This window comes from Oncorhynchus gorbuscha, linkage group LG10 (assembly GCF_021184085.1).
Source record: "Oncorhynchus gorbuscha isolate QuinsamMale2020 ecotype Even-year linkage group LG10, OgorEven_v1.0, whole genome shotgun sequence".
Lineage (NCBI taxonomy): Eukaryota > Metazoa > Chordata > Actinopteri > Salmoniformes > Salmonidae > Oncorhynchus > Oncorhynchus gorbuscha.
In genome coordinates, this window is record NC_060182.1 from 16,443,199 (window position 1) to 16,515,287 (window position 72,089).

At 44.3% G+C, this 72,089-nt stretch overlaps 2 protein-coding genes and 1 long non-coding RNA gene across 5 annotated transcripts; 2 read left to right on the plus strand and 1 right to left on the minus strand.

Moving 5' to 3' along the window:
* Nucleotides 1-6,847: 6,847 nt before the first annotated feature.
* LOC124045598 (E3 ubiquitin-protein ligase RNF114-like) lies at nucleotides 6,848-14,154 on the minus strand. Of its 2 annotated transcripts, none has more exons than XM_046364999.1 (6): nucleotides 13,797-14,154; nucleotides 12,467-12,617; nucleotides 10,789-10,895; nucleotides 10,076-10,190; nucleotides 8,534-8,641; nucleotides 6,848-8,445 (listed from the first exon to the last, which is right to left on the minus strand). In XM_046364999.1, the coding sequence occupies exons 1-6, from the start codon at nucleotides 13,931-13,933 to the stop codon at nucleotides 8,380-8,382; spliced, it is 684 nt and encodes a 227-aa protein (XP_046220955.1). In that variant the 5' UTR covers nucleotides 13,934-14,154; the 3' UTR covers nucleotides 6,848-8,379. The 2 variants fall into 2 exon arrangements, with proteins under 2 accessions (XP_046220955.1, XP_046220956.1); XM_046365000.1 differs by lacking the exon at nucleotides 13,797-14,154 and adding an exon at nucleotides 13,297-13,393.
* Nucleotides 12,966-18,814, plus strand: LOC124045600. The gene is made up of 3 exons (XR_006840877.1): nucleotides 12,966-13,215; nucleotides 15,708-15,799; nucleotides 18,633-18,814. It is a non-coding gene; the product is annotated as an uncharacterized LOC124045600 (long non-coding RNA).
* Nucleotides 18,815-26,351: 7,537 nt separating this feature from the next.
* On the plus strand, nucleotides 26,352-31,496 carry LOC124045017 (spermatogenesis-associated protein 2-like). 2 transcript variants are annotated; one of them, XM_046364219.1, is made up of 3 exons: nucleotides 26,352-26,462; nucleotides 27,881-28,710; nucleotides 28,887-31,496. In XM_046364219.1, the coding sequence occupies exons 2-3, from the start codon at nucleotides 28,375-28,377 to the stop codon at nucleotides 30,222-30,224; spliced, it is 1,674 nt and encodes a 557-aa protein (XP_046220175.1). In that variant the 5' UTR covers nucleotides 26,352-26,462; nucleotides 27,881-28,374; the 3' UTR covers nucleotides 30,225-31,496. The 2 variants fall into 2 exon arrangements, with proteins under 2 accessions (XP_046220175.1, XP_046220176.1); XM_046364220.1 differs by lacking the exon at nucleotides 26,352-26,462 and adding an exon at nucleotides 27,201-27,681.
* Nucleotides 31,497-72,089: the final 40,593 nt, after the last annotated feature.

A 72,089-nucleotide genomic window follows, 5' to 3' on the forward strand; every position in this document is an offset into this window, starting at 1 on the left:
AGAACCTATTATATCTGTCTGATTTATCCTATCTGGCTGACTTGGCTTATCTGACCAGCCAGCCAACATTATCCAATCTGTCTAGACAGCGAACTTATGCCATCTGGCCGAACTTATCCTCTCTGTCCGTCCGGCCGAAATAATGCTATCTGTACGAATTGTCCTTCCTGTCCTGCTTGTCCTATCTGGCTGACATAAATGTTCTGATTGACTTCCCTATCTGTCTGGGTGCTTGACCTTACCCTATCTGTCCGGCTTGTCCTATCTGGCCAAATTACATTTTTTTGTCCAACTTGACCTATCTGAACGTACAGTATCCTATCCGTCTGTCTGTCCGGCCTGCCAACCTTATCCACTCTGGCCTGCCGGCCAAACTTATGCTACCTGCCTACTTGTCCTATCTGGCCAACTTAACTTATCTGGCCTGCCGGCCAAACTTATGCTATCTTCACCTATCTGGCCTGCCGGCCGAATTTATGCTACCTGCCGACTTGTCATATCTGGCCAACTTAACCTATCTAGCCGGCCAAAACTATTCTATCTGACGGACTTGACCTATTTGGCCTGCCAGCTAAACTTATCGTATCTGTCCGGCTGGTCGAACTTATGCCATCTGCAAGTCCCTACTTTCCCATCTCATTGGTTTTTAGGAGCATATACCCACATGCCATCTCCTCATTGTTTTTTAGGAGCATATACCCACATGGGTGATTGAAAGAGGAACTGAGGTTCACACTCCAGTCCAGTTGGTGGTGGTAATGCAACTTAAAGTTGGTTGCCAACCGCCATATGAAGTCCAAAGAAGAAGAAGAAGCCTGAAGTAGGAGAGATTACTATTACCACCTTTTATCTGTGGATTAATTGTCTGAGTAGAGGACCTTGTGCACTTCAAGTAAAATAACCCAGGACAAATTAGCTAGCAACAGCAAGCTAGCTAGCTGAATTGCCATAAATGTTTAATGCTTTTCGACCTGCCCCCAAATGAATATAGTTGGTTCAGAGTTTGTTTTGGTATTTCAACCCACGTGTCATGATCACGTCTGGTGTGGGTGGACAAAATCAACATGCACGCGATGGCGCACACACGAACGGTCTGGTCAGCATGTTAGAAAATAGGGTTTTGCAGCTGTCACCATAGGATAACTGTTGTTGATTCCAGCAGACCTTCTTATCCAGAGCAACTTACAGAAGTAATTAGGACTAAGTGCCTTGCTCAAGGGCACATCGGCAGATGTATCACCTAGTCCGCTCGGGATTCGAACCAGCAACCTTTTGTATACTGACCCAACACTCTTAACTACTAGGCTGACCTCTGTGGAAAGGGTTCTACATGGAACCCAAAAGGGTTCAACTTGGAAACAAAAGGGAACCTTCAAAGGTTCTTCCATGGGGACAGCCAAATAACCTTTTTTGTTCTAGATAGAACCTTGTTTTGTAAGAGTGTAGCATCTTCTTTTACACTGATCACTTTTTCCCCCATTATTCTCTGAAGACATGGATGTTCATCACTGCGGTTGCTGAAACTGATCAAAGCCAGGCTAGACCAAACCGTGCCAAGCCACAACAGACCAGGCCACAATTAACGTGAGCGTACACTCATCTTTGCTGTTGTATGTGTATGTGTTTGTGGAGAAAACAAAAACAGACAACAGACAAACAATACAATTGAAGTGCAAATATTTTGTGAGCGTGTGTGTGTGTGTGTGTGTGTGTGTGTGTGTGTGTGTGTGTGTGTGTGTGTGTGTGTGTGTGTGTGTGTGTGTGTGTGTGTGTGTGTGTGTGTGTGTGTGTGTGTGTGTGTGTGTGTGTGTGTGTGTGTGTGTGTGTGTGTGTGTGTGTGTGTGTGTGTGTGTGTGCATGCACATGTGTGTTTGTGTGTCACAATCAACCAGAGCGTTAATGGTGGTAGAGCTCTCCCTTGGGCTGTAGTTTTACAGTAAAGAGCAATAGAAGGGAAAAGAGAGGGAGAAAGAAATGAAAGACATTCCGACGCATAATGAGCAACTCTTATGAAAGTGAAATTGCCTCCCCTGTTGGACATTAAAGCAGTTGCAGCCCCCATTTGGGTCCCCCCAATCCCAGCTCACCCACCCCCTGGTTCCCCCTTGCATGCCCATGGAGACTTGATTTCAAATGGAAAAATTAATGGGAGAATAATAGCCCAGGGCCTAGCTCTCTTCCCTAGGCTGGCGTCTTACTTCGTCTACTGAGGCAAGGGAGGGGGGAACAACATTTTGCTCCATTCTGCCCACTTGGCCTGGTATTCCACAGTGACACACACACACACAAACACACACAGAGACACACACACTCCTGGGATCATACCCCCCTACACTTACACCACAGAGGGCTTAACTCTCAAATATTGGTAAAGGGGCTGTGCGGATTTCAAATAAATAAATAAATGGAGCAATGATTAGCAATTCTCCTGACAGTCCTATCAATGCGTTTTATATTCATTTTCACTTTCAGGAGAATATTTCTGCTGCTACAGTGATTCTGTGCACTTTCCAAGCTTTTAACGCCACCCCCCAGACTTTTATAGAATGTGTGAAGTGTGATTCATAGGAAAAGCTCTGAGAAAGAGTGATATCTCTGAATTTTTTATTTTTATTTAACTAGGCAAGTCAGTTAAGAACAAATTCTTATTTACAATGATGGCCTACCCCGCCCAAACCCAGATGACGCTGGGCCAATTGTGCACCGCACTATGGGACTCCCAATCACGGCCGGATGTGATCCAGTCTCTGAAAGGGACATGATATTAGCTAGACACCATTTTTCACTGGGCCACTGGTTACTAACCACAAAAAAATGTTAAAGCTCTTTGTTTACAAACTACTGGCCACATACACATTGTTACTCTGAAAACCTGACCCTACCTGCTGAGAAAGTAGCCCTGGAAACACACAGTATGTTGAAGCAGATTCAGAGTTGGTTCCAGGCATTATTAAATCAAAGTTAAGACACTATTGCTTTCAGCCTTATAACAGGAGCCTGTGTGTGTGCTCCTGAGTGTGTATGCAGTGTTGCAGTGTCTGTGTAGGTACACATACCGTAGTGTGTGTGTGTGTTTGCATGCGAATGTGTGTGTGGTTGGGGTAGGGGGTCGGTAGTTGGGAGTTTAAGAGAGGAAGAGGAATCGGTGTAGAACTAGTCTTGATGTTGGGGAAGCCCGCAAGCGTTTTCTGTTCAAACATTTGAGAGGACTAACCTGCCAAGCCGAAGCCGAGAATGAGGAGGTGGTGCCTGGGCGGCAGGATTCCCGCGCTTCCTGTTTCTCCTGACTTTGAGGAATTTTTACAGTGAACAAACTCCCAAAGCTCCACTCACACACCCCGCCACATATACCTGGCTCAGCAAAACTAAAAAAGAGAGAGTGAGATGGAGAGAGATGGAGAGAGGAAAAGAGGGAGAGAGAGACAGAGAGATAACTTTCCAGGCACAGAGGTACAGAAAGAGAAACCTTGAAGTCACCTTGAGTTCGTTGGTACCACACAGATCTTGAGAAATCTTTCCAGACTGGTAGAGAAAGAGAGAGCTTTTTCTCAATGACTCACACATCTCAAAGTCTGGAGGTCGCGTTAAAAGGGGGGATAACTTTCATTTGCATGCATTTTAAAATTATTTTTGAACATTTCAACATATACAAACTTGACCCAATGGCCATGGAATTAAAGTGCAAGCGCACTTCCACATTTGCCATAAAGATCCAGGCCACTTGACAGAAGCCGTTGTATGCTCATTTACATAAAGGCTTCACAAGTACACACAAAGTACTGGACATAAAGATGAGTCCTGAAGAGTGATGCTGCTACTCCTTCAGCCTAGCTCTATAAACACACAGGTCAACCAATTTGATGACATAAAGATGAGTCCAGAAGGGTGATGCTGCTACTCCTTCAGCCTAGTTCTATAAACACACAGGTCAACCCATTTGATGACATAAAGATGAGTCCAGAAGGGTGATGCTGCTACTCCTTCAGCCTAGCTCTATAAACACACAGGTCAACCAATTTGATGACATAAAGATGAGTCCAGAAGGGTGATGCTGCTACTCCTTCAGCCTAGCTCTATAAACACACAGGTCAACCCATTTGATGACATAAAGATGAGTCCAGAAGGGTGATGCTGCTACTCCTTCAGCCTAGCTCTATAAACACACAGGTCAACCCATTTGATGACATAAAGATGAGTCCAGAAGGGTGATGCTGCTACTCCTTCAGCCTAGCTCTATAAACACACAGGTCAACCCATTTGATGACATAAAGATGAGTCCAGAAGGGTGATGCTGCTACTCCTTCAGCCTAGCTCTATAAACACACAGGTCAACCAATTTGATGACATAAAGATGAGTCCAGAAGGGTGATGCTGCTACTCCTTCAGCCTAGCTCTATAAACACACAGGTCAACCCATTTGATGACATAAAGATGAGTCCAGAAGGGTGATGCTGCTACTCCTTCAGCCTAGCTCTATAAACACACAGGTCAACCCATTTGATGACATAAAGATGAGTCCAGAAGGGTGATGCTGCTACTCCTTCAGCCTAGCTCTATAAACACACAGGTCAACCCATTTGATGACATAAAGATGAGTCCAGAAGGGTGATGCTGCTACTCCTTCAGCCTAGCTCTATAAACACACAGGTCAACCCATTTGATGACATAAAGATGAGTCCAGAAGGGTGATGCTGCTACTCCTTCAGCCTAGCTCTATAAACACACAGGTCAACCCATTTGATGACATAAAGATGAGTCCAGAAGGGTGATGCTGCTACTCCTTCAGCCTAGCTCTATAAACACACAGGTCAACCCATTTGATGACATAAAGGTCCAGTGAACCTGAGCACGATGAAACCATCTTTGACACTGGTCCTGCTTGCCAAACCACCCTCTTGATGCGGCCTACACACTACACAGTAGTGCCACAGACAGAGATGAGACACCTCAGGTGAACACTGTGCTGTTCAAGTCTCCGTTCACAGGTTGAGATCATTTGAGAGAACCCAAGAACGAGAGAACAAAAGAGAAAAAGAGGTAAAACAAAAGAAAAGTGGGTGGAAGTGTGTCTGGGGTAGCATCACATGCCGATGCTGTGACACACATCTGAAACAAATCGACGCCCTCTCTTTCTCCTCCCCTCTCTCTCTTCCCCTCTCGCAGTGTGCCCGCGGGGCCGTGTAGCGTTAATTGCTGCCTCTACACAGCCCCGAGTCTGCCACACACTATCTAATGCTCGCATCAAAGAAATCACGAGCTCAACTTTATGAAATTTTTATTCAATATGTTCACTTCTCTTCCCTTTTCCCTCTTTCTTCCTATTCCCCACCTTGGCCCTCCTCTCCCTTTCCACCGCCGCCACCAAACAGACAAGAAAGAGTCTCCCTACCATGTTTTCAGCTTTACTTCCTTCCTGCCCAGAAGCACTGCTGGTGAATCTCGTTAGTTCTCACAGTCAACTTCTCCTCTCCGCTCTGCCAGGAGCTAAAAACCTGATCGGGGAGAAAAAGGGATAAAACGAGAGAAAGGAAATAAAAGAGGGGAAGAGAAAGGGGGGCAGAGATGAAGAAGTTTGGCTGCTGAGGTATTCCACAGAGCTAAGTGGGAGATGGTTGATATCACTTAACTAATGAGAAATAAGATGCAGAGAACGACACAAAGGAAAGAGCAGATAGCAGAGGGTTATTCTCTCCCTATGGACATAGTCAATACACACCGTGCTACAAGGCTCTTTCATCATTCTGACTCTTTTATTTGGATCCACAATGGAACATTGTGACTCTTAAAGAACCTATTTTCATCATATATTTATACATTTGCAGGACATGAATCCATAAGTGTACGTGATACAACAATCTATTCAGTGTTCATCTTCACATGCATCAGTCTAGATTCTAAGCAATCCTAGCTTTTCTCTTATACCATCCAGATGTGATCATCATCCCTATTCCCTTTGTAGATGAGTTATAAGTTAACATTTTACTTAAGTCTCTTCTCCTACCTTGCCCCCAAGTAGACAGTCAGGCATAATCATGGTTGGCTTAAGATTGATGTACCTTACACATTACCAACTCTTCTTTCTCTCGCTCACACACACATTTGGTCATCCATCAGAGCACGGAGTGTTGTTTTTGCCCCCACATAGCTCACTCAGGTATAAATCACATAAGCTGATTTCAAGGTTCAATGTTTAAATAATTAAAGAGCTTTAATTTATCAGGATTTAGCACCTTCAGACAAGAGAAATAAAAACCTAATGAAAAGGGGTAGAGGGATATAAGAGAGATTCTTAGAGTATTTGGAGAGAAAAAAAACAAGACATGAACACATTTATCACACAAAGATTTTTATTGGAGAAAAAAAACATACCAAAAAAAAAAAAAAAAAAAAAAAAAAGTACAATTATGCAAAACCAGATTCAGCCTCCGAACCAGTGCTACTTCAGCTGAGCGTGACTTATCCTATAGTTACCACAAGTTCATAGATTTCAAACGCAAGGCTTGCTTAAGAAAAATTACACAATTAACATTTCTCAAATTATAAACTAAAGCCTTCATTAACCTAGCTATTGATTGAGTGAGCCTAAGGAAAATTATGCATTTTATTATTATTTTCAACCTCCACTTATGAAAATCAGTCAAAAATGTAAATCATTCAATTTCAATGTTATTTTCTCCCCTCATACACATTCCAGGCCTCTCCCTTTAAAGTTCCATTATTTCCTTGACCACACGTAACTGATCAATGTATTAAAACTTCAAGTCGATGTATGTTTTATGAACTTGTGGCAGTACCTCTGGCATAATGTGAATGCTCTGTAAAATAGAAAGATACAGTAGCTCTACAAAGCCAGAACAAATCATTTATTAAATAGGATACGCTTTCACAAATAAAAACACATTCTTTACTGATGCATCTGAATTTCTCATCCAAATGTTCACCATCAACATTAGGGCCATGTTCAAGAGGAACGGATAGCAGAACAGTTTTGAATTAGAAAAAAATGTTCTTATTGAATAAGTTCGTACCCTAAATATGTTTTCTTATTTCGCTGCTATTGAAAGCCACCCAGCTATGGCAGAGCAAGGGTGTCACCCAGGAGTCAAGGTAAGCAGGCTTTTGATGCAGCCCAGTACTTGATCCATCTTATCGTGGTTCATATTGAAGACTAGGAGTAGTTGATTATTCGAAACAGGTGTGTGTGTGTGTAGGCTAGTGCTGGACCGGAACGAAAGCCTGCACTCCTAATAGCAAGTCTAGAGATGATGCTGTAAATGGAACAGTGCCTCTAATATTAGATGGAGTGATGGAGCTCTACTGCCCTCCTTTGGCCAAACATGGGGAACTACAGCCTACTGGGTGCCCATAGCAGTGCATCAAATCCAATTGTCCAATGATAAACTATATAAACGACAGATACTGCCTGATTGTATGAGGTTCATACTTAATATTTTAACCAATCAATACTAAATAACTTACAGATGTCTTAAATGAAAGCCATCTACCAGCAAGAGGGTCTAGCATGCGCCTCAAAAACCACGAGAGGTTACACGGAGGAATGCCACATTCAAGGAATATGGCTCTTATGTCACATGCATAGAAGTCCTACTCTCAGAATGCAGCCTATCCCCATATTCAGTAGTCTAGGCTCCGAGGCAACACACTGACCCATGTCTCTACTTGGGAGAAAATCAAAAACGATACAGTAAAAAGACAAAAACACTACTTAAGTTTGTGTGAACAAGTGTACACCACAGGGAGAAGGTTTGAGACTTAAACATCTATTCTCATCAGAAAAAGTATTTAGAGTACACATTATATAAACATTCCTCCTGGAATAAGAGTTACTGGCAGTTTACACCTTACAATGCTTTCTCACATTGAAGAACAAAGTATCATTGCATTTTGTTGGCAAAGGGTAGCCACCTAGTGGTCAAAGCCTCTTATTGCAGAAACAGTAGCAACCTAACATAACTTTGGGAGTCAGGTACATTAGGCCTAAATAACAATGTCACCAATGAACAGATCAACATCATAATGACTCAGTGGATTATGAATGATCTTACAACACGCTTCCCTGGAGAGATTACAGGGACATCACTCTTCTACCATTCCTACACCAGAAAGCACATTAACTGTGTTCAACTTGTATTGGTTTATTTATGTTTGAATGAGAATTGTCTAATATTAAAGTGATAAGAGGAGTTGTTCAGTAGGGCTCAAAGCTTCCTGGTTATGCAGGCAGGAAGTTGCACCCACCCTTAATATTCTTTTGCCTATGGTTACACCATTAGCCCAGCTCAAGGAGGGTGCAGTGCAGTTCCCCACCACCCACCCACCCAAATCCCCTTTTCCTCCATCCTCCAGACATACACCACCTCAGTTCTCCATGAGGGAGCGTTGCAGAGCCTCCTGGATCATAGTGTGTTCATCTGTGGAGTAGTCCTGGAGAGAAAGGAGGAATAATTAAATAATAAAAAACAGATGTATACAATAACAGAATTGTGGCCACTGCGTCTTAAGATCCACTTACAACAAAGGTGTCATAAGAGAAGGTGTGTCTAATCTTGAGGTGCTGGAAGAAGTCAGCGCTCCTGTAGTTAGGGTCTCCCCAAGGCATAGAGGCACAGATAGGACACACCTGCAACAGAATAAAACATTGCTCATCTGGACACGAGTCTTTAGCTCACCCTCACAAGTAAGATTAAAAACACATTGTGTTAAAGCAGCAATAGACATGCACACTCACACACCAGCCTTTCCGTCAAATGTACGTCCAGATTTTTACAGGCCTTATCTAATAGACACCCAATTGAATGCCGTCTCACGTAGGCTAATGTTTCTTTAGGAGTGCCCACTGCCGATTTACACCACATTAAAGTGACAGCAATGATTATTGAGTGGAGTCTCAAAGAGCCGCTAGTCCCTTTTAACAGCGACACACATTTCAACAAATAAACACCCTTTTCAAATAAACGTCTGGTCTAAATTAACCATTTGAGTGAACTTCAGCGAATACTGTAAATATTGAGCAAAATAAGAAAGGAGAGCAGCATTGCCATGGATGAAACAGCACAGCGATCAGACACGGTCACAGCGATCAGACACGGTCACAGCGATCAGACACGGTCACCCCAAATAGCAAGATCTTAGTCTCACTTTAGTATTCAACATTTTGCACTGTTTTCATTTTATTTTTTAGCTACTATACCAGATTAAAAGATGGGAAGTAAGCTGCATCATTCACCTAAATACTCCTTGTTGGTGGAGTAGTATGACATTTCTGTAAATTATATTTTAGGTAGATTAATCTAGCAAAATATAATTAATGGTGAAGGGCACTGATATGGAAAATCTATATAGCATTTTTTCAACACTTCTCCCGTGTGCACACAGCGGAGTCCTTCACGGACTGACTGGCCTGGTACCAGTTGAGACAATTGCAAGTCTATACATTATTTTATCAGCCAAAAGCCGTCAATTAACGGCTAACGTAAACACTGACACACCTAGGCGTTCTCATGCCCCCCCATCCTCCACCACACCCTGCTTCTAGAAAGGCTCAAGCTATGACTATACACCTTGGCAGGTATTATTTCCTTTTCTCCCACTATAACACTAAAGTGTGTGTGACTGTCAGCGGCTAGGAAGGGACTCTGGTAAGGTAGTAAGTCATACAGGCTCCTGGCAGATAGCGGTGTGTGATGATTTAGGACCTGCTCTGCAGAATGATTGAGGAGCACAGTGGAGCGGCTCCAGAAGACTCACACCATACGCACACATCCCAAAGCACCTGGTTTTACAAGCTATCCCTATTCCATACCCCCCCCCTCCCATCTTTCTGTCATCTTGTTTTCCTCTCTTGGCTTGCTGTCAAGCTCTGCCTTATTCTCTCCCTCCATCATTCTCATTCTTTCTATGCAACATCTCATGTTACACCCGTGGCTGAAGCAGGCTGTCACAGACTGCATGCATTAACAGTAACACACCATATTTTCTCCTCACGCAATTAACAAAATAATGCTGGAGAGGAGCCAATTATCAGCAGGGTCACATTTCAGTGAGGACCCCTTACCACGTGGCGCGTGTCCCGGGCATGTTGGGAAGTGCAGTGCTCCACCAGGCCGTCCTGGTCAAGGTTCTGGCAGTTACAGTACGGGCAGGAGAAGGTGAAGCGATTCGGCAAAGGGCTGGAGAGAGAGGGGAAGGGGAATGAGGACATGTTGGATATGCTAAAGCAGTGCTTCCTTTGTTTGTATTATACAGGACCATGGTCTCTATAGACGAGCTAGCTGACAAATCTGGGAAAACAGCTCGTTTCAGCTAGTTCTCTTGTTCTTCATACTGCGTCTTGTTTTGAAATGTGACTGATATGTCTATGCTACTATGGCAACAAAAAACAAAGAAAATCACCAGCTAACAATGTATTTGAGAGACTACAAGTGCTCATAGTTCAAATGTATTTATGTTTTCAATAAACATTGAAGACATGTACACTATATTCAAACAATCTAAGCCAACCCCATCTGTGTTGTTGCTAAACAACCAGCACATCTATGGGTCTGTGCCCATCACTATGAAACTCAGTGTTTATGCAATAGTACATTTTTTTTTAAAGTGGATATTTAGAGCCAATACAAAAGTTGAGAACCTATAAAGATGGGTTAATCATCAATACATATATGAATAGCTTAGTATAATATTATCTTTCTAAGTCCATAAGTGGATGGTTGAACAGCATTTAAAAGTTTATGTGCCACCACTCAGGCTACACCCTCCCCGTCTCACCCAATAATGTTAGGCTGGGTCTGGGCAGTGGTCCTGACCCCCTCCTCAATGTACTCCTGGTACTTGGAGCAGGCTGCCGTGTGGCCTCTCATTTGGGACAGGCCAACCTGAGAGAGACAAGGAGGAACCAGGCCTCAGTGCTAATGGTAGCGCAGTATGTTCAGACACATTGGCATAGACTTTTGTGCACACGTACAAATACAGGGCATTCAGAAATTATTCAGACATTCAATTTTGTTACGTTACAGCCTTATCCTAAAATGGAATAAATAAAAAACATCCTCATCAATACACACACAGAAACCCCCCCATAATGACAAAGCAAAAGCAGGTTAAGAAATACCTAATTTACATAAGTATTCAGACCCTTTGCTATGAGACTCGAAATTAAGCTCAGGTGCATCCTTGATTAGAGTCCACCTGTGTTAAATTCAATTGATTTGGAAAGGCACACACCTGTCTATATAAAAGGTCCCACAGTTGACCGTGCAAGTCAGAGCAAAACCCGAGTCATGAGGATGAAGGAATTGTCCATAGAAGTCCTGGACAGGAGGCACAGATCTGAGGAAGGGTAACAAAACAAATTCTGAAGCATTGAAGGTCCCCAAGAACACAGTGGCCTCCATCATTCTTAAATGGAAGACGTTTGGAAACAACCAACCCTCTTCCTAGAGCTGGCTGCCCGCCAAACTGAGCAATCGGGGGAGCAGGGCCTTGGTCAGGGGAGGTGACCAAGAACCCGATGGTCACTGACAGTTCCTCTGTGGAAATGGGAGAACCTTCCAGAAGGACAACCATCTTAGCAGCACTCCACCAATCAGGCCTTTATGGTAGTGCCCAGAGAAGCCACTCCTCAGTAAAAGGCACAACAGCCCGCTTGGAGTTTGCCAAGAGGTATCTAAAGGACTCTGACTATAAGAAACAAGATTCTCTGGTCTGATGAAACCAAGATTGAGCTCTTTGGGCCTGAATGCCAATCGTCACATCTGGAGGAAACCTAGCACCATCCCTTCGGTGAAGCATGGTGGTGGCCGTATCATACAGTGGGGATGTTTTTCAGCTGCAGGGACTGGGAGACTAGTCAGGATGAGGAAAAGATGAACGATGATTTAAATACAGAGAGATCCTTAATGAAACCTTACTCCAGAGCACTCAGGACCTCAGACTGGGGTGAAGGTTCACCTTCCAACAGGACAACAACCCTAAGTATACAGCCAAGACGACGCAGGAGTGGCTTTGGATCAAATCTCTGAATGTCCATGAGCGGCCCAGCCATCTCTGGTGAGACCTGAAAATAGCTGTGCAGCGACGCTTCCCATCCAACCTGACAGAGCTTGAGAAGATCTGCATAGAGGAATGGGAGAAACTCCCCCAAATACAGGTGTGCCAAGCTTGTAGCGTCATACCCAAGAAGACTCAAGGCTGTATTCGCTGCAAAAGGTGCTACAAAGTACTGAGTAACGAGTCTGAATACTTATGTAAACGTCACATTTCAGTTCCTTTAATACATTTGCAACAATTGTCATTGTTGGGTATTGTGTGTAGATGAGGGGCTGTAAATGTAACAATGTGGAAAAAGTCAAGTGGTCTGAACACTGTATATAAAACTCACTCATTACATTCCTAATTCCCTTGACTATTCACATTGTTTAACAAAACGACAGCATGCTAGACTCACCTGTGCTCCGCAGCCCTTGCAGGCCGCCACAGAGGTGTGTATGAGGGCATCTAGGTCAGTGGCTTTGACCCAGTGACCCAGTGCTGCCCTGCACACGGCACACACTGGCTTTTGGGGCCGCAGGCACGCCTGCAGACAACTTTGACAAAACCTGGAGGGTGGAGGGAGAGAATGGAGAGTGGAAGTGTAGAAAATCATTAATTGGCTAAAATGCAAGTAGCGGTGAAGGAAGTTTCTGATGAATTTCAATGGCGTGGAGTCGAGACCAGGCTTGGTGGAATCTAGTTCCGGCTACACCAATTTGCCAAGGCCAATACTTACAATCATTTAATATTATGAAACGTCCGCCTTATAGCCATATGTCCTCTGTAGTGTGCTTTTCTTTGCTGAAATCCATACTTTTTATTTTAATAAACGTTAATCAAATACCACCGCCGAATGTTGTTTCCTTGTTGATTCAATGGCCACATGCGCAGAGTTACCGTCTTTGAGCAACAGCAATTAGCAAACAGTCAATGCCAGTATTAGATTAACGTTTATTGAAAAAGTATGGATTTCAGCAGGAAAGAATGGCACGCAACTAAAGAGGGCAAACAGACAAGCTGGGCGTTTCATAAAATGTTTTTGAAGTATTGACCTTGAGCAAATCGATTTAGTGGGAGTTGGACATTGGTTTAGTTAATCAGAAACTTCCTTCACCATGGATTGGAGTTTAGTCCGCTGAAATGAAAGCAAACATCTATTTATAGGTAATGTAATACCAACGAATTGTTCAATACAGAAGGAAAACAAAGTTATACGTCTGGCATCACAAATAAACAACGTTAGACCTCTCTCTGTTCATCACCGACAGTTTCACACTTTATGAAATTCTATGACGGTGCGAATGTTTTATTACTAAACGCACTTCCGTCACCGAGGAATAGTCCTGTCATTTGAGGACATTGGGTTTTGTAGTTCTTTAAAGATCTACATTAATGAATCTCACACATTATTAAACTACAAAACCCACGATTCTTGAACCCCATTTCTTGACGTAAACAAAACTGAACGTAAAGCAGATTTATGAACTTACTAATATCTTAAAAACATAACATTGAATGCCAAAATAAACATTAATGGCTAGCTAATTTTTCATTCCTGTCAGAAGTAGTTAGCTTATGGGTATACATACATGCTCAATCGTTTAGCTTAGCCAGCTCACAACAGATATTGTTGGTGGGCTGGCTAGTTCTGCCAAATAGCTAACGTTAGACTGCTCGTTAACTTGGACGATGTCTAGCCAGCTTCGTTAATAGACAAAAATACATATTTGTGTAAAGATACTCACGTATGTCCACAGTGTGTTGTGACAGGGCTATCAAAAATCTCCAGACAAACCGGGCAGAGGAACTCTGTCACGTCCCTGTCGCCTCCAGGAACATTTTTCTTCTGCTGTGCAGAGCTAAAGGATCCTAGCATCGCCATTTCTTCTCTCTCTCAGCTGTCAATTTGGGGGACCTATTGTTGCGTTCAATACAACTGGGTGTATTCATTCGTCGAATTCCGTAGCGAAACATTTGATCTGTTGCAAAACGTTTTGCAACAGATGAAAGCGGGTTTCCAATAGATAACAAACACAGTCAAAATTGGTTTTAAAAAATCCTGAAAACAAAATGTAGCTTTTGGGTCGTAATTGAAAGTTGGGCGGAGCTTAGGACTTTGTATCAGTGTTAATTAATGACGACTGGTTTACCGTTTACTCTAGGAACCAAACGGAAACTTATAACATAGCGAATGGAACCAAACAGAGAGTGACATACCCGAATTTCTCCAATATTAACTCTTGTTTCCTTTGCAAAAAGGTAACCGTTTTTAGTAAACTATTTCTGATGCAAAACATTTTGCAACAGATTAAACTATTAAACTACTATTATTATTATTATATTATTAAACGTTTTGCAACATAATCCGTCTAATGAATACACCCCTGAAAACAAAACGAAAAACGAGCTCATGCTGCATTCATAAACAAGTGGAAAGGTGGTAATTGCCAGGGTTGGGAGTAACGATTACATGTAATCCGTTACATGTAAGGGATTACAAACAACTGGTAACTAATCCGTTACCAGCTAAAATATTGTAATCAGATTAATTTTTAACAACTAGGTGATTACTTCGAGGATTACTTTTCAATTCAGAAAGGATGTTTGCGGGAAAAAAACGGACACTTCTGTTTTTTCAATGACATTGAAATCAGCATTGAAAAAAGGATCAAGTTTAAATTTGTTCCACCTGAGCGAGTCTGACCACAAGCCAGAGACCACTATGATAACGCATCCAAAGATTATCCAAGTTGAATAAACGCTTGCAGTTAAGGATGACAGCAGTGGTGTAGTCTGCAGCGAAACGGATGTCACTTATTATTCGTTATATCTACATAGTGCATTTAGCTTTTTGCGCCTTACGGGTTGTGGTTGTTGTGGATGGCTGTTCACAAATCTAAATTAGTATTTGAACCCAATAATGGTTGAATTCAGTAAGTTTAAACTGCCTATCAATCATTGTTTTTTAAATCAGTGGACGGCCAGTGAAAAATGCGCTCTTGCAAAAGATACATAGTGTGGATCCAAGCCTATGAAATAAAATTGAGGCTTTTATTGCTCAATCTAATTCATTCTGATAAAAAAATCACAAAATCCATAATGGACACATGCTCAAACTCGCACACTTTTAATAGACTTAAGGGGGCAATATAGTTGCTACATACATGGTTGGATATATAAATTATATGTATTAATGTAAAGATATAATTTAATTGTATGTAGTAGAAAGCGTTGGGTTAGAAGAAGCCTACATAAACAACCCATAAAGTAAAATGTAACATCCATATATGGCCAGCTATGTAAACTTTAACATTGATTTATCCTGCAATAGATATCATTGAATTGGTAACATAGAGTTTTGTCTTCTTCTAATGCCTCTTAAGAGGAAAGTAATCTAAAAGTAACTGAATGTAATCAGATTACGTTACTGAGTTTGGGTAATCCAAAAGTTACGTTAATGATTACAATTTTGGACAGGTAACTAGTAACTGTAACGATTACATTTAGAAAATTAGTGATGGCACCGGAGGGGAGGGCTGCTGTCTTACCAACTCTTAACCAACCATGCTATTTTTTTTGGAAGTATTTTCTGAAGGTACCTGCGTCTTCGTTCTCTGTTCTGTCTCCCTCTCTGGTGGCTTCTACCTCGGGTTCAGATCCTCGGGGCTCCCACCCTCATCAGACCGTGAGGCTGCCTGAGAGACCGGCCCATTCAACATCACCAGCTGGCACCATAGGCAGCTCTATGGTGAGAAACATCTCAGTTCCCAAGGCAAAAACCCTATGCTACCCAGGAGCATGAGTACAGGACATAACAAGTTTACTTACATTTACATTTAAGTCATTTAGCAGACGCTCTTATCCAGAGCGACTTACAAATTGGTGCATTCACCTTATGACATCCAGTGGAACAGTCACTTTACAATAGTGCATCTAAAACTTAAGGGGGGTGAGAGGGATTACTTATCCTATCCTAGGTATTCCTTAAAGAGGTGGGGTTTCAGGTGTCTCCGGAAGGTGGTGATTGACTCCGCTGTCCTGGCGTCGTGAGGGAGTTTGTTCCACCATTGGGGGGCCAGGGCAGCGAACAGTTTTGACTGGGCTGAGCGGGAGCTGTACTTCCTCCCTACTGTTCTATGACAGATCCCGGGAGCTGACACTGTTGTAGTCCATTTGGGGTCAAACGACATCAGGAGGGCTAGCTCGGAACATATGACAATGGATTTTAAATAACTGATTTTAGCATTAAAAGACTCCAGAAAACAGCCAATCATTTCAGGTCCACTACCATCGTTGGGTGTGAAAAATTCAGCAGGCTACTGGCATTACACATCTGGCTAAAAGATTACTGTAGCTCTGCTGGAGTCACTTTTATAGATAACTTTGACACCTTCTGAAAATGGAAGATACTCTACAGGAATGATTGAGTCCATCCAAATCATCTTGGCTCCTGGACTCTTGTCCACACATTTCAAGGCTGAGTTGAAACAATGACTGGTAAATTATCCAAGAGCAGCTCAGTTAATCCCTACCATTGTGACAATGAGTCGTCATAATGCTGCATCAAATGTACATTATCCTAGGGGCGTTTGCAGACACCATGTAAGTAACTTAATTTATGTCCCCCTAACTCCCCTGAATGTCTCTGTTGATCCTACAGCTATTGTAAGCAGTAATCATGAGCCTATGAACCAGAGTTACACTGTTAGCACTGAGGCGGTGTGCCCTAGTAGGAAGATCACTTTCTGCAGCTCACCCTGCACTATCAGCTCCAATATAAATAACATGAGCAAGTCTACTTCTGATAGTCTACCCAGTAAAGCATTAAAAACAATCAAGCAACTCAGAAAAAATGGACATTATTAACATATGCAGCCTGAGAAACAAGGTCCATGAAGTCAATAACTTGATTGTAACAGATGACATTCATATTCTGACTGTCTCTGAAACTCACCTAGATAATACCTTTGATGATACAGTGGTAGCAATACATGGTAAGAGCATCTGCTAAATGACTTAAATGTAAATGTAAATAACATCTACCGAAAATACAGAAATGCCAACGGGGGCAGTGTTTTGGTCTATATTCAGAACCACATTCATGTAAAGCTTAGAGACAATCTAATGTTACATACTGTTGAAGTAATATGGCTACAAGTTCATCTGCCTCACCTAAAGCCCATTCTTGTGGGAAGGTACTATAGACCATCAAGTGCTAACAGTCAGTATCTGGATAATATGTGTGAAATGCTTGATAATGAATGTGATATCAGAGAAGTATATTTTCTGGGTGATTTAAATATTAACTGGCTCTCATCAAGCTACCCACTCAAGAAAAAATGTCAAACTGTAACCAGTGCCCGCAACCTGGTTCAGGTTGTCAGTCAACCTCCAGGATATTTACAAACAGCACATCTTTGTGAATTCTGCAGAAATTTGCTTTAGAGCAGTATCCAAATCCATAGGATGTAGTGATTACAATTTAATAGCAATGTCTAGGAAAACCAAAGTTCCAAAGGCTGGGTCTAGTATAGGTTATACAATAAGTTTTGTAGTGATTCATATGTTGATGATGTAAAGAATATTTACTGGTCTGTGGTGTGTAATGAGGAGCAACCAGATGCTGCACTTGACACATTTATGAAACTACTTATTCCAGTTACTAATAAACATACACCCATTTAAGAAAATTACTGTGAAAACTGTTAAATCCCCTTGGATTGATGAGGAATTGAAAAATGGTATGGTTGAGAGGGATGAGGCAAAAGGTATGGCAAATAAGTCTGGCAGCCCAACTGATTGGCAAATGTACTGCAAATTAAGAAATCATGTGACTAAGATAAATAAAAATAAACAATACTATGAAGCAAAGATACATGATATAAAGAATGATGGTAAAAAGTTTCTGAACACCTTAAATGTGTTATACATATACATATTTTACATTGTAATACAATACCCCTACATTGTGTGCTGGAGCTATGGGTTTATTTTTCCACCCACTGTCACTAGGCCTACAAATTGAAACTCGGACTGAATTGAATGGGGGATGCTTAACTACTTTTCACTGAAGAAGGGAAACGAGGTACAACATACAACTTCGATCGAAGACCTAAAATCTCTCCTAACCGTTGAAATCATAATGGTATCCTAATATAGTGTGGATACAGGAGTAGCCTATTCTACAATAATCTAACTATGTGCTACTATAATTATCTAATTGATAAATTAAATTGTTAACCTGCATGGGTAGTCCACTTCATGTTATGATTACGGTACTGTACAAGGTAGATACAGGAGTAGCCTATAGTCTACAATCATAACGTAATTGAATGTGCTATGGTATCATTTATTTCATTGATGAATGAAATTGTGAATGGGGATGGGTAGGCTACTTCATTCAGTACATAATAAATATGTAGTGACCCTGACTCAGACCCAGGAAACAGACCCAGATCGGAGACAAGTAAAATACTGAATGTCTTGCTTTTTCTGGGAGTATGTTAATGAAGGCTTTTCAGCTGTTGAACTATGGCAATGTCAAACTAATTTTTAAATCGATCTTTCTTTTTGTCAAGCAGTGATGAGCCAGAGCAAACAATAAGCATCACTGCAGCTGTTGTATCCACTGCTCTCCCACAAGCAACCACCTCCTCTTCTCCTGTTCAACTCATTTTACGTCAGACTGAAAAGGACTGTACATACATACCCCTGTGCTCATCTCATTGCAACATGATCCATCCAAGGCCTCAGCTGGATGCCTAAAATGTGAGAAATATAAACAAGATGCTACAGTGTTTTGTGTGTATATGGATGAAGTTACAAGAATCCTATTTTTCTCACTTAATTGAGGAAAATAAGAACAATCCAAAATGTATTTTTGATGCTGTCGCAACGCTAACTAAAAAGCAGCATTCCCCAAGAGAGGATGACTTTCACTTTAGAAGTGATAAATTCATGAACTTCTTTGAGGAAAGGATTATGATTGTTAAAAAGCAAATTACGGACACCTCTTTAAATCTGCGTATTCCTTCAAAGCTCAGTTGTCCTGAGTCTGCACAACACTCCCAGGACCTAGGATCAAGAGAGATGCTCAAGTGTTTTAGTACTATATCTCTTGACACAATGATGAAAATAATAATGGCCTCTAAACCGTCAAGCTGCATACTGGACCCTATTCCAACTAAACTACTGAAAGAGCTGCTTCCTGTGCTTGGCCCTCCTATGTTGAACATAATAAACGGCTCTCTATCCACCGGATGTGTACCAAACTCACTAAAAGTGGCAGTAATAAAGCCTCTCTTGAAAAAGCCAAACCTTGACCCAGAAAATATAAAAAACTATCGGCCTATATCGAATCTTCCATTCCTCTCAAACATTTTAGAAAAGGCTGTTGCGCAGCAACTTACTGCCTTCCTGAAGACAAACAATGTATACGAAATGCTTCAGTCTGGTTTTAGACCCCATCATAGCACTGAGACGGCACTTGTGAAGGTGGTAAATGACATTTTAATGGCATCGGACCGAGGCTCTGCATCTGTCCTCATGCTCCTAGACCTTAGTGCTGCTTTTGATACCATCGATCACCACATTCTTTTGGAGAGATTGGAAACCCAAATTGGTCTACACGGACAAGTTCTGGCCTGGTTTAGATCTTATCTGTCGGAAAGATATCAGTTTGTCTCTGTGAATGGTTTGTCCTCTGACAAATCAACTGTAAATTTCGGTGTTCCTCAAGGTTCCGTTTTAGGACCACTATTGTTTTCACTATATATTTTACCTCTTGGGGATGTTATTCGAAAACATAATGTTAACTTTCACTGCTATGCGGATGACACAGCTGTACATTTCAATGAAACATGGTGAAGCCCCAAAATTGCCCTTGCTAGAAGCATGTGTTTCAGACATAAGGAAGTGGATGGCTGCAAACTTTCTACTTTTAAACTCGGACAAAACAGAGATGCTTGTTCTAGGTCCCAAGAAACAAAGAGATCTTCTGTTGAATCTGACAATTAATCTTAATGGTTGTACAGTCGTCTCAAATAAAACTGTGAAGGACCTCGGCGTTACTCTGGACCCTGATCTCTCTTTTGAAGAACATATCAAGACCATTTCAAGGACAGCTTTTTTCCATCTACGTAACATTGCAAAAATCAGAAACTTTCTGTCCAAAGATGATGCAGAACAATTAATCCATGCTTTTGTCACTTCTAGGTTAGACTACTGCAATGCTCTACTTTCCGGCTACCCGGATAAAGCACTAAATAAACTTCAGTTGGTGCTAAATACGGCTGCTAGAATCCTGACTAGAACCCCAAAATTTGGTCATATTACTCCAGTGCTAGCCTCTCTACACTGGCTTCCTGTCAAAGCAAGGGCTGATTTCAAGGTTTTACTGCTAACCTACAAAGCATTACATGGGCTTGCTCCTACCTATCTCTCTGATTTGGTCCTGCCGTACATACCTACACGTACGCTACGGTCACAAGACGCAGGCCTCCTAATTGTCCCTAGAATTTCTAAGCAAACAGCTGGAGGCAGGGCTTTCTCCTATAGAGCTCCATTTTTATGGAACGGTCTGCCTACCCATGTCAGAGACGCAAACTCGGTCTCAACCTTTAAGTCTTTACTGAAGACTTATCTCTTCAGTGGGTCATATGATTGAGTGTAGTCTGGCCCAGGAGTGGGAAGGTGAACGGAAAGGCTCTGGAGCAACGAACCGCCCTTGCTGTCTCTGCCTGGCCGGTTCCCCTCTTTCCACTGGGATTCTCTGCCTCTAACCCTATTACAGGGGCTGAGTCACTGGCTTACTGGGGCTCTCTCATGCTGTCCCTGGAAGGGGTGCGTCACCTGAGTGGGTTGATTCACTGTCTGGGTTGGCGCCCCCCCTTGGGTTGTGCCATGGCGGAGATCTTTGTGGGCTATACTCAGCCTTGTCTCAGGATGGTAAGTTGGTGGTTGAAGATGTCCCTCTAGTGGTGTGGGGGCTGTGCTTTGGCAAAGTGAGTGGGGTTATATCCTTCCTGTTTGGCCCTGTCCGGGGGTGTCCTCGGATGGGGCCACAGTGTCTCCTGACCCCTCCTGTCTCAGCCTCCAGTATTTATGCTGCAGTAGTTTATGTGACGGGGGGCTGGGGTCAGTTTGTTATATCTGGAGTACTTCTCCTGTCCGATTCGGTGTCCTGTGTGAATCTAAGTGTGCGTTCTCTAATTCTCTCCTTTCTCTCTTTCTTTCTCTGTCTTGGAGGACCTGAGCCCTAGGACCATGCCCCAGGACTACCTGACATGATGACTCCTTGCTGTCCCCAGTCCACCTGACCGTGCTGCTACTCCAGTTTCAACTGTTGTGCCTTATTATTATATGACCATGCTGGTCATTTATGAACATTTGAACATCTTGGCAATGTTCTGTTATAATCTCCACCCGGCACAGCCAGAAGAGGACTGGCCACCCCGCATAGCCTGGTTCCTCTCTAGGTTTCTTCCTAGGTTTTGGCCTTTCTAGGGAGTTTTTCCTAGCCACTGTGCTTCTACACCTGCATTGCTTGCTGTTTGGGGTTTTAGGCTGGGTTTCTCTACAGCACTTTGAGATATCAGCTGATGTACGAAGGGCTATATAAATACATTTGATTTGATGACAAGAAAAGACATGAGTTTGATGTGCCAATGTGTCAATGTTGAAATGCCATAAATGGAAGATGGCTAAGGAGATAGTGATGAGATTGAGAACATACAGTATAAAAATAAAGACCCCTTGGGATCTAAAATTATTGTGGGGTGCCCTCGTGTCTCCTTTTTGTCCATTTGAGGATACTACAGTCATCCCTGGTGGAGGTTCTTGGAACACCGCTATTTAAGTCTGAGCAGAGGTTGTTGCATGTTTGTAACGGTTCTCCTCGTCATCTGAGGAAGAGTAGTCAAGATCGGACCAATGCGCAGCGTGGTGTGTGTCCATGTTAATATTTAATAAATCAACTGAACACTGAATAATAAAATAACCAAGAGAGTGAACGTAAGGTGCAAACATACAAGGAGGGAAACTGTGGGGCTCGGGAGAGGCGAAGGTTGAGAGGCCTCTGGAACACAACCCAACCAACCCTCACTGCTAGACACAATGCCCACTTAACCCAGAAGCCAGCCACACCAATGTGTGGGAGGAAACACCGTACACATGGCGACTATGTCAGCGTGCACTGGGTCTAGCCCGCCACAGGAGTCACTAGTGCGCGATGGGACAAGGACATCCCTGCCGGGCAAACCCTCCCCTAACCCGGACGATGCTTGGCCAATTGTGTACCGCCCTATGGGTCTCCCGGTCACGGCCGGCTGCGACAGAGCCTGGACTCGAACCCAGAATCTCTAGTGGCAGTGCCTTTGACCACATCGCCACTCTGGAGGCTAGAAAACATGTTTCAGACCACACAGTGGGCAGGGGTCAAAGACTAACTGAAACTGAAGTCCCTGGAATCAAGGTCACTGATAGGCTGTAGGAGATGTGGTGATAAGTATTAGGCGTGACCTTGACCAACAAAACACTAATAAAATTGTGGGTCCTCTGAATGGGAGACTAAGCTGCCCAGAACTAACCAGAAGGGATGGCCAGAATCAGCTGATTGAAGCTGGCCATTTTAACAGCCGCACCCAAATATGTTGTACAGATTTTAAATCGACAACAAATGGGTGTAAGGGCAGACAGCCACAGAGAGGAATGACGTGAATACTTGTCGTCATTTAGAGAGGTAGAAACATAGACCAAATGGGTGACTTGTTCAACAGAAGGCAGCAACGGCTGGTGACCATCAGACAGACCGGACCCAGGCAGAGGGACCAGGTAAGGGCACCGGATCAGGAGGTCGGGTCGCAGCAGCAGAGCTCGATGATGGTCTCGGCACAGCAGATGGTGGAGGTTTGGCCGCAGGTCTAAATGAAGCTCTCAGGACTTGAGACCACAGGTCCGCCGCAGCAGAGCTCGATGAGTGCCTCCGGACTGCAGATGGCAAGGCCGCCCCATTGGTGACAGGTGAGGCCCCAGGGACAGGAGTTGGGGTCGGCTGGATCTCCACAGCAGCGACTGGCGGAGATCTCAGGACAATAAATGTCTGGACCACCATGTCAGTGAAAGGAGAGGGCTCTGGGACCTGAGATGAGATCAGCTGGATCTCCACAGCAGCAACAGGCAAATAACTCAAGAGAGAGACAGCTGCACATCTGAAAGAGGGAGAAAAAGACCCAAAGGTGGGAGAGAGCTGGACCCTGGGTCCAGGAGAAACTGAGCTGTTGACTGTTGAAACTGCCAAGAGCTGCTGACTTGGGGCCTGACAGAGCTAGTGACTTGGGGCTGGACTGGGTTACATACTGTGAGCTAGGGGATGCTAGATCTATTAGGACAGAAAGCTCTGGGCCTACTGGGATAGGAAACTGGAGACCCAGCTTAGCAGGAAACTGTGAAGCCACTAGGCAATCAGGAAACTGAGGGCTAAAATACTCTGGACTTAGGACCTAGTAGGGCAGAAGGGGAGGTGTCTCCTGCGATAGGACACTGAACACTTTGGTCAGGAGAGTCTCCCAAGGCTGGAGCTAGCAGGGGCTAGCAATAACCCCAGGGCTGAGAGGGGCTAGCAAGAAACCCAGGGCTGAGCCCAGCAGGTTCCACCAGGCAGGGACTGACAGGGCCTGGACAGCAACACAGACAGAGCCCCTGCAACAGAGACGGGAGGGGGCTCCCAGGGAGGAGCAGGGAGACGTCTTTGGACAGCAGCAGGATGGATGTCCAAGGTAGGACTAGGCAGATCCCACCAGACAGGGGCTGGAGAGGTCTGAGTGGCAGGGCTGGACTTGGTGCCTTCGGCAGCTACAGACAGGGATCTCGCATTATGGACCAACTGACATTCAGAGGTTTCAGCTGGAATAGGGTTCTCCCGCACGGGGAACTCTGGTATCTCTTTCATCGCTGGAGAAGGCTGTAGGTCTTCCTGCTCGTGAACAGGAAGGGAGGTAAGGATTCATCTTGGGTCCAGAACAGGGGTCGGTAGAAACTCTGTCACTGGAGCTGGCGATGACACAACTGTGGGAACCAGTTGAGACCCTGCGACAGGAGCTAGTTGAAGCACAGTGTGGAATTGGTGAGCTGAAGCTCCATGGCAGTAGCCGGTGTAGTAGGCCACACTACTAACTTGCGCTGCATTGTCGTAACAGGCTGGATCTGCGCGGCTGGGGTTGGCTGGAGCACAGTTGTGAGGGACTCCACAGCAGGGCTCTGACCTGAGACCGGGGATAATAGTGAAGCTGATGTGGAACAGCACTGCGTCTCGAGCATCTTCTGACATCTGGCGTCAATGAGCTGGTTACACTGGTGCCACAGAACCTCATTCTGGCACTTCTGGTGTAGTATTTGTTGCATGATGATCTCTGAGATGATATCAACAACTTATTGGGTAGCTTGGTGGAACAGGTCTCTGTTATCCCCTCTAATACGTCTTTCAGTTGTAAGAGGAGAGAACTGTTGAAGGACTGGCTGAGACGTTCACGTGACAACTGGCAGTGTCCAATAGGTAAGTACTGGCGACTGTGGTTGGGTGGACAGTAGGAACCTTCCATCTTCCAGACCACTTCAATGAGCTCCTCAATCTCGTCACACTGGCTGTGTAAACGCAGTGAGACCTCTCTGATTTTCACTGGCGGTCCAAGCTCAGGTTGATGCTGATTCTGGTGATCTCTGGTTGAGGCTCGACGCTGATCTTGGTGATCTCTGGTCGCTGTTAGCCTGAGGTGGGAACCCAGTGAATTCGCAACCAATAAAAATGCTGAGGCTCTGTCCTCTATTCTGCTGGTCAGCCTGGGTGGTGACTTGGACCAGTGATTAGTTGTTGAAGGTGAAGAAGTTGGCACCTTTGGTTGCAGTATAGTCCACCTCAAGTGCTCAAGAAACCCTCTAGCAGCTCTCCCTCGTATGACTAGTATGCGAATATGTGTGGTAGTCTGTGCCTTGACTCATAGCCATTGCGATAATTGTCGAGATATTGTAGCAGATGAGCTGTTCGGCGCGGACAGACCACATCTTGTGGAGGATATTCTCTGTTAACTGCCATCCTTGGGCTGCAGCAGTTACTGGATCCGGCTCGTGAGGACCATTGAAAAATAAGGTGTAGGGTTGTAGAGAATCGAAGGACCATGAATGTAATAACAAACCTTAGGTGTTGACTTAAGGCCAATAGAACCCACTACAAATGTTCGGTCAGAACAAGGATGAGGCGGATGTCCAGGTTAAGGGGAGTTTATAACTAGAGGTCGACCGATTAATCGGAATGGTCGATTAATTAGGGCTAATTTCAAGTTTTCATAACAATCTAAAACGGCTTAGACTCTGGGTGTTACACCTCACCGAATAAGAATCTTTAGGTCGGAGAAGTCAGAGCTCTAAGAAGAGTGGTACATTTTAGACACTGGTAACTCAGAAAAAAAACAGCTCAGACTTGGAAAAATCGTGAAGTCAATGATCTTCAGGTCAGAGCAAGTGGGAGAAGTTAGAGCTCTAGGATGATGCCGGAGTTTCCCATTCCGAGTTGGATGACAGTTCAAAACGATTTTCCCAGTCGGAGCTCGTTTTTACCCCTGAGTTCCCAATTGTCTGGAATGCAATGAATTTGGAGGCAGGAGATTTCCGAGTTGTCTTGAATGCATTGAGTGTTGGGCTTGTATTTCCGAGATGGATGACGTTCAAATATTTTTTCCAGTCAAAGCTTCCCCCCGACAGAGTTCCGAACTAGGTTGAAGATAACACAGTTTAGGACAAGAGGATTCTAATACCCCATAACTACATAAATTAGGAATAATTCTAAGTAATGCTATAGCAATGGCGCTGGTCCCATGAGTTTGTTAATTTTCAAAAGTTTCCTCATGTAATTATAGGCAGATTTACTCGACAATTCCCCCCCATCTGAGCTATTTAAAAAAAACGTTTGACTGGCTTGGAAATCTGACTGGCCTGTGAAAACGTTTTGTTTTAAATATATAATTGTTATCAGGGAAATACCGGGAATGTTTTGATGTTCACAATTTTCTTTATCATAAACATTTGCATGATATATAATAATCTATTGTAGCCATTCCAATTATGTCGATGGAAAGAGAATAGCTTTATTATCATTATATTACTATGTACAATACACAAGTAGCTCGCTATACACACACAAATGCATTGAAAACAAATACATGATGTTGGGCCTCGTCGTCTTTGTAATGTGGTAATGTCTTCACAACATGGACATAGATTGCACATAAGGCATACTCTGATTGGGCAGTTTTTCTAAAAATAAAATTCCCAGGCTCGTTGATAACCATGACCAAGCTCCTCTCCAGAGAGTGCGCTTGCGCAATGAGGTGATGGGAATTTCCAGCAGTAGGACGGACAAGGTAAGGCGTTGAATATTAGTGGCGTCTTTATGATAAAAAAAAGGTTTTACAATAATAGAAACATGAATGTGCACAACTCACTTCTAAATGGTTAAATTTACAAGCTTCTCGTGCGATGGGAAGCGAGCTCACTAGCTTCGCATAGATGGGCGTTCTGTCCTGGGCCGGGTTCGGGCCCATGCCAGGCACAGACTGACACAGCTGCTAGCTAGTTACTGTGGCTAACGTACATTAGCATCACGCCTTGCCAGTTCTGTCTTGTAAACGCCACTTTTACTGCGTACTCAGCTGATCACTGTGGTTAACGTTGATGTCTGTCGTTATTGTTCAATTCGATGTAGAAATGTATTTTTAATGGCTGTGTTTAGCTGGTGGGAACAGCGCATGCTAGCTAACCCAGCTGGTTATGTATTTTCATATATTAGTTAGCTACTAGTCGCTAGCTATCTTGCTACGCGGAATACTTAGTACACCCCTTGCGCAGTTGGTCCTTTGCGTCAATATCGTCAAATAGCCAGAGCTGCCACATATGGTGGTTATTGCATAGTTGGCTAACTTGTTCGAATGAGCTTATTCGTTTGTCTAGTTTGTTAGCAAACCGTGCTCTCTAGCCAGCTAGCTCGAGAAGGTCCCAACTAGCTAGTAAGGTTAGACATATAACGTTGACAACGGGCAGTAATTTACTGATTCCATTTCCACGAAAATATAACAGTCGTGTGTACCTTTCGATTTAGAAATCGTTGCATGTCACTTTAGCTAGCGAATTTAAGAGCATCCCGAAGGGATTGCTGAATTGTCTATTTGCAGCACCATAGCTAGTCGAACGTAAGCTACATTGAAGCAAACCCGAATGTCAATGATATTGCTGCGAAATGTAGATTTGAGATAAATGCATAAAAATTCCATTTTTGGGTCAAGAACTAACGTTAGTCATAATGAATTAACCAGCATACCATGTACATGTACCCATCTGCGTTTTTGAGCTTGTTCGTTTTTTTTATTTGGTAATTCATGCGAGGTGGATGCGAGTGCAGTTTCTGGCTAAATGGTTATGAAGTGTACTGAGGGTAAAAATATCCTTGCTCCGATACATCCTATACTGCACGTTCAGTGTCAGTAGCAGAGTGGGTGTGTGGCACTCGCAAGTCTAGGCTACATGTTCCCTTTCTCTCACACACAGGCAACTCAGATGATGCTCTTCAACCCATTTGTTTCAATGGTAAATTTAGCATGTTTGGAACATTTTGACCTGCTGCTTCTGAATCACCTGATGATGTCAGCATTGCATTCTCTTTGCAGGCTGGATGAGTCTAGAGAAAGAGGGGATGTGTCCCAAGCTCAATACATCATCCTCATTGGGACAGTGAAGCATGTGGTGTGTTCATTATCCAACATCATATCCCTCTTTGTCATTGCAGCTTGGAGTTGGTGCAGAAAAGGCCCAGCATCATAATTGTGGCCCTCTCTGCCCAGTGACCCTGAACTCACCTTTTGGTTAAATGTCAGGGCAGAGGCTAGACCTCCGGATACGTCTCAGGGCCACCAAACCGTCAACCACCAGCACCCACTGGCCTCATCTCATTCCCCACATTTTCCCTGGAGCGCCTACATGGACTGCCAGTTAAAAATAACCAGAGATGCCCAAAAGCAGATGGTGGACCTACAGGCAAGAGCCTAGCCATCCCAATCAGAAAGCAGTTAAATTCAACCCTACTGATCCCCTCTCATCGGAAGCATAGCGACGGCTTCCTGATTGAGCTCGGAGGTGCGTTTCTCAACCCTCAGTGGGGTGCATTTGTGTGTCTGTCCCGAGATGTCAGCAGAGAAGGGCTGCTGAAAGTGTCGTCTGGGGCATGAGAGAGGGAGCGAGGAAGGGGTGTCACGGCTGAAGCAGTCCCCTGCTGCACCGCCAATGGATGCCAAACTGCAAGAGGACCTATTCCGGAGGTACGTGGTGTGCCTGGAGAGGCGGTTAGAGAACGGAGGGGGGAATGCGGGCCTTGGGGGAAGCACCTTGGAGGGTGGCAGCGAGGCTCTACTCTCCACGGCCACAGCCCTGCTGGGGGCCTACCAACCAGACCCGGGCCAGAGGTTCCGCATGGTGCGCTTCTATGAGGTGGTGGAGAACGCCATTCGATGCCTGAGAGGCTGCAGTCTGCAGGGCCTGGAGAGAGCCTTCCTCACCCTGGAGACTCTCTGCACCAACCTGCTGCTCTTCCCCTGGAAGAAAGAGTTCCGCTGCATCAAGGTACAGCACCCATCATCTAAAGCTACTGAACTGGATGTGTTCCTGTCATCAGGCTTTGTGCAGGTGGCAGGATTGTTGTAGTATATTAATATGGTCCCCGAGGTTAAACATTGTATGCATTACAATTAATTTGCAGGAATGCTCCGTAACTCTGTCCTCCTTATCCCCACTTGTAGACCTTCACAGGCCCGTACGTCTACCTCCTCCAGTCTGCTGTGTGCGATGCTGATCTCCGCTCCCTCCTGCGTTCTATGGGCTACTCCCGCGACCATGATCTCCAGTTCCACGTCCGGGACCACCCAGGTGGCCCAGCCCACCTCCGGCAGCTTGCCTTCGAGCTCTTTCTGGCCCAGGCCGAGTGTCGTCTCCTGGGGGAGGTGGTGGCTTTGGCCCGGGGTTCAGCCTCTGAGCTGGAAGCCCTGGAGCAACGGAGGGGCTGCCGCGATGACGCGGCCGGCTGTGCAGAGGTCCTCCGACGGCGAGATAGCCTTGGGGCCGACATGGCCAGGCTCTCAGTGCGACCGATGGACATACCTCACCATCTGAGGAGAGGGGGAAGACCGTCCAAGTCGGTGGATGTTACGGATGGAGCTGGTAATTGGCACGCAGCCTCTAAGCCTGTTCTGAAAGCTTCTCTGAGCCTGAGGAAGGAGCCTCTGTTTGTGGATGCAGAGGAGGACATGAAGGATGAGATTATCAGGCCCAGCACCTCCACTTCCATGTTCTCTGTGACTGACCCACCTTCCTACAGCCCCGTGCCTGACTTCTTCCCTATTCAATCCCTGCCCTCAGTCGACGCTTACTCCTCCTACCACCTCTCCTCATTGGATGAAATTGATCTGTACACAGAGAGGGGTGGGCCTAGGGTTGGAGGTCGACAGACACCTTCCAGACCTCCATCCAGGGAGCCTCGGGATTCCAGGGACGGCTGGGCACTCAAAACCCACAGTGGACTCACCTCTCCGGGGGTGAAGTGTCAGGGTTGTGGCCTGGGCTGCTCCAGCCTGGCATCCTGCCCCAGGTGTGAAATGATCCTGTGCCAGGCCTGTCACGACATCGACCCCTCCCCATGCTGCGGCCTGCAGGACTACCCCAACCCCAAATCGCCTCGCCCCGTGGATGGTTACCTCCCCGTCAAGGAGAAGCTGTCCGTCTACTCCAACACCCACTCCCCACACCCCCACATACACCCTCACCCCCTCACTCCCCCTCACCCCCAGATGGTGGAGAAACCCCTCATGGCCACTAAGCTGTTTCCCTGCAAGTCGGTTGCTATGTCGTCGGCCATGGTAGCCAATAGCGACCGATCAAGCCTAGGGGGGTCGCGGTGCGGGTTCTGTAACAAGCCGGGTGCTTCGCACACCTGCGTGAACTGCTCCAAGGTGTCATGTGACATGTGCATGAGCCTATACGCTAAAGATGTGTGCACGCGTAAAAAACCCCAGCATAGCTTTGTCCCCAACCACCAGCTCAACTTTAAGTCTGGAACCATATCACATCTGGTCTACCGATGAGCCAGGAACAATAGGGAGAGGACTCTCACTATTCAAACCTCTCTCGTTTCTATTTCCCTCTCTTACCTGTTCCTGTTTTCTCTTCCTCTTCATTACTTTCTCACCCTTCCCTTGAACTCTCTTCCCTTCTCTATCAGATGTATGGCTCTGGAATAAACACAGGACACATCATAGGGAGCCGTATCTCCTGCCTCTCTCTGCCTTGTAAAAGATCAGGCCTTTTTTTCAACTGCTTCCTCTTCCTTACCTCACCACCCTGCTCTAGCTTAGTCATGTGACGTCGTAGCGCTTCCTAACCCCTCAAATCTAGTCCTCTCCAAGCGAAACGGGAGAAAAAAAGCAAGAGTCATCCGGCTTGTAGAAAAACAAAACTCAAATGCTGACTTAACTTCTCAGCTGAGGAGACTGCCCGGTAGATGTGTCATAGTCTTCTGGAATTGGATTATGTTCACTGAGGACCCTTTTTAAACTTGAAAAACCAAGGGGTGGGGGGACAACAACCGTAAATGTACACTGGAATTCAATAGTATATATTTTCAATGGTTATTAATTCTGTAGATCAATGTAAGACTGTTGGGTGGGGATGCGTCTGGGGTGAATGTTTTGGGGGGATACTTTTAAAGGGATATTTTGAGAGACAATGGTCAGATGCCATAATAGTCTATTTAAAGAACAATGCCTTGTACATTTACCCTCAAATGTTTAGTGTATAGCTAAGGTTTACATGCTGCTCTTGAAATGTTGTTTGACTCCTTACTGGTAGATAACCTATTCTTGTATCAGTTTCTCCAAATCTGTTCCTCTATCTATCCATATTCACAACATACCTAACTCCTCAAGATGAAAGTGCTACTTCACTGATAAGTCAGTTTCTATTGGAGATGGCTGTTTTTGAAAGCCAGTTAACTGTAAAGCACTCTGGGAAATGAAGTCTTAAGCCGGTGACAGCCCCAGAACTATAACAAAACTTCACCCAATCACTCCAGCAGTGCAGGCATTGTCAAGGTATTTTCTGTACTGGCACTTAGACACTCAAGGTTGTTTCCTTTCCAGGACCATCTTAACCTTCAAATCCCAGGTGGAAAATCTCCAAACTGACTTAGATCTGCGTTTGGAGGCGACTTCTTCCTACTCCCATTTAGGCAGCATGTACAGTGCCAGTCAAAAGTTTGGACATATCTACTCCTTCCAGGGTTTTTCATTATTTTTACAATTTCCTGCATTGTAGAATAATAGTGAAGACAACCAGACTATAAAATAACACATGGAATCATGTAGTAACCAAAAAAGTGTTAAACAAATAAAAATATATTTGAGATTCTTCAAATAGCCACCCTTTGATTTGATGACAGCTTTGCATACTCTTGACTTTCTCTCAACCAGTTTCACCTGGAATGCTTTTCCAGCAGTCTTGATGAAGTTCCCACATATGCTGAGCTCTTGTTGGCTGCTTTTCCTTCACTCTATTGTCCAAACCATCTCAATTGGGTTGAGGTCGGGTGATTATGGAGGCCAGGTCATCTGATGCAGCACCATCACTCACTCTCCTTGGTCAAATAGCCCTTACACAGCCTGGAGGTGTGTTAGGTCATTGTTCTATTGTAAACAGGGGCAGCAGGTAGCCTAGTGGTTAGAGCGTTAACCGAAACGTTGCAAAATAGAATCCCCTAGCTGACATGGTATCTGTCGTTCTGCCCCGGAACATGGAAGTTAACCTACTGTTCCTAGGCCGTCATTGAAAATCAGAGTTTGTTCTTACCTTTTATTTAACTTTGGCAAGTCAGTTAAAAAAAATGATAGTCCCACTAAGCGCAAACCAGATGGGATGGCGTATCGCTTCAGAATGCTGTGGTAGCCATGCTGGTTTGGTGTGCCTTGAATTCTAAATAAAATCACTGACAGTGTCAGCAGCAAAGCACCATCACACCACCTCCATGATTCACGGTGGGAACTTCACATGCGGAGATCATCTGTTCACCTACTCTGCATCTCACTAAGACATGGCGGTTGGAACCAAATCTTTTTGGACTCATCGGACCAAAGGACAGATTTCCACTGGTCTAATGTCCATTGCTAGTGTTTCTTGGCCCAAGCAAGCCTCTTCTTCTTAATGTTGTCCTTTAGTAGTGGTTTCTTTGCAGCAATTTGACCATGAAGGCCTGATTCACACAGTCTCTGAACAGTTGATGTTGTCTGTTACTTAATTTGAAGCATTTATTTGCACTGGAATTTCTGGGGCTGGAAACTAATGAATGTAACCTCTGCAGCGGAGGTAACTCTGTCTTCCTTTCCTGTGGCTCATGAGAGCCAGTTTCATCATAGCGCTTGATGGTTTTTGAGACTGCACTTGAAGAAACTTTCAAAGTTCTTATTTTTCCGGATTGACTGACCTTCATGTCTTAAAGTAATGACGGACTGTCATTTCTCTGCTTATTTGAGCTGTTTTGCCATAATATGGATTTAGCCCTATTTGGTAAAAGACCATCTTCTGGATACCACCCATACCATGTCACAGTACAACTGATTGGCTCAAAAGCATTAAGAAGGAAAGAAATTCCACAACAGGTGAACTTCGTTAAAAGTTCATTTAATTGAAATGCATTCCAGGTGACTACCACATGACGCTGGTTGAAGGATGTCAAGAGTTTGTGAATGGTGGCTACTTATAATCTAAAATATATTTAGATTTGTTTAGCTTTTTTTTGGTTACTACATGATTCCATATGTGTTAAATAATTTTGATGTCTTCACAATGTAGAAAATAGTAACAAATAAAAACCCTGTAAATATTAGGTGTGTCCAAACTTTTGACTGGTACTGTATAACCTGACACAGTTCAGTCTGTCTACCGCACATGGTCAAGAGAGCTGCAGCTCATACAGAACAGGTGTTATTTAAACTCCACTGAACATACTCTTGGGCGAAAGTCATGACATTTCACACTTGCAAGTTGAACATTCTGTTTGTGCTGAAATCCATGTATGGTGAGTGATGTCACAAGTGTTTCTGGAGTTCACATGACATCACATTCAGTCAAGTGGAAGCTTTAGCTCTCCCTCTGAGATATCCGTTTAATAAAGACTTGTGTTGATAAGGACACAACACAGGACAAAAAGGGAAGGGTATTTCTGACTGATGAACCCAGCTGGCCATTGCTGCCTTAGGCTATATTATACTGTCAACAATACCTCCAGCTGGAGAAGAGGGGTGAGCATCTATCTATAACTATCTCCAGACCTAGGCACCAATCAATCAAATGTATTTATAAAGCCCTTTTTACATCAGCTGATGTCACAAACTGCTATACAGAAACCCAGCCTAAAACTCCAAACAGCAAGCAATGCAGATGTAGAAGCATGGTGGCTAGGAAAAACTCCCTAGAAAGGCAGAAACCTAGGGAGAAACCTCGAGAGGAACCAGGCTCTGAGGGGTGGCCGGTCCTCTTCTGGCTGTGCCGGGTGGAGATTATAACAGTACATGGCCAAGATGTTCAAACGTTCATAGATTACCAAGCAGGGTCAAATAATAATATTCACAGTGGTTGTAAGAGGGTGCAACAGATCAGCACCTAGCCTGCTCTCAGATGGGTATGTGCTTTAGTGAAGTCCAGTGAATTTCATTGTCATGCCATACACACAACGGTGCTCAGAGAAGTTGGCTAAAGGACATTGAGCACTAGGAACAGGTTACTAGGCAGTTATTGTAGCTGTGAAAGGGTCTGGATAGGTAGGCTATTTTGGATATAGCTCAACTATCTCTGAATGGAATCTGCTGTTAAGAATGTGCCATAAGTGCATAGTTGGTAGGGACCAGGGAGTGATTTGTAATTGAGCAGCATATTAGGTCTGTCATTCACCTCTAATATCCCCTCATTTTAGAACAAGTCATCAAATAAGTAAGCAATATGGTTGATGTAAGAAATTCCATCATATTGCTCACCTCTTCAATTCAACGGATCCCCAATGGAGTCTGTTTTAATAAGGCCAACAAAAATCTCAAATTAAGCCTTCAAAAACGTAAAATACATCCTTTCCTCATTGGCATAATTGCTGAAGTGACTTGGTGATTATCTATGCTTATTTTTCCCAATTGCATTAGATTTGTTTTTACCTCAAGGGAGGATGCATCCTTTTTTATTTTTTACTGCTGATAGGTTTAAATGTCTTTCCTGAGTGGCCTTAGTGCAATTCACCTTTGACCTTTTTCTCCATCTAGTGATGTTTCCTAAAGGGCCAAGGAGAGAATGGGTATCTCCCAATACTAATTTGTGGTCTCCTTTCCAAGAGCTCTCACCAGGGCCACAAAGCGTCTTAGTGGGTGGGAGTGCTGATCTAGACTCAGTTTAGCTTTTTAGATCAAAGTGAGTAATATTTTAGAGACAAATGCTGGATTAGCAGTCCAACTCAGAGACCCTTTGTGGATGCGGGCCCCAGGCTCTGAGAGGGCAAGGTGAATTGATCTCCATTTGGCTCTCACCTCCCAATGTGTGTTTGTCGTACTGACACAGATTATCACACATTTACAATGCCTGGAAACTTGTTAAACATCTCAGGAACCAAAATGAGATAATTAAAATCTCTAAAGAATCTGTAGTGAATATGCATAACAGAAACATCCGTTGTCCTCACAGACCCAAAGGAACACAGACAAGAGGCCGTTAAATTGATTGCACATAACCTACTCTATATTTTGGCAAGGGGAAACATTGCTCTATGGTGCAAAACTGATTAAAATGAGAAATGGAAAAACTAACAGTAAGACCATGTGGAGATTTAACTGAGCAGCATTGATGTGTCATTTGACAGGGCTGAACTAAAATAATACATATTTGGATCATCTGGCCTTTTACATCTTGATTACATACTGCAGCTTGTTTCTAGTCTTAGTCACTGATGAGTTATTTGAGCACATTTGGTCATCCCAAATGACACCTCTATTTCCTACAGAGTAGATAACTTTTGCCAAAAGTTATCTCGTTCCGGTCAAAAGTAGGGCACTTTTTAGGGAATAGAGTGCCATTTGATAGGCCACCATTTTTATTTATTTTTTCCACAAACTTCCTATGTGACAGAGAAATCAATCATCCCTTGTCCCTCTTCTCACTCTGGTAATCTCACCAGTATGAAAAGTGGTGGTGTTGTCTATATAGCACTCCCACTCATTCACCACATCAACACTGTTCCATCGAGTCCATTCCAGACATTACAATGAGCCTTTCCTCCTATATCCCCTCCCACCAGTCTCCTGAACCCCACTATCATTACAGGTCATACAGGGGAGAGGGGAAGGGAAAATGTTCCAAATTGTTAGTTGATGAAATTATATATAAATCTCTCTCTAATATATATATATATATATAAAACGTCAATGAATAAATGCGATTTTATAAAATAATTTCAAGAATAAATAAAAAACACCTGTGTTTTGTCCTTTTTGTTCATAGTGACCTGCAGAGTAACATCTCACAGCCAAGAGAGATCGCAGGAATATTAAAACACCAGCTTTCATAGCTAAATGTTTTCCACCTGTTTCCACTAATGAATACACCCCAGTTGGTAACATTCCTACCTGGATTGGGTCATACCAACTCACTTAGCCAGAGAAGTGACATTGACTGTGTTCGAGTGCATCAAAATGACTGCAGGTGACAGCCAACTGACTGATCTACAAATGCCAACTGACTGATTTACCAAAACTTTGCGAACATTAAGTTTAAAACATTGAGCTGTCGATTTCTGAAAAGAGTAGGCCTAATATACACAATACTTTTAATGACTGCTAAGTGCAGAATAATTAGTGGACTTTGTAAACTAATTGTTGTATAGTCTCATCAACGAAATGCTTGTCTGAGAGGAAATAGATGCTAAACTACAGGACTTTTGCTAGCACAGACTGGAATATGTTCCGGGATTCCTCTGATGGCATTGACTACACCACATCAGTCATTGGCTTCATCAATAAGTGCATCGATGACGTCGTCCCCAAAGTGACCGTATGCACATATCCCAAACAGAAGCCATGGATTACAGGCAACATCCACACTGAGCTACAGGCAAGAGCTGCCGCTTTCAAGGAACGGGACTCTAACCCGGAAGCTTATAAGAAATCCCGCTATGCCCTTCGAGAACCTTCAAACAGGCAAAGCATCAATACAGGACTAAGATCGAATCATACTACACCTGCTCTGATGCTCGTCGGATGTGGCAGGGCTTGCAAACCATTACAGATGACAAAGGGTAGCACAGCCGAGAGCTGCCAAGTGACACGAGCCTACAAGACGAGCTAAACTACTTCTATGCAAATGGCACTGAAACATGCATGAGAGCATCAGCTGTTCTGGAAGACTGTGTGATCACGCTCTCCACAGCCTATGTGAGTAAGACCTTTAAACAGGTCAACATTCACAAGGCCGCAGGGCTAGACGTACTACCAGGACGTGTACTGCTAGCAAGCGCTGACCAACTGGCATGTGTCTTCACTGACATTTTCAACCTCTCCCTGTCTGAGTCTAATACCAACATGTTTTAAGCAGACCACCATAGTGCCTGTGCCCAAAAACTCTAAGGTAACCTGCCTAAATGACTACCGACCCGTACCACTCACGTCTGTAGCCCTGATGTTCTTTGAAAGGCTGGTCATGGCTCACATCAACACCATTATCCCAGAAACCCTAGACGCACTCCACTTGCATACTGCCCCAACAGATCCACAGATGTTGCAATCTCTATTGCTCTCCACTCTGCCCTTTCTCACCTGGACAAAGGGAACACCTATGTGAGAATGCTTTTAATTGACTACAGCTCAGCATTCAACACCATAGTGTCCTCAAAGCTCATCAATAAGCTAAGGACCCTGGGACTAAACATCTCCCTCTGCAACTGGATCCTGAACTTCCTGATGGGCCGCCACAGGTGGTAAGGGTAGGTAACAACACATCCGCCACGCTGATCCTCAACACAGGGGCCCCTCAGGGTTGTGTGCTCAGCCCCCTCCTGTACTCCCTGTTCATTCATGACTGCACGGCCAGGCATGACTCCAACACCATCATTAAGTTTGCAGATGACACAACAGTGGTAAGCCTGATCACCGACAACGAAGAGACAGTCTATAGGGAGAAGGTCATAGACCTCGCCGTGTGGTGTGAGGACATACAGTCATATATAGGGCACAACTGGTTGCATCGCTGCCTGGTATGGCAACTGCTCGGCCTCCGACCTTATGCTGCTACAGAAGGTTAGGCGAACGGCCCAGTACATCACTGGGGCCAAGCTCCCTGCCATCCAGGACCTCTACATCAGGCAGTGTCAGAGGAAGGCCCTAAAAATTGTTGGACTCCAGCCACCCTAGTCATAGACTATTCTCTCTGCTACCGCACGGCAAGCGGTAAAGGAGTGCCAAGTCTTGGTCCAAGAGGGTTCTAAACAGCTTCCAATCCCAAGCCATAAGACTCCTGAAAACCTAATCAAATGGCTACCCAGACCAGAATTTGTGACAAGGAATTCTGAAAATGTGAGCACATCCAAGTTACGATTTTAGAAATTGTGTAGTATATGCACAGCATTAGTGGCAGGTGGATGAGCAATATCCACCGTTGTAGTCAGTTTTAATGTCTGTGGTCATAGTATGGGGGTTGAGTTGAGGGTGATTGACAAACGGGTTCAGTCAACTATCCTAATGAGCCCTCCCCAGCTAGCTAATGTATGCTTGTGGCTAGAATCTTCAGCGAGAATTTGAACCTGCTGATGTTGGGACGGGAGTGTTCAGAATTATTCTGTTTTTATCGGACTACAAAATCAACAAATTAGCTTTATTTGGCTGTCATCCTGGCCTGATATTAGCTACACTGTCTAAAGTTAGCTGCTTCCCTCAAAATGTCTGCAGGACAGCAGTGTGCCGGGCAAGCAGATCTCATGAGTGAAAGACACACTGCTTTGTACTACAAGCCAGCAACACAACAACAAACACTCCCCATTTATAGCAGCAGTAGTATGCTGTATCACTGTGACATCCAGATACTAAAAGTAATTTATTGTGTAGGCTGCTATTCTACTCTAAATACAATCGAGTATGTAACAAATTGGTCAAGCTACTGCCAGTGATGTGATACATCTGCATACAGCTGCCCGGTGAAGCAATTGCTGCCCAGTGGGAAGCAACAATTGGAGCACCTCGATACAACACTGTTACATTGGTCATCACACTGGCATGCCATTACGTTAACTAATTGGCCTATCACTTTGACTTCCAGATGGTAACCAATACTGCAATTTATTTCTCCCATCGAAATAGTGAAGCGCTGGAAAGAGGCAGAGTCAATGCTGCAGGATTGTTTTGAGAATAATGATTGGAATATGTTCAAAGATTCATCCACCCAGGACTCAGCCATCAACATGAAGGAATCAACATCGTCAGTCAAAGGCTTCATTAAGAAATATGTTGATGACGTTGTACCCACAATAACAATCCAGACATACCCCAACCAAAAACCCTTGAGGAATGGTGATATCCATACAATGCTTAGAGCCCATGCTGCAGCATTCAATATCAGCAGAACAAACCCTGATGACTCTGACGAGTGCGACACATACAAGGCAAGCAGGTACGATCTCCACAAATCCATTAGGGACGCAATAAGACAATACAGACTCAAACTTGAATTGATGTACGACAACTCAGACTTGCATTGCATGTTGCAAGGACTACAAACTATCATAGACTACAAAGGAAAATCCATCTGTGTGTCTTCGTGTCAGACAATACCCAACCATCCAGGAAGAATCTCGCTTCTCTGAGCGACCAGGTGCTTTCGCTCTCAGAGGCTGACATGAGGAAAACTCTCAAAAGAGTGAATACTCACAAAACCGCTAGCATAGCTGGCATCTTTGGCCACATCCTTAGAATGTGTGCTGACCAGCTTGTGAGTATCTTCTCAGAATTCATGGCTCTTTCTATTAAGGCAAGTCGTCCATGTCCTGATGCAACAAGTATCCCCAAACCATCACACTACTACCACCATGCTTGACCATTGGTATAAGGTTCTTACTGTGGAATGCAGTGTTTGGTTTTCGCCGGGAATAATGGGACCCATGTTGTCCAAAATGTTATACTTTTGACTCATCTGTCCATAGAACATTCTTCCAAGAGTCTTGATTATCATGCAGGTGCTTCCAGGTGCTTTTTGGCAAACTTAAGTCAACTTTTTGGATGAGATGGGTCCCATTATGTCTGGCCAAAACCAAACCTGCATTCCACAGTAAGAACCTCATACCAACGGTCAACCATGGTGGTGGTATTATGATAGTTTGGGGATGCTTTGCTGCCTCATGACCTGGACGACTTGACCTGGACGAATAGAGGAAACCATGAATTCTGCTCTGTACCAGAATTCTACAGGAGAATGTCAGGCCATCCTTCTGTGAGCTGAAGCTGAAGTGCAGCAGGGTCATGAAGCAAGACAATGATCCAAAACACACAAAACACTCATTCATATATCCTTATGTACATATTCCTTATCCCCTTACACTGTGTATAAGACAGTAGTTTTGGAATTGTTAGTTAGATTACTTGTTGGTTATCACTGCATTGTCGGAACTAGAAGCACAAGCATTTCGCTACACTCGCATTAACATCTGCTAACCATGTGTATGTGACAAATAAAATTGGATTTGATTTGATTTATGAAGTCTACATGAAAAAGGTTCAAAAGCAACACATTTAACATTTTGGATTGGAATAGTCTAAAGTCCTGACCTAATCCCAATTGAGATGTTGTGGCAGGACTTGAAACGAGAAGTTGATGCTGAAAACCCACAAATGTCGCTGAGTTAAAGCAGTTCTTCATGCAAGAGTGGGCCAAACTCCGTCACTTCACCACCCTTTGCAACTTAATCCTGGACTTCCTGATAGGCAGACCACAGGCTGTGAGGATTGGCAACAACACCTCCTTCACCTTGACCTCTTTCACCCCCCCCCAACAGTCCTCTGTACTTCCTGTTCCCCTACGACTGCATGGCTTTCCACAACACCAACTTCATAATCAAGTTTCCTGACGACACCACGGTTGTAGGACTGATAACCAACAACAACGAGTCCGCCTATGGGGAGGAGGTAAGTGAACTGACATTGGTTTTATGACAACAGCATCAACATCAGAAAAAAAGGAGTTAATTGTTGATATCAGGAAGCAGAAGAGGGAACATGCCTCAATCCACATCAATGGGACTGTAGGAGAGAGAGTTTTAAGGTCCACATCACCAAGGACTTGTCTTGGACCAACAACAACACCACTCTTGTCAAAAGGGCAAAACAGTGAAGAAATTTGGCATGCTGCCCGGGTCTTCTTTAAATCCTATTGCTGCACCATCAAGAGCATCCTGACCGGTTGCATCACAGCCTGGTACCGGAATTGCTCCATCCACAACCGCAAGGCACTCCAGCAGGTGGTGAAGACGGCCCAGTAGATCACTGGGACCATGCTTCCACCCATCCAGGACATCTACTCGAGAAGGTGCCTGATGAAGCCACACAGCATCATCAAGGACCACAAACACCCCAGCCACAAGCTGTTTTCTCCCTTACCATCGGGCAGACGGTATCAGATCATGAGGTCTGATGCCAACAGACTCAGAGACAGTTTCTATCTACAAGCTATCAGACTGCTGAACACTTGAACTGGACTGACCACTTGCTCTGATTCTTCACACCTTTGCACACATTACAACTGCTGCTACCAGACTCTTATTGTACTGCTCAATTGATACACTTGCTCCTATAACCCCTTTCCCTAATACACGTGTAAATATTGGACTATAAATTATGCTGTATTATACTATACTTATGCAAAAATGTTTATTCCATTCTACTGCCATTTACTTTATGTTCATATTCTTATTTTTTCTATTTCTTATTGTTGTTGCATTGTTGAGAAGGAACCTGCAAGAAAGCATTTCGCTGGATGAAGTATACCATGCATATCCCGTACATACGACTAATAAAACTGTCACGACTAGTCAAGGTGGGTGGAATCAGGCGCAGAGAGCAAATAGTGAAATAGAGGTTTATTCTCCGGTGAACAAAAATAAACATGGACAACCCAAAATACAAACGGGGTGAAAATATCCAAAACAGGAATAACAGACAAACCGGAGAAATAAAACACAAAAACACCGACAGCCGAAACGAAATGACAAAACAAACAATCCCGCACAAAACAGGGGCGGGACAACCTACATTATATACAGATACTAATTAACTAACACACAGGTGAAAACAATCAGACAAAACCAACAGATAACCGAAAAGGGATCGGTAGTGGCTAATAGGACGGTGACGACGACCGCCGAGCACAGCCTGAACAGGCAGGAGAGCCAACCTCGGCGGAAGTCGTGACAGTACCCCCCCTGACGCGCGGCTCCCGCAGCACGCCGCCACCGTCCTCGAGGACGACCCGGAGGACGAGGTGCTGGGCGATTCGGGTAGAGGCGGTGGAAATCTATCAGGAGAGACGGGTCCAAAATGTCCCTCACCGGAACCCAGCATCTCCCCTCCGGGCCGTACCCCTCCCAGTCCACGAGGTACTGTAGGCCCCCCACCCGGCGTCTAGAATCCAGAATGCCTCGAACTGTATACGGCAGGGGGCCCATCGATGTCCAGAGGGGGCGGAGGGACCTCAGACACCTCACCTTCTTGCAGGGGACCAGCCACCACCGTCCTGAGGAGAGACACATGAAACGAGGGGTTAATACGGTAATACCTAGGAAGTTGTAATCTATAACACACCTCGTTTATTCTCCTCAGGACTTTGAACGGCCCCACACACTGCGGCCCCAGCTTCCGACAGGGCAGGCGGAGGGACAGGTTTCGGGTCGAGAGCCAGACCCTGTCCCCCGGTGCAAACACGGGGGTATCACTGCGGTGCTGGTCAGCGCTCTTCTTCTGCCGTTCTCCCGCTAACCGTAATGAGTCCTGAACGGCTTTCCAGGTGTCCTTGGAGCGCTGTACCCATTCCTCCACAGCAGGAGCCTCGGTCTGACTCTGATGCCATGGAGCCAGGACCGGCTGGTAACCTAACACACACTCAAAAGGAGACAAGTTAGAAAGAGGAGTGACGTAAGGAGTTCTGGGCTAGTTCGGCCCATGGAACATACCTTGCCCACTCACCAGGCCGGTCCCGACAGTAGGACCGCAGAAACCTGCCCACATCCTGGTTAACGCGCTCCACCTGCCCATTACTCTCGGGGTGAAAACCTGAGGTTAAGCTAACCGAGACCCCCAGTCTCTCCATAAACGCCCTCCACACTCTGGACGTGAATTGGGGACCCCGATCAGAGACGATGTCCTCAGGCACCCCATAGTGCCGGAAGACATGGGTAAACAAAGTCTCAGCAGTCTGCAGGGCCGTAGGAAGACCGGGCAACGGAATAAGACGACAGGACTTAGAAAACCGATCCACAACGACCAGGATCGTAGTACTTCCCTGGGACGGGGGGAAGGTCGGTAAGAAAATCCACCGATAAATGTGTCCACGGCCGTTGTGGAACGGGGAGGGGTTGTAATTTCCCTCTAGGTAGGTGCCGAGGAGCCTTGCTCTGAGCACACACTGAGCAGGAGGAGACATAAAATCTCACGTCTTTAGCCAGTGTGGGCCACCAGTATCTCCCTCTCAGACTCTGCACTGTCCTCTTGATACCAGGATGACCCGAGGAGGGAAGAGTATGAGCCCACCTAATCAGCTTGTCCCGGACCACCCTCGGCACGTACTTGGTCCCTACTGGACAGTTAGGAGGAGCCGGCTCTGACCGTGAGGCCCTCTCTATCTCAGCATCTACCTCCCATACCACTGGTGCCACAAGACATGATGGTGGAATGATGGGAGTTGGCTCTACTGACCGTTCCTTTGTATCATAGAGGCGAGACAGTGCGTCAGCTTTGGTGTTTTGGGAGCCTGGCCAATATGTGAGGGTAAACTGGAACCTAGTAAAAAAACATGGCCCATCTAGCCTGACGTGGATTTAGTCTCTTAGCTTCCCGGATGTACTCGAGATTACGATGGTCAGTCCAGATGAGAAAAGGGTATTTAGCCCCCTCAAACCAATATCTCCACACCTTCAGAGCCTTGACTACAGCTAACAACTCCCGGTCCCCCACATCATAGTTTCGCTCCGCTGGGCTGAGCTTGCTCGAAAAGAAAGCACACGGGCGGAGTTTGGATGGCACGCCCGAGCGTTGGGACAGCACAGCTCCAACCCCAGCCTCGGACGCATCCACCTCCACTATGAACGCTAAAGAGGGATCCGGATGCGCCAACACGGGCGCATTGGTGAACAGCTCCTTCAGATGACTGAAAGCCCTGCCCGCCTCTGCTGACCAGCACAAGCGCACCGGTCCTCCCTTCAGCAGTGAGGTGATGGGAGCTGCCACCTGACCAAAACCCCGGATAAACCTCCGGTAGCAATTGGCAAACCCTAAAAACCGCTGCACTTCTTTCACCGTGGTCGGAGTCGGCCCAGGCGCAGAGAGCAAATAGTGAAATAGAGGTTTATTCTCCGGTGAACAAAAATAAACACGGACAACCCAAAATACAAACAGGGTGAAAATATCCAAAACAGGAATAACAGACAAACCGGAGAAATAAAACACAAAAACACCGACAGCCGAAACGAAATGACAAAAAAAAAAACAATCCCGCACAAAACAGGGGCGGGACAACCTACATTATATACAGATACTAATTAACTAACACAGGTGAAAACAATCAGACAAAACCAACAGATAACCGAAAAGGGATCGGTAGTGGCTAATAGGACGGTGACGACGACCGCCGAGCACAGCCTGAACGGGCAGGAGAGCCAACCTCGGCGGAAGTCGTGACAAAAACTTGAAACATGAAACTGAAACACTTTCTTTTACAAGTTTTAACTAAGGCCATGCTGTTGCTGTTGCCAGCTAGCCAATGTAAAATAGCTAGCTGGGAAGGGCTCATCAGGACGACTGACTGAACCGAATCCATTTGTCTCCACACGACACATAACGTCATCAATTTGGGCACCAGGCATGTCTGTATAGAGAGAGAAATAGAAATGGCATTTTCTTCTATAGGCTCTAAGTCCAGCGTGGTTTGTTGGACAAAGCCTATTGGGAGATGAATGGTGTTTTTGGATAAACAACGGAAATTACGTCTGTGGTAAACACAGGCTTAGGATATATTATACTTTTCATTCTATGAGATAGCTGATGAAGATTAACATTACTTTTTGTGAATTTTGAAGGATTTCTGTCATGAAAAAAGCATGTAATGGCTTCATAATTCATAAAGGTCATGTTAACTGACTGATGATATCTCATAGAACAAAACATATACGATCTCCTAAGCCAGTGTTAATCTCAGACCTTATTTTCGGTGTTAATCACAAAATCCTATACTATACTCTAGTACGGATGAAGCCTGAGCTGAAATGTGAAGCTAACTGAAGCTGGTTAGCTTTAGATAACCCTGAGTAGATCTATCTTGCTTCGTAGGATACCCGTCTGGAAGTAGCATAGTGGAGATCAATATTCCCTCCCAAAAAATTGGGAACACAGCAAATTTAAGGTGTGGTGAACGGAAACTTGAGCATAGTGAGAATTTTGTTAAACCTCCGCCGCGAGTTTACAATCAACACTGAGGCTGTAACCTTACAGTTTTAGACAGTAGCCAATAGGCTATTGTGGCTATTTGAGCATAATGTAGGCCTACCAACAAAACCAATGGAGCAAGTCTCATAACATTTTCACATGGAAATAGCTTTTGATTTCTATGATATAGCCTACAGTAGCCCACATGTGGTGTTCAATGCAGGCCTACATTGCATGAGACTTTAAAAAAGTATATATATATATTATGAAGGGCTTTACATTAATTAAATATTTATTTTACTTGGTCGGTATCACCATGGGCCAAACATTGTATTGTATTGTATGATGCAAGAAACCACTTTACAAAACGAAATGTATTATTATTAACAGAGAATTAGACACTGCAGGCTACCAATCTGCCTATTGGTTTATTTGCATATTCAAGCCTGTCTCAAAAAACAACACTGACCCTTTAATTAAGACATAAGCTTTTTACTTGACTGGCTTTTCAAAGACAACTTGAAATGTAGCCTAAACGTTTTGTGCTCTTGTAGAAAGCAGTAACTTCCCATTGCTGACCTATACTTACAGTTGAAGTCGGAAGTTTACATACGCCTTAGCCAAATAGATTTAAACTCAACTTTTCACAATTTCTGACATTTAATCCAAGTAAAAATGCCCTGTTTTAGGTCAGTTAGGATCACCACTTTATTTTAAGAATGTGAAATGTCAGAATAATAATAGAGAGAATGATTTATTTAAGCTTTTATTTAATCTTTTATCACATTCCCAGTGGGTCAGAAGTTTACATACACTCAATTAGTATTTGGTAGCATTGCCTTTAAATAGTTTAACCTGGGACAAACCTTTTGGGTAGCCTTCCACAAGCTTCCCACAATAAATTGGGTGAATTTTGGCCCATTCCTCCTGACAGAGCTGGTGTAATTGAGTCAGGTTTGTTGGCCTCCTTGCTCACACACGCTTTTTCAGTTCTGCCCACAAATTTTCTATAAGATTAAGCTCAAGTCTTTGTGATGGCCACTCCAATACCTTGACTTTGTTGTCCTTAAACCATTTTGCCACAACTTTAGAAGTATGCTTGATCATTGTCCATTTGGAAGAACCATTTGCAACCAAGCTTTAACCTCCTGACTGAGGTCTTAAGAAGTTGCTTCAATATATCCACATAATTTTCCTGCCTCATGATGCAAAATTTGATTTGACCAGAGGACATTTCTTCAAAAAGTATGATCTTTGTTCCCATGTGCAGTTGCAAACCGTAGTCTGTCTTTTTTAATGGCGGTTTTGGAGCAGTGGCTTCTTTCTTGCTGAGCGGTCTTTCAGGTTATGTTGACATAGGACTCGTTTTACTGTGGATATAGATACTTTTGTACCTGTTTCCTCCATCATCTTCACAAGGTCCTTTGCTGTTGTTCAGGGATTGATTTGCACTTATCGCACTACAGTACGTTCATCTCTAGGAGACAGAACGCGCCTCCTTCCTGAGTGGTATATGTAATATATATATGTCAATTAGTATATGGACATTTCTGACTGTGAATTATAATTGAAATAATCTGTGTGTAAACTATTGTTGAAATAATGACTTGTGTCATGCACAAAGTACATGTCCTAACCGACTTGCTAAAACTATAGTTCGTTAACAAGACATTTTTGGAGTGGTTGAAAAACAAGTTTTAATGACTCCAATGTAAAAGTGTATGTAAACTTCCGACAGCATGATCATTTCACAGGTGCACTTAGTTCTGGGAACAATAAAAGGCCACCTTAAAATGTGCTATTTTTTCACACAACACAATGCCACAGATGTATCAATTTTGAGCTAGCATGCAATTTACTTTCTGACTACAGGAATGTCCAGCAGAGCTGATGCCAGAGAATTGAATCTTAGTTTCTCTACCAATGTCGTTTTAGAGAATTTGGCAGTATATCCTACTGGCCTCACAAACACAGACCATGTGTAACCACACCAGCCCAGGACTTCCACATCCGGCTTCTTCACCTGCAGGATCGTCTGAGGAGGGAGAGGGGGTGTGCTGAGGAGTATTTCATTCTGTAATAAGGCCCTTTTGTGGGAAAAATTCATTCTGATTGGCTGGGCCTGGCTCCCAGGTGGGTGGACCTGGCTCCCAAATTGGTGGACCTATGCCCTTCAGGCCCACCCATGGTTGCGCCCCTGCCCAGTCATGTGAAATCCTTAGATTAGGGCCTAATGAATTTATTTAAATGTACTGATTTCCTTCTATGAACTGTAACTCAGTAAGATCTTAGACAGTTTTGCATGTCAGTGCAAACTAATGTGGCGAACTTCAATCTCTTGTGTCTCTGCGCAGTATATCATTTCTTCTGCGTGGAAGTCCTGGAGGAGGTACGTACACACGAGCGCAGTTTAGAGGAAACAGGTGGAGATCCATAAAACCCACCAGAAGCTGCCCATATATCCAAAGTGCAAACAATATAACTTACATTAGTTGGAAAATTACTTAATAGGCTAATGTTAAAAATACTGAGGTAATCAGTAATCAGTAATCAGGTAATACTTATTTTCCACCATAATTTGCAAATAAATTCATTAAAAAATCCTACAATGCGTTTTTCTGGATTTATTTTTCTCACTTTGTCTGTCATAGTTGAAGTGTACCTATGATGAAAATTACAGGCCTCTCTCATCTTTTAAGTGGGAGAACTTGCACAATTGGTGGCTGACTAAATACTTTTTTGCCCCACTGTATATGGCAAGACCTACGTACTCTACCTGTGAATTTATCTGAAATCTCCCCTTGTGACCACCAGAGGGTGGTAGGTACTTACAGATCACATTTTAATGTTGTACATACCTAGGGATGTAAATCTCTGACAAAACAACTACCGGATATAAGGCAGCCTATTTGTAAATATATCTGATTCATTTATCTTATTCATTTATATGAGTAATTTATCTGAAAATGAGATATTTTTTTATTATAGTATAGATGAGTGATCAATACAGTATTGTCAGCATGGCAGTACTCATCCCATAATTAATTAATACATTTCTTCACGATCATCATATCCTTATATCACGAGTCATTACATAATTTTATCACATTTCATCATGATTTCATCACATTTCATTACGATTCATCACATAATTTGTCACATTATGATCGGATTTCGTCTGAACAATAAAGTACAAGGTCTGTTTGGTTAATGAGACATAGATATGCATTGGTGCTGGGTTGCCATAACAATACACAGGAATACAGGACTGATGTTGCAATCATTAGGGGGAGATTTGAGATGGAGCAGATCTCTGCCAGAGGGTAGGTGGTGCTATCATCCCATTATTCATTACACCATCCATTCTCCTCTAATCTAACAAGTGTAGCGAGATGACTGCGCTGTGTGCAGAGCGTGTGTGACTTTGCAGCATATGTGTGTTTGTGTGTGTTTGTGCCAGTGCAATGTGCTGCCCTGTGCTGTTGGTGCCCCTCTGAGACAGTGTCATGTGCAGGGGACTCAGGACAACCCTCATCACCCACCATCACCAGGACAATCCGGGCTATATTTAGACTGGGCTAACAACTAGACCCATGCTATGCTAAATTTAAACCTGGATCAAAGTGAACACCACAGGAATATAAATTTAGACACGATAAAGCCACAGCAGACTCAATTTTGAAACAGGGTTTGGGTAGGAGTGTGTTAGTCTAGTCGTTAATAAATGATACTCGGACAGATGGTGTTTTTTGAGTATATTTCTGTTCCAGGCACATCAGCTTTATTTTCAAGTCTTGATTCTAAGGACTAAGATTGAATCGTACTACACCGGCTTTGACGCTCGTCGGATGTGGCAGGGCTTGCAAACCATTGCGGACTACAAAGGAAAGCACAGCTGAGAGCTGCCCAGTGACACAAGCCTACCAGACGAGCTAAACTACTTCTATGCTCGCTTCGAGGCAAATAACACTGAAACATGCATGAGAGCACCAGCTGTTCTGGAAGACTGTGTGATCACTCTCTCCGCAGCCGATGTGAGTAAGACCTTTAAACAAGTCAACATTCACAAGGCTACAAGACCAGACAGATTACCAGGATGTGTACTGCAAGCATGAGCTGTGTGACGCAGCACATTGCACTGGCACAACTGGAAAGCTGACCAACTGGCAAGTGTCTTCACTGATATTTTCAACCTTTCCCTGTCTGAGTCTGTAATACCAACATGTTTTAAGTAGACCACCATAGTGCCTATGCCCAAGAACCCTAAGGGAACCTGCCTAAATGACTACCGACCTGTAGCACTCACATCTGTAGCCATGAAGTGCTTTGAAAGGCTGGCCGTGGCTCACATCAATACCATTATCCCAGAAGCCCTAGACCCACTCCACTTACATACCGCCCCAACAGATCCACAGATGATGCAATCTCTATTGCACTCCACACTGCCCTTTCCCACCTGGCCAAAGGTACACCTATGTGAAAATGCTATTAATTGACTACAGCTCAGCATTCAACACCATAGGGCCCTCAAAGCTCATCAATAAGCTAAGGACCCTGGGACTAAACATCTCCCTCTGCAACTGGATCCTGGACCTCCTGACGGGCTGCCCCCAGGTGGTAAGGGTAGGTAACAACACATCTGACAAGCTGATCCTCAACACAGGGGTCCCCTCAGTGGTGCGTGCTCAGTCCCCTCCTGTACTCCAACACCATCATTAAGTCTGCCGATGACACAACAGTGGTAGGCCTGATCACCGATAATGAGGAGACAGTCTATAGGGAGAAAGTCAGAGACCTGGCTGTGTGGTGCCAGGACAACAACCTCTCCCTCAACGTGATCAAGACAAATGAGATGATTGTGGACTACAGGAAAGGAGGACCGGGCATGCCCCCATTTTCATAAACGGGGCTGCAGTGGAGCAGGTTGAGTGGGTAGTGGGTAGTGTGAACAGCCCAGTACATCACCGGGGCCAAGCTTCCTGCCATCCAGGACCTCCTATACCAGGCAGTGTCAGCGGAAGGCACTAAAAATTGTCAAAGACTCCAGCCACCCTTGTCATAGACTCTCTCTGCTACCGCATGGAAAGCGGTACCGGAGCGCCAAGTCTAGGTCCAAGGACCTTCTAAACAGCTTCTACCCCCAAGACATAAGACTCCTGAACACCTAATCAATTGGCTACACAGATTATTTGCATTGCCCCTCCCCCTCTTTTACACCGCTGCTACTCTCTGTTGTTATCATCTATGCATAGTCATAACTCTACGCATATGTACATACCACCTCAACTAACCTGGTGCCCCAGCACATTGACTCTGTACCGATACCCCCCTGTATATAGTCTCGCTATTGTTATTTTACTGCTGCTCTTTAATTACTTGTTACTTTTATGTCTTATTCTTATCTGTATTTTTTAAATCTGCATTGTTGGTTAAAGGCTCATACGTAAGCATTTCACTGTAAGGGCTACACCTGTTGTAGTCAGCGCATGTGACTAACACAATTGGATTTGATTTGATTCATCCTAACCACTAGAGACACTAGAGTTTCAAACCAACCTGCCAGCCCTACCATCTACCCTAGAGGCAGTTGGATGGGTAGGCTATAGCAATATTGCAATACACTGAACAAAAATACAAACGCAACATGTAAAGTGTTAGTCCCATGTTTCATGAGCTGAAATAAAAAATCCCAGAAATGTTCTATAAGAACAAAACACGTATATACTGTATCTCTCAAATGTTGTGCACAAATGTATTTATATCCCTGTTAGTGAGCATTTGTCCTTTGCTAAGATAATCCACCCACCTGACAGGTATGGGATATCAAGAAGCTGATTAAACATCATGATATTTACACAGGTGCACCTTGTGCTGGGGATAATAAAAGGCCACTAAAATGAATGTGCAGTTTTGGCACACAACACAATGCCTCAAATGTTTCAAGTTTTGAGGGAGCGTGCAGTTGGCATGCTGACTGCAGGAATGTCCACCAGAGCTGATACCAGAGAGTTGAATGTTCATTTCCCTACCATAAGCTGCCTCCAATGTTATTTTAGAGAATTTGGCAGTACCTTCAACCAACCTCACAACTTCAGACCATGTGTATGTGTGGGTGAGCGGTTTGCTGATGTTAATGTTGTCAACAGAGTGCCCATGGTGGCGGTGAGATTATGGTATAGGCAGGCATAAGCTACGGACAGCAAACACAATTGCATTTTATCAATGGCAATTTGAATGCACAAATATACCGTGACAAGATGCTAAGGCACATGCATGTCTGTATTCTCAGTCATGTGAAATCCGTAGATTAGAACCTGATGAATTTTTGGGATAAGACTGATTTCCTCACATAAACTGTAACAAAAATGAAATTGTTGAGTTTTTCTATTTGCTCAGCATACTTACCTTACTGTCTCGGCCAGGTGGAGTTTTCTAAACCTTTGGAAGTTTGGTTGCAATCTACCTGAAATTTTAGGCAAATTTTTCTTATTTGTGTGCGGACAGGACCAAGATCAGGAGAGGTCTGTGTGGTTTTGAAATGGGCACATCAAACCTCAACTAGGGGCCCACACACACACACACACCCTTTATTAAGAAACTTCCATCTACCCTCCTAGGAGAAGCCGGAGGACAAGGATCTGTTAGTGAACATCCGTTCCAGAAGAACTGCTATTGTTCCCCCTGAAAGCTGAACCCAGCCATTTATTCATGTTTCTCTATTCAGCCAACTGTGTTGCATAAACCCTGAGTGGCGTTCCTGCTCTGATGAGACGGACAAGTCCTTGACTGGCATTGTCACAACAATTATGGTCCGATAAATCTTCCATTATTCTGCTGTTATGAACATACAGGATACAGTTAAACATCCTTGACTTTTATTATTTTGTAAAACACAGATGATCTCTGGCATTGGAATGATTCACTCATGAATGGATCCTTCCCTGATTAGATTCCCTATTTATTCCTTTGTTTCCGTTCCCGTTCCGTTTTGGGTCACCTTATATTGTATATTCCTGGCTTGTGATTGCGTTTCGCCCTGTCCTGTCGTGTTTTTCCTTATCATTAATTCTGTCGTGTTTTGTGCCTTCATCTGGAACGTTTCTTGTCGTGTGAGCAGGTGTCACATGTCTGCCAGTCTGTCCCTCTCCATTTCTTTGTCCCTACTTCTCAGGAGGAACCTGTCTTTGCATGAGTGCCGGAGGAATGACCAAGGAATCATGTTGTTTTCCTTCCTCCGGCAGACACGAGCAGGAATTGTCTGCTGATCTCCATGCCGTGGAGAACTCCTCCCGATCCGACCTCTCTGTCAGTTCCCGAACGTAGGCTCTTGCCATAAAGAGGAGCTTCCCCTTATGTCATCAGCCTTCGAGATTCTGGAGGGCCCTAACGCTTACCATCTTGCATCAGGAGAGGGGGGTCCATAACGGATTATTCCGGTTAGGGCATTTTGAGTGACCGTGGTTCTTGCGCCGCTGTTTTTGGATAGGGAAATATCTTCTCCTTCTGTAGGATGGGGATGTTTTTTTGTGAGATGTATGACATGGAACATCTCTTTGGGTTTGAGTAAGGACATGTCTATTCATTCATGTGAGGTGTGTGTGCCTCCTTCACGATCCCTGCCTCTGTATGCCATGATCAATGAACACAACCACACCACTCTCATAGTTACGCTCCGTCTCCTACGATCACTGCCCCCAACCTTGGCCACTACCTCCTACTCCTCTTTCTTCTTCCCTCCTATCTTCCCCTCCCACTTATAACACATTCTCTGCCTCAGCATTATTTTACAAGGTCTAAATAAATAAGGTTTAGAGCAATCAGAGAACCAGCCTTGGCTTACCAGGCCTTTATCTACTTCTCTATCTCATCACATCCCAATTGCCTCTGTAGCAAACATTTTAGAGTATAAACCTATTTATTTCAGCAACAGAAAAAAAATTACAAGAAAGCTACACTATACAGTGGGGCAAAGAAATATTTAGTCAGCCACCAATTGTGCAAGTTCTCCCACTTAAAAATATGAGAGAGGCCTGTAATTTTCATCTTAGGTACACTTCAACTATGACAGACAAAATTAGAAGAAAAAAAATCCAGAAAATCACATTATAGGATTTTTAATGAATTTATTTGCAAATTATGTAATGCTGTAGCATACAATGACATTCTAGACAATTCTGTGCTTCCAACTTTGTGGCAACAATTTGGCAAAGGCCCTTTCCTGTTTCAGCATGACAACCCCCCCCCCCCCCGTGCACAAAACAAGGTCCACACAGAAATGATGAAACAGGAAAGGGCCTTTGATGATTTGTCGAGATCGGTGTGGAAGGACTTGACTGGCCTGCACAGAGCCATGACCTCAACCCCATCGAACACCTTTGGGAGGAATTGGAACGCTGACTGCGAGTCAGGCCTAATCACCCAATATCAGTGCCCTACCGCACTAATGCTCTTGTTGCTAAATGGAAGCAAGTCCCCGTAGCAATGTTCCAACATCTAGTGTAAAGCCTTCACAGAAGTGTGGAGGCTGTTATGGCAGCTGTGAACGGATCAGCTTGCCCAAAGCATACTAACACAGGTGGAAGGCATAAAATGAACAGACTAGAGGCAGTGGTTGTGGTTCCTTTTATTTTGGATCGTTTACTAAACAGGCTCTCTCACTCGACAAAATAACTCCAGTACACCACAACAAATAAACATAAACCAAGCCTTTGACCAAAAGGCCGTGACCAAAAAGGGAAAGCAAAACAACAAATGGCCACTCCTGTCTTAGACTATCGTTTACACATACCAGTTACAGGAGAAAGGCTTCCCTCTACCTAAAGCCTGCCAAGAGAGACAAGGTGCTCAGTCACAGAAGCTTTCTCTGAGGTAGGCAAAACCAACATCCTCACATGTCGCCATCTCTACTCTCAATCTTCCCCCACCTCCTCTCCTGGCACACACCTATATAGAGGAACACAAAGCAATTTGTGGGCCAAGCTGTGTACTAATTGGCATTACACTGAGTACCTATCCCCCGAGGGTGCTGTCGTGTCATCTTCACTGAACTGCCACACAGCAAAGTGTTGACCTACTCCATGTTATGTCCATGATTTTGGAATGAGATATTCAATGAGCAGGTGTCCCCATACTTTTGGGTGGCTAGTGGCGATATCTTAGTATACACTGAGTGTACAAAACATGCTCTTTCCATGACAGACAGACCAGGTGACACCAGTGAAATATATGTCTTATTGATGTCACCTGTTAAACCTACTTCAATCAGTGTAGATGAAGGGGAGGAGACAGGTTAAAGAAGGATTTTTTTAAGCCTTGAGACAATAGAGACATGGATTGTGTTTGTGTGCCATTCAGAGTGTGAATGGGCAACACAAAAGAGTTAAGCGCATGGGATATGGTAGTAAGTGCTAAATGCTATTCTGATGTGGCAGTACTGTTGATATTTTAACTCAATAGCTACAGTTAAAGTCAGAAGTTTACATACACCTTAGCCAAATGGACTTAAACTCAGTATTTCACAATTTGGTCCGAGTAAAAATCCCTGTTTTAGGACAGTTAGGATCACTACTTTTCTTTATTTTAAGAATGTGAAATGTAGTAGAGAGAATAATAGTAATAGTGAAATAACAGTAGAGTAGAGAGAATTAGCAGAGGTAATTTATTTCAGATGTTATTTCTTTCATCACATTCCCAGTGGGTCAGAAGTTTACAAACACTCAATTAGTAATTGGTAGCATTGCCTTTAAATTGTTTAACTTGGGTCAAACATTTTGGGTAGCCTTCCACAAGTTTCCCACAATAAGTTGGGTGAATTTTGGCCCATTCCTCCTGACAGAGCTGGTGTAACCGAGTCAGGTTTGTAGGCGTCCTTGCTTGCACAAGCTTTTTCAGTTCTGCCCACAAATGTTCTATAGTGTTGAGATCAGGGCTTTGTGATGGCCACTCCAATACGTTGACTTTGTTGTCCTTAAGCCATTTTGCCACAGCTTTGGAGGTATGCTTGGGGTGATTGTCCATTTGGAAGACCCATTTGCAACCAAGCTTTAACTTCCTGACTGATGTCTTGAGATGTTGCTTCAATATATCCATTTAATTTTCCTGCCTCGTGATGCCAGCTATCTTGTGAAGTGCACCAGTCCCTCCTGCAGCAAAGAACCCATACAACATGATGCTGCCACCCCCGTTCTTCACGTTTGGGATGGTGTTCTTCGGCTTGTAAGCCTCCCCCCTTTTTTTCTCTAAACATAATGATGGTCATTATGGCCAAACAGTTATTTTTGTTCCATCAGACCAGACCACACCACATTTTTGTCCCCATGTGCAGTTGCAAACCTCAGTCAGGCTTTTTTATGGCTGTTTTGGAGCAGTGGCTTCTTCCTTGCTGAGCGGCCTTTCATGTGTGTTAGCCTTTTTTATGTCGATATAGGACTCATTTTACTGTGGATATAGATACTTTTGTACCTGTTTCCTCCGGCATCTTCACAAGGTCCTTTGCTGTTGTTCTGGGATTGATTTGCACTTTTTTTGCACCACAGTACGTTCATCTCTAGGAGACAGAACGCGTCTCCTTCCTGAGCGGTATGACGGTTGCGTGGTCCCATGGTGTTTATACTTGCGTACTATTGTTTGTACAGATGAACGTGGTACCTTCAGGCGTTTGGAAATTGCTCCCAAGGATGAACCAGACTTGTGGAGGTCTACAATTTCTTTTCTGAGGTCTTGGCTGATTTCTTTTGATTTTCCCATGATGTCAAGCCAAGAGGCACCGAGTTTGAAGGTAGGCCTTGAAATACATCCACAGGTACACCTCCAGTTGACTCAAAGTATGTCAATTAGCCTATCAGAAGCTTCTTAAGCCAAGACATAATTTTCTGGAATTTTCCAAGCTTTTTAAAGGCACAGTCAACTTAGTGTATGTAAACTTCTGACCCACTGGAATTATGATACAGTGAATTATAAGTGTATGTATGTATTCACCCCCTTTGCTCTGAATCCCCTAAATAATATCTGGTGCAACCAATTACATTCAGAAGTCACACAATTTGTTAAATAAAGTCCACCTGTGTGCAATCTAGGTGTCACATGATCTGTCACATGATCTCAGTGTATATATACACCTGTTTTGAAAGTCCCCAGAGTCTGCAACACTACAAAGCAAGAGGCACCAGAAAGACCAAGGAGCTCTCCCCAGGCAAGGAGGATATTAATCAGAGAGGCAACAATAAGACCAAAGATAACGCTGAAGGAGCTGCAAATCTCCACAGCGGAGATTGGAGTATCTGTCCATAGGACCACTTCAAACCGTACATTCCACAGAGCTGGGCTTTACAGAATAGTGGACAGAAAAGTAATTGCCTAAAGAAAAAAAATAAGCATACACATTTGGTATTCACCAAAAGGCATGTGGGGGACTCTCCATGGAAGAAGGTACTCTGGTCAGATCCAACTTGAAGGAGCTGGAGCAGTTTTGCCTTGAAGAATGGGCAAAAAAACCAGTTGCTAGTTGTTCCAAGCTTATAGAGACATACCCAAGAGACTTGCAGCTGTAATTGCTGCAACAGGTGGCTCTACAAAGTATCAACTTTTTTTTGGGGGGGGGAGGTGAATTTTTATGCATGCTCAAGTTTAGTTTTGTTGTCTTATTTCTTGTTTGTATGTAAATATATTTTGCTTTTTCAAAGTGGTAGGCATGTTGTGTAAATCAAATGATACAAACCCCCCAAAAATCAATTTTAATTCCAGGTTGTAAGGCAACAAAATAGGGAAAATGTCAAGGGGGTGATTACTTTCACAAGCCACTGTATCTGAGATATCTACTGCAGACCTCATCCTCCACATACAACACTCGTTCTGCCTGTCACATTCTGTTAAAGGTCCCCAAAGCACACACATTCCTGGGTCGCTCCTCTTTTCAGTTCGCTGCAGCTAGCGACAGGAACGAGCTGCAAAAAACAGTCCAACTGGACAGTTGTATCTTAATCTCTTCATTCAAAGACTCAATCGTGGACACTCTTACTGACATTTGTGGCTGCTTTGTGTGATGTATTGTTGTCTCTACCTTCTTGCCCTTTGTACTGTTGTCTGTGCCCAATAATGTTTGTACCATGTTTTGTGCTGCTACCATTTCTGTGTTGCTACCATGTTATGTTGTGTTGCTACCTTGATATGTTGTCTGAGGTCTCTTTATGTAGTGTTGTCTCTCTTGTCGTGATGTGTTTTGTCCTATATATATATATATATATATATATATATATATTTTTTTTTAAATTGATTAATTTACATTTTTAATCCCAGCCCCCGTCTCCCCAGGAGGCCTTTTGACTTTTGGTAGGACGTCATTGTAAATAAGAATTTGTTCTTAACTGACTTTGTGGCAAAATCTGCACGGAGCCTTCTCCGTGCACTGCCACTTTAAGAGAGCATGAGCAGTAAGGAAGGAGGAAATAAAGAGGGCTCATTCAGCTCATTGGGGAGAGGCTCTTGGGTGTTTGTAGTTTATAAAGTATTTAACTCAATAATCGGTGTGATCGCTTTAGATCGTGGTTGTTTTTGTTATTCGCCCGTTATGGATCGCATGGATTAGTAGCAACATTGTTGCGAAGCTTTAACATACAAACCAACAAACCATCGGACAGTCAGACAGTACACCGGCAGGCCTGAAGACCACAGCTAAGATTTCTCTTTTTCTTTCTCTTCCCTCTCGTTCCAGTGCTTTACCCTGCAACAGACTCTCTATTTTTCAAATGCACTTCCCATGGCTCCAAGATGGCGTAGCAGTCAGAAGTCTTGTTGTCTAGTGTCCCTTGTATATATCGTTTTTTTAAACATATTTTTCTTCGCACATCTTTTAAAACATTTTGCTAAGCCTCAAATTCTAAATACTCCCCTGCAACCCGCCTCACCCAATGTAGGGCGGACCTGCTTTTTTTTCAAAAGTATTTATATTTACTTCGGATCCGGAACCCCTCAACTGAAGCTAGCCAGCTAACAACCAGCTATCAGTCAGCAAACCATTGCTAGCGGTCTTCAGCTAACCGGTCATCAGCTAACCTTTAGCTCGGAAAGCTCTCGCCAGTTCGAACAACGCGACTCTAACCAGAACATAACGGACCTATTATTTTTTTATCCCCGGATTCCCACCGCAAACGGAACATTTTCAGCTGGATCTTCACAACTATCGAACTAGCTAACCGCAACCCCGGATGATTACTCCTGGCTAGCATTTCCACCCACTTAGCTTGAAGCTAGCCCGGCCAGAGCTCCTGTGCTACCACCGAAGCATACTCCTGGGCTACAATATCCGGACCCACGACCGGTCTATCGATGTCACCGCATGAAGAGGCATTAACAGATTCATCCCATCGCGACGTCCCCCAAAGGCTAACTTTCTAGCCCTTGCTATCTCCTTTCTTGCTAATTTGGCCTGCTAACTGCTAGCTTGTTTAGCCCCGGTCCGCTAACTGCTACCTTGTTTAGCCCCGGCCTACTAACTGTTAGCTTTTTAGCACAGGCCTGCTAACCGTCTGAATCGCCGTGTCCCAACCACTCACTGGACCCATATTTACTTTCAATTTCTTTTCGATTTTTAATTTGTTTATACCTTCCGGTAACCTGCCTCACCCAATGTGATACGGAATCGCTATTATTTTAAAATTTTAGAACACACTCAAGAACCTCCAGAAGCTAACCAGTTAACCGGGGCGGCAGGGTAGCCTAGTGGTTAGAGTGTTGGACTAGTAACCGAAGTAACCGTGTTGGAGTAGTAACCGAAAGGTTGCAAGTTCAAATCCCCGAGTTGACAAGGTACAAATCTGTCGTTCTGCCCCTGAACAGGCAGTTGACCCACTGTTCCTAGGCCATCATTGAAAATAAGAATTTGTTCTTAACTGACTTGCCTAGTACAATAAAGGTAAAATAAAAATTATATGAAAAAAACTAGCTACAAACTATTTAGTCATTGTTAGCCACTGCTAGCGGCTTTTACCTTGTACCTTCTGCACAGCCAGCCAGTTATTTTAACCTGGATAACACTCGCCAGTCTAGCTTCACTGCCCCATCCACCGCTGCCCCCTGGACACTGATCACTTGGCTACATAGCTGATGCATGCTTGACTGTCCATTAATCACGGTACTCCATTCTGCTTGTTTATGTTTATCTGTCGGCCCCAGCCGCACTCAGGCTCGGTGTGTATTTAATCCGACCCTCCCTGCCTAGCCAACGCCATTTTACCTGCTGTTGTTGTGCTAGCTGATTAGCTGTTGTTGTCTCACCTACTGTTTTAGCTACTGTTTAAGCTAGCTCTCCCAATTCAATACCTGTGATTACTGTATGCCTCGCTGTATGTCTCTCTCAAATGTCAATATGCCTTGTATACTGTTTTTCAGGTTAGTTTATCATTGTTTTAGTTTACAATTGAGCCCCTAGTTCCACTCTTCATACCCCTGATACCTCCTTTGTCCCAACTACCACACATGCGGTGACCTCACCCATTACAACCAGCATGTCCAGTGATACAACCTTTCATCATCACCCAGTGCCTGGGCTTACCTCCGCTGTACCCGCACCCCACCATACCCCGGTCTGCGCATTATGCCCTGAATATATTCTACCATGCCCAGAAATCTGCTCCTTTTATTCTCTGTCCCCAACGCTCTAGGCGACCAGTTTTGATAGCCTTTAGCCACAACCTCATTCTACTCCTCCTCTGTTCCGCGGGTTATGTGGAGGTAAACCCAGGCCCTGCATGTCCCCAGGCACCCTCATTTGTTGACTTCTGTGATCGAAAAAGCCTTGGTTTCATGCATGTCAACATCAGAAGCCTCCTCCCTAAGTTTGTTTTACTCACTGCTTTAGCACACTCTGCTAACCCTGATGTCCTTGCTGTGTCTGAATCCTGGCTCAGGAAGGCCACCAAAAATTCTGAGATTTACATACCCAACTATAACATTTTCCGTCAAGATAGAACTGGCAAAGGGGGAGGAGTTGCAGTCTACTGCAGAGAGAGCCTGCAAAGTAATGTCATACTTTCCAGGTCCATACCCAAACAGTTCGAACTACAATTTTTTTAATGGCTCTCTCCAGAAATAAGTCTCTCACTGTTGCTGCCTGCTACCGACCCCCCTCAGCTCCCAGCTGTGCCCTGGACACCATTTGTGAATTGATCGCCCCCCATCGAGCTTCAGAGTTTGTTCTGTTAGGTGACCGAAACTGGGATATGCTTAACACCCCAGCAGTCCTACAATCTAAGCTAGATGCCCTCAATCTCACACAAATCATCAAGGAACCCACCAGGTACAACCCTAAATCTGTAAACAAGGGCATCCTCATAGACGTCATCCTGAACAACTGGCCCTCCAAATACACCTCCGCTGTCTTCAACCAGGATCTCAGCGATCACTGCCTCATTGCCTGTATCCGCTACGGAGCCGCAGTCAAACGACCACCTCTCATCACTGTCAAACGCTCCCTAAATCACTTCTGTGAGCAGGTCTTTCTAATCGACCTGGCCCGGGTATCCTGGAAGGACATTGATCTCATCCCGTCAGTTGAGGATGCCTGGTCATTCTTTAAAAGTAACTTCCTCACCATTTTAGATAAGCATGCTCCGTTCAAAAAAATGCAGAACTAAGAACAGATATAGCCCTTGGTTCACTCCAGACCTGACTGCCCTCGACCAGCACAAAAACATCCTGTGGCAGACTGCAATAGCATCGAATAGTCCCCGCGATATGCAACTGTTCAGGGAAGTCAGGAACCAATACACGCAGTCAGTCAGGAAAGCTAAAGCCAGCTTCTTCAGGCAGAAATTTGCATCCTGTCGCTCCAACTCCAAAAAAGTTCTGGGACACTGAAGTCCATGGAAAACAAGAGCACCTCCTCCCAGCTGCCCACTGCACTGAGGCTAGGTAACACGGTCACCACCGATAAATCTATGATTACCGAAAACTTCAACAAGCATTTCTCAACGGCTGGCCATGCCTTCTGCCTGGCTACTCCAACCTCGGCCAACAGCTCCGCCCCCCCCCCCGCAGCTACTCGCCCAAGCCTCTCCAGGTTCTCCTTTACCCAAATCCAGATAGCAGATGTTCTGAAAGAGCTGCAAAACCTGGACCCGTACAAATCAGCTGGGTTAGACAATCTGGACCCTCTATTTCTGAAACTATCTGCCGCCATTGTCGCAACCCCTATTACCAGCCTGTTCAACCTCCAACCTCTCTTTCATATCGTCCGAGATCCCCAAGGATTGGAAAGCTGCCGCAGTCATCCCCCTCTTCAAAGGGGGGAGACACCCTGGACCCAAACTGTTACAGACCTATATCCATCCTGCCCTGCCTATCTAAGGTCTTCGAAAGCCAAGTCAACAAACAGGTCACTGACCATCTCGAATCCCACCGTACCTTCTCCGCTGTGCAATCTGGTTTCCGAGCCGGTCACGGGTGCACCTCAGCCACGCTCAAGGTACTAAACGATATCATAACCGCCATCGATAAAAGACAGTACTGTGCAGCTGTCTTCATCGACCTTGCCAAGGCTTTCGACTCTGTCAATCACCATATTCTTATCGGCAGACTCAGTATCCTCGGTTTTTCGGATGACTGCCTTGCCTGGTTCACCAACTACTTTGCAGACAGAGTTCAGTGTGTCAAATCGGAGGGCATGCTGTCCGGTCCTCTGGCAGTCTCTATGGGGGTGCCACAGGGTTCAATCCTCGGGCCAACTCTTTTCTCTGTATATATCAATGATGTTGCTCTTGCTGCGGGCGATTTCCTGATCCACCTCTACGCAGACGACACCATTCTATATACTTCCGGCCCGTCCTTGGACACAGTGCTATCTAACCTCCAAAAGAGCTTCAATGCCATACAACACTCCTTCCGTTTGTCTGTTCGAGCTAAGAATTGTTTTGAATAATTTTGCACGCCCAATTTTTCAGTTTCTGATTTGTTAAAAAAGTTTGAAATATCCAATAAATGTCGTTCCACTTCATGATTGTGTCCCACTTGTTGTTGATTCTTCACAAAAAAATAGAGTTTTATATCTTTATGTTTGAAGCCTGAAATGTGGCAAAAGGTCGAAAAGTTCAAGGGGGCCGAATACTTTCGCAAGGCACTGTAATATGTAATTTTGAAGTTTTGATGCCCATCCACTAGAATTTTGGCTGCATTTCAGACGGAATTTGTCGCGTTTGATAGCCCAAAGACACAGACTTGAAAACCAAACGCAGTTTTTGGTAAGTATGACTCCTTGCACGGCTTCTGATCGAAGAACATCAAAGGTAAGGGAATATTTACGTGGTAATTTTTGTGTTTCTGTGGACTCCAACATAGAGGAGACATAATGCTAATGTCTGAGCGCCGTCTCATATTATAGCCTAGTGAACGAATTCTGTAACGTTAAAAATAAATGTAACACAGTGGTTGCATTAAGAAGAAGTGTATCTTTCTATCTATATGTAGTTGTTTGTTGCTGCTGTTTTTGTTGTTGTAAGTCTCAAGAGTCATGTCCTTCACGAAAGCTCTACTCAATCTTTTAAAAGAGGCGATTATTTTCTTTCTATTGTTAATCTTTTGCAATCAAACCATGTATAAGCAATAACGTTGTGCTCTAGAAATGGATGTTTAAGAACCAATTCTTAATTACAATGAAGGCCTACCCCGGCAACACTGGGCCAATTGTGCACCACCCTATGGGACTCCCAATCACAGCTAGATGCGATTCAACCTGGATTTGAACCAGGGGGTGGGGTGTCCGTAATGAAACTGGCCGGCCTGGTTTCTGACTGCGACCCGGCCCTGCCAGAGTGTCATTGTAAAGTACGAGTTAATTACTTACAGTGGTATTTACACTTTTTTTGTGAAATACTAAGGTTTTTGGACACTCTAGAAAACACCAGGTTGGGTCCTTCCAGCTTTCAGAATATGAAGTTTGAGGATCTGTGAGTTCTGGGTACTGCTAAACATGTGGCTATCTGGCTATCTGCTAAACATGTGTATGTGACAAATAAAATGAGATTTTATATCACATAAGGAAACATTTCTGCTTGCTGGTGAAGTGGCAGTTCAGTTTTTAATGACCAACATTTACAAATAAAAAAGGAATATATTGACAGGCAGTGAGCTGAAGGTACTGAAACAGAAGTTACTACAGATTGATATCTGTCCTTTTAAAATGTGAAGGGCTGTCATGGCTCTACCCACTGGGCACACTAGTTGAATCAATGTTGTTTCCACGCCATTTCAATGACATTACTTAGAACCAATGTGGAATAGACATTTAATTGACATCTGTGCCCAGAGGGTAATGAAAGCAAGACACTGTTTTAATAATTTAGAGGATAACTTGAACATCTGTTTACATGTTGTTGTTGTTGTTGTTGTAAATCTCAAGAGTCATGTCCTTCACGGAGCGTCTATTCAATCTTTTAAAAGAGGGGTTTCTCTTCTTTCTATTGTGGCTATTTTGCAATCAACCATGTACAAGCAATAACTTACACATCTATCTTAAATCATCCAGGGTAAAGATCTGGTCACCAGGGTCCATACTTACGAACTCTTGCTTAGGCCACAAGTCTAGACCTTTTGGAACAACTATGTGGTTAGCCTTGTCAAGAGGGGGATACACACACATGCATGCACATACATACATATATACACACTAGTGCTGAGTCATTAGTGCTTTTTGAGGTCGTTTCGGTTCGATTAAATGCACTATGCATTATATGGGTTGAATGCTTTAAGACAGAATAAAACAATGAATACAAAAGTCCCATGATGGTAGTGACTGCCCATGACTGCTTATCGCTTATTAACTATCAGTTATTCAGATAACTTTACTTTAATAAAATATTTCAAATATTTAACAAAAAATGTATTTGATGACTTTATTATTTCATTCCAAGTCATCATGTCATCTCTATAGAGCTGCTGCCTATGCTGTCTGACAAAATCACTATTTGAGTAGTTCTTCAAAATAAATAGGGCATACTTTTATGACTGCTGAATACCAACTATCAACCACTTAGATAATGTATTTTCAGGTGGAGACTGGTAGTGGCTCCCAAGTGGCACAGCAGTCTAAGAAACTGCATCTCAGTGCTAGAGGTGTCACTCCAGACACTGGTTCAATTCCAGGCTGTATCACAACTGGCTGTGATTGGGAGTCCCATAGCACACGCTTGGTCCGGGTTAGGGTTTGGCCGGGGTAGGCCGTGATTGCAAATAAGAATTTGTTCTTGGTTAAATAAATCAAATAAAAGACCTAATGAAAAAACTACTCTCCATGTATTCTCTCTTGAGGCATATGTTGTCTTTCTGACAAGGCATTTAAAAAGGCAGACATGTCAAGTTTAGCTGCACAATGGATTTTGGTCATTGTAGTTCATTATCATGTTTTCTGGGCTAAACTATGTAGAACATTGGGCTGTTGGAAACTACAACTCCCTACTACATCGTGCAGTTCAGACATATGACCTGATTTACCTGTAAAGAAACTGCAGCACAAAGTGCCATTGAGCTCACAGAAAAAGCCCGAACCAAATGGATTTCAAATAATTGAACCGACATCTGTCAATTAGTTGTTTAAAAATGGAAAAATAACCAACATTTCGGTTAATCGCTCAGCACTAACACACACACACACACACACACACACACACACACACACACACACACACACACACACACACACACACACACACACACACACACACACACACACACACACACACACACACACACACACACACACACACACACACACACCAGTAGATTAGACTGAATTCTGGAGGCTAATAATACTGGGTCACTGGAGCATAGCATAGTTCTCGCATTAGGCTAGTAAAAGTCAGGGCCAGTGTGTTATCTTGCCAAGCTGCACTGAGGTTAAGGAGCTGCGCCCACATGCCAGTGTCTAATTCAAGTACTTGTTCTGTGACCATATGCCAAACTGCCAATCTTCAAGCTGGCACTGGGCAGTGGCACATAGTAGAAGGGCAATCTATTACACTGCAGAAACAAGTGAATCCTGCCAATTTCATTGACTTTACTTTATCTTGGCATCGAAGATAAATCAAATGAACTACTGTTTTTTTGCTGAGGACACAAACACGTAAGAGAGCGAGAGAGTAATGTGAAACATTTTATGAAAGAGAGAACTAGAGTGAGGTTAAAGGTCAAGCTGCATTCTCTCATCTTAGTTTTGCTACACTTTTTTCCCCACAGTGCTTGCAGGGCCGTTGTGTGAGTGCCGAGGAGATGATCGATTGAGATGTATATCATAATTGTGTAGGATGTGGCAGGGACTGTGTTTATAAACAACCTGCAGGTAACTAATGCAGAATACTCAGCAGTTGCCAAAGCAGCCAGGTCACACTAGATCGACTTCAGTATTCAACGTTTGACAATTTCTAATATTAAAGACGTCTCAAGGTATTGCTCGCCGGAGGTAGAGTTCCTCATGATAAACTGTAGACTACTATAATACTATTTTGAAGATAAACACACAATGCTGAGACAGAGGACGAGAAGTCAATAGAGTAATAACGATCAATGGAAATATTTTTTTTCTGTAATAGGGAATTATCAATGGTTTTCAGTTCAACATCTGTTAGGAATGTCAATCCTGAACTTATGGTATGGCACGTTCTCATTGGTCCAACCTGAAATAGGATACAGTTTTGTTGCAAGGAATTCTAATTGGTAAACCACAGGCTAGGGCTGGGTAATAAACTACATCCTGTCCCTTTGTTCACTGGAGAGAACCATAGGAGAGAATCACTGGAGAGCATCACTGAGGACAGGGGAGAATGACCATCTACTTCCAAGCATGATTAGTCTATTAGAATAAAACTATTTTCCTCCACCTGATTTACTTTGGGATCTGTGTTATTAAAGAATAACATCAACTGCTAACATTTGGTGCCGTGACCCGGATGAATTGGTCTCAACAAGATAAACTTTTGTTACATTCAGGGATGTATAAGGTTAGAGTCCTTTGTTTTGTTTGTTCTCTATTATATGGGTTCAAGTCCTCTATTAAAAGGTTAGAGTCCTTTCTTTTTGTGAAACCATCTTTCTGTATAGAAGTGAGTTGCTAGTTGAGTACCAATTTTTACATGTGTGGGAAATGTAAGCATTGTGAGCTGCATTCAACAAGCTTTGAAGTGAACATAAGTTTTATAGGTAACCAGGCCATACAGAAACAATTTGCGTTCAGGAAGAGTTTTGAGTCCTCAAAAGGGATTATATAAATATATTATGGGGTTAAATAAATATATAAACATAGAGATATATATTATACAACTTTTGAAGTTAATATAATGCCATTGTTAAGTGAGAAAACCCCTCTGGAAGAGGTCGGAACAGCTCCTCCGGATGTGAATATGAAAATGATTTTAAATTTACTGTCTAGTAAAATGAAGAACCATTTCAAAGTAAAGAAGTGTAGGCAAGAGATAATTGTCATGCAGGTGAATGAGGACCCAAAAGCGACTTGGCGAAAACAGAGTCTTTAATCCAGTAAAGTAATTCTACAAACATAAGACATAATTCCACTCGTAATGACGAGAACAGACTGGAGATTCGATCAAGAACTGCAGGTTGCCTCGGGAAGGCACTTGAACCTAGCAGACTCAGACACCTGCTCTCCACGCAGCATCTGAGGGAAACACGACACGACAGGGCGATACACAGACACAGCACGGTGAACAATAGACAAGGATCCGACAGGACAGGAACGGAAAACAAGGGAAGAAATAGGGACTCTAATCAGGGGAAAAGATAAGGAACAGGTGTGGGAAGACTAAATGATTGATTAGGGGAATAGGAACAGCTGGGAGCAGGAACGGAACGATAGAGAGAAGAGAGAGAGGAAGGGAGAGAGAAAAAGGGGAACGAACCTAAAAAGACCAGCAGGGGGAAAATGAACAGAGGGAAAAGCAAAATGACAAGACAATTCTAAGACAAAACATGACAATAATAAAGAAATATTCCATCATTGTTGACAAAGATGGAATATGGAATCTGTCTGATATACCAAACGCTTGTGGAAAAATACGGAGAATGTCTAATTCCTTGACAAAGACATGATGGTCTTTAACTGTATTAGCCGAAGTAAGAAAACGGGATGTGAAATTGTTTCTGGAGAATCATGATAGGATATTGCAGAGAGATAAAGAAAGTTATAAAGAAAGTCTTGGTGGACAGATCAAAACCTTAAAAGAAGAAATTCAACAATTACAGGCAAGGGTTGTAAAAACAGACTTGGCTCCAACATGTGGAGGACCCTTTGTTCCTTCAATCCGCCCTCAAGCTGAGTTGCTTAAGGAGGATCGAGTTTCAAGCATCTTTTTATTTTTATTTTTTATTTCACCTTTATTTCACCAGGTAGGCCAGTTGAGAACAAGTTCTCATTTATAACTGCAGCCTGGCCAAGATCTGGTCAACAGCACTGCCTGGTATAGAGAACAGAGACTGACAGCAGTGACCAACAATGTCTTAAGCCAACTAGAACACAGGCTGTAAAAGGTAGTAAAAACAAACCTCTAGTTACAGTAATCACAAATAAATCAGCATCTCCAAAACAGTTGGATGAATGGTCAACAACTTCAAATCATCCACGAGATGTGAGTATCAGAGTTGTGCAGGTTCCGAGTGAAGCCAACAACATTATTCGTTCAGTAGAAGAGAAACCTGGTGTATGTCATTATTGCGGGATTTCTTGTCACTGGCAAAGAGAATGTCGGAAAAGAAAGGGTGATTTTATGAGAAGTGGCCAAGAGAAGCAGGGTCCGTCTAAGGGAAAATAGACTCTAGACAACATCCCCAAAGACACAATGTTGATGCAGAAATTTGAGAAGCTCTCTAAGCAGCAGAGTTTGCTGGACGCTGTGGAGGGAACTAATAGACCCCCCTCTTACGACCCATCTCAGCTGGTGTGAAATTGAAATTGGATGAAACATATGTGAACATGGTGAGAAACAACGTTGCAGATGTTTTAGTAGATACGGGTGCTGAAGTCACTGTATTGCCCATGTGTTTTGCATAACATACAGTTGAAGTCAGAAGTTTACATAAACTTAGGTTGGAGTCATTAAAACTCATATTTCAACCACTCCACAAATTTCTTGTCAACAAACTGTAGTTTTGGCAAATCAGTTAGGACATACACTTTGTGCATGACACAAGTAATTTTCCCCAAAATTGTTTACAGACAAATTATTTGACTTATAATTCACTGTATCACAATTCCAGTGGTCCAGAAGTTTACATACACTAAGTTGACTGTGCCTTTATACAGCTTGGAAAAGTCCAGAAAATGTCATGGCCTTAGAAGCTTCTGATAGACTGATTGACATAATTTGAGTCAATTGGAGGTGTACCTGTGAATGTATTTCAAGGCCTACCTTCACCTCAGTGCCTTTTTGCTTGACATCATGGGAAAATCAAAAGAAATCAGCCAAGAACTCAGAAATAAATTGTAGATCTCCATAAGTCTGGTTTATCCTTGGGAGAAAATTCCAAATGCCTGAAGGTTTTATTTTTTATTTTAGGGCGATCCGGATGAAGGCGATGGAAATCCCTCAACATTGACGGATCCAAAATTTCCCCCACCGGTACCCAGCACATCTTCTCCGGACCGTACCCCTTCCAGTCCACGAGGTACTGCAGGCCCCTCACCCGGCGTCTCGAGTCCAGAATGGCCCGTATCGTGTACGTTGGGGACCCCTCGATGTCCAGAGGGGGAGTAGGGACCTCCGGCACCTCACTGTCCTACAGGGGACCAGCTACCACCGGCCTGAGGAGAGAAACATGAAACGAGGGGTTAATACGATAATAGGAAGGGAGTTGTAATCGATAACACAATATTCTCCTCAGGACTTTGATGGGCCCTACACACTGCGGCCCCAGTTTCCGGCAGGGTAAGCGGAGTGGTAGGTTTCGGGTTGAGAGCCAGACCCTGTCCCCAGGTACAAACACGGGGGCCTCACTGCGGTGGCGGTCAGCACTCCTCTTCTGCCGTGCACTCTTGGTGGTTGGTAGAGGAGTGGCTTAGTGAGTTCTGGGCCATTTCAGCCCAGGGGATGTATCTCGCCCACTCTCCTGGCCGGTCCTGGAAATGCGACCGCAGAAACCTACCCACCTTCTGGTTCACTCTCTCCACCTGCCCATTACTCTCGGGGTGATAGCTGGAGGTCAGGATGACCGAGACCCCCAGACGCTCTCCATACCCGGGATGTGAACTGGGGACCCCGATCAGAGACTATGTCAGAAGACGTGCCGGAAGACGTGGGTGAATAATGCCTCTGCAGTCTGTAGGGCTGTAGGGAGACCGGGCAACGGGAGGAGATGGCAGGACTTAGAGAACCGATCCACAATCACCAAAACCGTAGTGTTCTCCAGGGGGGGAGACAGGGGGAGATTGGTCAGGAATTCTACGGATAGGTGAGACCATGGCCGTTGTGGAACGGGGAGGGGTTGTAACTTCCCTCTAGGAAGGTGCCTAGGAGCCTTACTCTGGGCGCACACCGAACAGGAAGAGACATAAACCCTAACATCCCTAGCCAAGGTGGGCCACCAGTACTTCTCCCGGAGGCTCCCCACTGTCCTCGCCACCCCAGGGTGACCCGAGGAGGGTAGGGTGTGAGCCCACCGAATCAGTTGGTCCCGGACACCAAGCGGCACGTACTTCCGGACACTGAGGAGGCGCAGGCTCCGCCTGTAACGCCCGCTCGATGTCCGAGTCCATCTCCCATATCACTGGTGCCATCAGCCTCGAGGCGGGAAGGATGGGAGTAAGCTCGGTGGACTGATCCTCCATGTCGTAAAGGCGGGACACAGCCTAAGGTGGAACAGTCACTCTCCCGCAGCTCGGCCCTCTGGAGTGTGGCCTTTACGTTCTGGAAGCCTGGTCTATGTGACAGAGTAAACCGGAATCGGGTGAAGAACATGGCCCACCTTGCCTGACGTGGGTTCAGTCTCCTAGCTGGCCGAATATACTCCAGATTCTGGTGGTCGGTCCAGATGAGAAAGGGGTGCTTAGCCCCCTCAAGCCAGTGTCTCCACACCCTCAGAGCCCTGACCACCGCTAACAACTCCCGGTCCCGCACATCATAGTTACGCTCCGCTGGTCTGAGCTTCCTCGAAAATAAAGTGCAGGGGCGGAGTTTTGGTGGCGTACCCGAGCGCTGTGATAGCACGGCACCCACCCCAGCCTCGGACGCGTCCACCTCCAATATGAATGCTAGAGAGGGGTCCGGGTGCGCCAACACGGGTGCATGCGTGAACAGCGCCTTCAACCTATTGAAGGCTCTGTCAGCCTCTGCTGACCACTGCAAACGCACCGGGCCCCCCTTCAGCAGTGAGGTAATGGGAGCCGCTACCTGGCCAAAACCCCGGATACACCTCCAGTAGTAATTGACAAACCCCAAAAACCGCTGCACCTCCTTTACCGTGGTCGGAGTCGGCCAATTACGCACGGCCTTAATGCTGTCACACACCATCACCACCCCCGAGGTGGAAATGCGATAACCCAGGAAGGAGACGGCTCGTTTGGAGAACACACACTCCTCAGCCTTGACGTATAGGTCATGCTCCAGCAGTCTACCAAGCGCCTTGCGTACCAGAGACACATGCGGTACCCTTCGGCACGGCCCTCCCTAACTCCATAGGAATGGGAGCGGGAGTGCTAGGTGGTGGAACGAACAGGACCCTCTCCGAAAGCCATCGAGCAGCCAGCAGATTGTCCAGCCGGATAAACATGTCAATTAGTTAATCTAGGGAGAGAGCGGTGTCCCGAAACGCTAGCTCCCTGCGGACGTCCTTCTGGAGACTACACCGGTATTGGTCTATAAGGGCCCTGTCGTTCCACCCAGACCCAGCGGCCAAGGTCCGGAACTCCAGCGCGTAATCCTGGGCGCTCCTCTTCTCGTGCCTAAGGTGGAACAGTCGCTCTCCCGCAGCTCGGCCCTCTGGAGTGTGGTCAAACACCGCACGAAACCTGCGGGTGAATTCCGGGTAGTGCTCCTTCGCTGAGTCTGGGCCATTCCAGACCACATTTTCCCACTCCAGAGCACGACCCGTCAGGCAGGAGACGAGGACACTCATCCTCTCCGCTCCAGAGGGAGTGGGTCTCACGGTCGCCAGGTACAGTTCAAGTTGGAGCAAGAACCCCTGACACCCAGCCGCTGCTCTATCATAATCCCTCGGGAGCGCAAGACGGAGAGCGCTGGAGCCACAGTGCGCAGTTTCAATAGGCGTCTGATTTTCCCTGGGATTGTTCGACATGCAAAATGACTTGTAGATCAATAACAGTAAACACAGACATGCTTAGTTCTACACTAATGGAGAGGACGCATCAGTGGTCACAAAATAGGTCTTTTTGGAAGGTAGAAAGAATGTAATATGAGGAAAACGTTTTAGTGAATAGGTGACTCAATGTTATAATCGATTTGTTGACCGATGCATACTACCTTTGGATCGGTTTAGGGTCCAAGGACCAATCGTATCTGGACCGATCCATATTTGTGAATCGCTACATCCCTAACATATTCCGGGCTCATTCTGACATTGCTCATTCTGACATTGCTCGTTCTGATATTTCTTAATTTCTAGTTTTTTTGTGTTTTCATTTTTTTGGATTATATCTGTATTGTTATTATATTGCTAGATATTACTGCACTGTTGGAGCCAGAAACAGAAGCAATTCTCTGCACCTGCGATAACATCTGCAAATTTGTGTACACGACCACTAAACTTTGATTAGCTAAATCCTCTCTGGGCCACTACTGTGATAAAGAAAACTGCCACTCATACACCACTCATTGTGGATTTCTTATAAGAGGAGTGTGCGTGCGTGAGTATGTCTGTCTGTGTGTCTGTCTGTGTGTGCAGAGCCCCTGTGGTGCAGTCAGATTACTGGGCCTGTGGTGTGTTTGTGTGTGTGTGTGTGTTATATTTTGGTAATTGAAAGAGCAACCTTAATCTCTATTCCCTGCAGTTATGTCAAATGTCTCCTTTTGCATTGGAGTTGGCTTGATTACTTCCCTTAAAAGTAAATGTCATTCTACATACACAATTTATTTAAACTATCGTTGCCAGATCATTTTGACAATTAGCCTGCTGTAGCTAGCAAGCAAAATTGGATTAACAATGTTGCACTAGTATTTATTATCAGAGTCTGATCAAACTTGCTTCCAACAAAAGTTGTACAGTTGTTATGATTTAATGCATCGTTTCCAGACAGCAAGAAGGTGT

What these genes read in the sequence shown, in the direction of transcription:
- LOC124045017 (XM_046364219.1), top strand. Translation starts at nt 28,375, where the DNA reads ATGGATGCCAAACTGCAAGAGGACCTATTCCGGAGGTACGTGGTGTGC. An exon ending in AAGAGTTCCGCTGCATCAAG is followed by an intron (nt 28,711 to 28,886) that starts GTACAGCACCCA and finishes CCCCACTTGTAG; the next exon opens with ACCTTCACAGGCCCGTACGT.
- LOC124045598 (XM_046364999.1), bottom strand. Translation starts at nt 13,933, where the DNA reads ATGGCGATGCTAGGATCCTTTAGCTCTGCACAGCAGAAGAAAAATGTT. An exon ending in ACAACACACTGTGGACATAC is followed by an intron (nt 12,618 to 13,796) that starts GTGAGTATCTTT and finishes TCCACCCTCCAG; the next exon opens with GTTTTGTCAAAGTTGTCTGC. An exon ending in TCTCTTATGACACCTTTGTT is followed by an intron (nt 8,446 to 8,533) that starts GTAAGTGGATCT and finishes CTTTCTCTCCAG; the next exon opens with GACTACTCCACAGATGAACA.